Here is a 52,757-nt window from a genome sequence, read left to right as displayed (position 1 = left end):
TGAAGGAAAAGTAGCAGAGTAAAAATGTGGCCATTTTGAGCAGGCTTATGTTTGGTAGACATTAGTGTTCAGGTGGAAAACTAGTTCCTATGACTATTTGGAGGCTTGCTCTATGGCTGGGGGTGGGATAAAACACAAAACAAAAAATTTAAAAAACCAAAAACCCCAGGAACTTCCTCAGAAAATCAGGATTCCTTGCAGTAGTTTCTGGCCAGTTCTGCTCATCTAGAACCTCAAATGGGCTCAATGTCATAACAAGGAATGAAGAGCAGTAGCATGTACTGATATAGGAAAAGAAAATCCTTACCATGGCAGTTAGACTCCTTTTTTTTTTTTTTAAATGACAGGGTCTAGCTCTGTCACCCAGGCTGGAGTGCAGTGGCATGATCTTGGCTCACTGCAACCTTCACCTCCCAGGATCAAGTGATCTTCTCACCTCAGCCTCCCGTGTACCTGGGACTACATGTGCCACTATGCTAGGCTAATTTTTGTATTTTTTTGTGGAAACAGGGTTTCGCCATGTTGCCCAGGCTGATCTTGAACTCCTGGGCTCGAGTAATCCCCCTTCTTGGCTTCCCAAAGTGTTGGGATTACCTGCATGAGCCGCCACACTTGGCTAGTTAGACTCTTGAGGGTCAAAGTGTCCACTCTCCCCCATACAAAGCCATTGGTTCTGGGCTTTCATAATCTGAAAGATTTCTCATTATGAGTGAGTTGCTGGAACCACATAATTCTCAATGGGCCTTGTGAAGAATGGGGGAGGCCCAGAGAAGTCGAACCTGTTCACCTCATCATATATTCATGATCTTGCATATAACTTTTTCACATCTGATTCATTCAGGGTAAAAGAAAGTAAAAGTAACACAACCAAGTCTGAAGTTGGTGTTGGTGGCCTGGCATCTACCACAAGGCTTTTGAAATACTACACTAATAAGTACAATACATTTATTTTTAAAAATCTATTTATTTATCAAAACAGTATTGGCACAGTAATTCTCATATTATCATCAAATAATAAAATTGCTACTTTCTGTACTCAATTCTTTAGAATCCTAGAAATTGCAAATGCATTCAATTTAACAATATTGTAAATGACAATACAAAAGAAAGAACTCTGCATATTTATGGAAACATTGTTGATGGTACAGTTCTACTGAAACTCATACACATTTCACTATTTAATTTACATATGGTCTTGTTGAAAAAAACCAGTATGTTTTACTTTTTCAATTTCCTTATGCTAAAATACATGTAATTCTAAAGGATATCTCTTAGGTGTTATAAAAACCAAGGAAGGTCCACCACCAAGTCAAAGTTAGAGTCAAAGATACTTCAAAGATTCCATGAAATGATCTGAAAACAAATTTAACCAAAAAATGTGTACTGTATTGGGGCACATCCATGGCTACCCAAACTGTATTCTATCTCTGACTGTGGCATCAAAGAAAGGTATATGGAATTATAATTGACCTTCATGATATTGCTCCAAAGTGGATTGACTAACACTTTCCCCTCTTGACCCAACATCCCAAGTTTTCCTTAATAATGCAAACATCAGTCATTTACATATTGTTTTGAGTCTTTCTAAAACTTATCTGTATTTTTATACTGTCTCATATATAGGATCACAAATTAAGTTTACTATCTGTATGTAGAGTGATCTTTTCTTTCTTTATTCCAAACTACCTTATTCAAATAATTAAGAGAAGCATTTAGCAGGGCATTTCAGAGAGCAAGAAGCGCCCTTAAAAGAAGGAGGTGGGGGGTTTCCTTAAAATATGAAGAAATGCTAAAGCTGGGTTATAAAATATGGTGCTGCATCTAAATATTTACATTCAATTATCATTTAACCCAAAATACACAATACAATCTAATTCTGCAAATTTCAAAAGATTTATTAAAAATGCAATAGTGTATGAATTATATTCCTTTCTCTCTTGTATCTCTGTGAGGGCAGATTCAACTTCATTTGGAATGATCTCAAAAATCTACCCTTGAGGTTCTTCATGAATGTAAGGCTTAAACCAAATGGTATGAATTATATTCCTTTTCCTCTTGTATCTCTGTGAGGGCAGATTTATTCAGTTGACCATTCATTCATTTGACCAGAAACCATTCATTTGGAATGCTCTCAAAAATCTACCCTCGAGGTTCTTCATGAATGTAAGGCTTAACCCAAAAGGCCTTCCTGGCCTTCTTGATAAACCCTGACACCTAGTTTCTAATAATCTGAGATTTGGTGACAAAGTCTCTGGTTTCCTGATCCTTGCCTTTCATAGTTTGTATATTTTATGCATTGGCTAATTTTCCTTGGACGTAAAACTGGTTGGGCAAACTATAGAATACTAAGCAAGGTTAAAAAAATTAAAGAAGCAAAACGGTGGCATAGCGTGAAGCAATGGAGAAAGTCACTCGAGGCTAAATAATGACAGCTGTATCTATATATCTATGTCTGTATCTCCACATATATCCATTATTCAGGAAGTTTACTTTTAAATAGGATACTGAACTGGCCTTCCCCCACCACTCCATCATCATGCATCTTTTGGCTGGATATGATAGCTGAGAGCAGGCAGCTGCACTGCCTGATTTCTTGAGACTTCTTGTTGGTTAGACAAAATATCCACAGCTCTTGACTTGAGCTTCACTGGTGTTACCCTGTTTGACTTCATGCAGGCAGTCATGTCTGATGTACCTTTTCTTTTCTTTTCTTTTTCTTTTTTTTTTTTTTTTTTTTTTTTTTTTTTTTTTTTTTTTTTTTTGAGACAGAGTCTCGCTCAGTCACCCAGGCTGGAATGCAGTGGTGCAATCTCGGCTCACTGCAAGCTCCACCTCCCGGGTTTATGCCATTTTCCTGCTGCAGCCTGCCGAGTAGCTGGGACTACAGGCGCCTGCCACCATGCCCGGCTAATTTTTTGTATTTTTAGCGGAGACGGGGTCTCACCGTGTTAGCCAGGATGGTCTCCATCTCCTGACCTCGTGATCCGCCCTTCTCAGCCTCCCAAAGTGCTGGGATTACAGGCGTGAGCCACCGCGCCCAGCCTACTTTTTCTATTGACCATTTAAGTATTAACCAGTAGCCAAGTCCTCAGAGTCGGAAGATTCTTCTCCAGCCATTTTATATTTTTGGTTATCGTTTCCAGAACAGTTTGAAAAATATCCAGATGTGATCCTTGAGCCTCAAGAGATTCAAAAAATAGTTTCACCTGTAAAATATTGAAGAAAAAAATTACTAACACTTTGTCTTGGCCGAGTGTGGTGGTTCACACCTGTAATCCCAGCACTTCGGGAGGCCAAGGTGGGCAGATCAATTGAGCTCAGGAGTTCAATACGAGCCTAGGCAACATGCCAGAACCCCTGACTCTACAAAAAATAACAACAACAACAACAACAAAAATTAGTCGGACATGATGGTGCATGCCTGTAGTCCCAGCTACTTGGAAGGCTGAGGCGGGAGGATTGCTTGAACCCAGCAGGTGGAGGTTACAATGAGCCAAGATGGTGCCACTGCACTCCAGCCTGGCTGACAGAGCGAGGCAGTTTCAAAAATAAAGAAACAATAAAACCACTTCGTCTTCCAAAAATTTTCAAAAGAGCTTGCAAATTACATACACACAGGTATAGGCATTTCTCTGCCAACCTCTAAAAGGTTATTTTCTACTTTTCTGCATAATTGTTCACTTTATTTTCAAACAATAGGTAAAGTAAGACAAAAATTATAAATCCTCATCTTACAAGTGACCACAATGTGGCTAAAGAAGTTAAATGATTTACCCAAGTCATAGAGTAAATGGTGAGCTGGGATTTAAGTTCAGGAATTCTGAATTTGCCTAAAGGGTAAATAAATTCAAGATTTATTGTGAAAAGAAGATGCAAAGACTATAATGCTTTTTTTTTAAAAAAAAAAAAGATAGGCTGGTGGCTCACGCCTGTAATCCCAGCACTTCGGGAGGCCAAAGTGGGTGGATCACGAGGTCAGGAGATCGAGACCATCCTGGCTAACACAGTGAAACCCCGTCTCTACTAAAAAAAAAATACAAAAAAATTAGGTGGGCATGGTGGCAGGCTCCTGTAGTCCCAGCTACTCGGGAGGCTGAGGCAGGAGAATGGCGTGAACCTGGGAGGCGGAGCTTGCAGTGAGCCGAGATCGCAAGCCACCGCACTCCAGCCTGGGCAACAGAGCAAGACTCCGCCTCAAAAAAAAAAAAAAAAAAAAAAAGATAACTAGAATTACCAACAATAGTTTTGTTAAAAAGATCATTAAGTACGCTTCCAAACTTTAATATAATCACTCTTGCATCGTAATACAATATGAAAGAAATAATACAAAAGGGCTCACCTCTCAAGTCTATTTTCATTTTGAATGCTATGAATACACGTATTTTAAATATTTTAAGAGTCAGGGGCTTTTTTTTGCTGTTGTTGTTTTTTTTGTTTTTGTTTTTTGTTTTTTTGTTTTTTGAGATGGAGTCTCACTCTTTCACCCAGGCTGGAGTGCAGTGGTGTGATCTCAGCTCACTGCAACCTCCGCCTCCTGGGTCCAAGTGATTCTTCTGCCTCAGCCTCCCAAGTAGCTGGGACTACAGGTGCGTGCCACCACATTCTGCTAATTTTTGTATTTTTATTAGAGACAGGGTTTCACCATATTGGCCAGGCTGGTCTCGAACTCCTGACCCCATGATCTGCCTGCCTTGGCCTCCCAAAGTGGTGGGATTACAGGTGTGAGCCACTGTGCCTGGCCAAGTGTCAGGTTTTAATCCTGTCCCTTCCATTTACTTGCTATATGGCATTGGACAAACAACTTTTTTAAAAACTAAAATGAGAACTTCAAATCAGATTATATCTAAGTTTACTTTCAATTCCACAATTTGAACATTTATTTTGAAATTGTTAAAAACAGAAAGTCACAAACCTCTTGCAACTTATCCTTGGAAGAAAAGTGAGCTGTTGTGCCAGAGATGATCATCCTTATGTCATATGAGCCCAAGTCAAATCTGAAAATAAAAAGAAACACCATAGAAAGTCATAGAAATACTGACCTTATGTTTATTATATCCTGTATTATATTTTTAATGTATATTAATAACTATGTGATAAGCTTGTGTATTACAATAGATACGGTGAATTACCACAATAACATTCATCCAGTACAATTCTAAAGCTGTGAAACTTATCAAATTTTACTATAAAATGAAAATGTAGATACAGCTTCTTTGGGAAATATGGTTAGTTATTCAGCAATGTTTATGTTTAATTTTATGTTTCTGTTTAAAGCAGTGTTCCCTACTTTTTTTGTTACTACATACTCCAGTCAGTAAAGATTTTTTGAGCAAGAACTTCCCAATATACATATTTTTATTTATAAATTATATGGGCTGGGCGCGGTGGCTCACACCTGTAATCCCAGAACTTTGGGAGGCCGAGGTGGGTGGATCACCTGAGGTCAGGAGTTTGAGACCTGCCTGACCAGCATGGAGAAACCCTATCTGTACTAAAATACAAAAAAATTAGCTGGGCATGGTGGTACATGCCTGTAATCCCAGCTACTCAGGAGGCTGAGGCAGGAGAGTCGCTTGAACCCGGGAGGTGGAGGTTGCAGTGAGCCAACATGGTGCCATTGCACTCCAGCCTGGGCAACGAGAGTGAAACTCCGTCTCAAAAAAAATAAATTAATTAAAAAAAATTATATGCATATGTTAAGGTATGGTAAAAAAATTAAAAGCATGAAATAAATAATGTATTTAACTTTTTATACTATATATCATTTATGTTTATAAATTTATAACAATATAAAATTTAAAATTAGATAAGAAATAATAGACACTCTAATGTATTGCACTTCTTGCACACTTCCTCATCCCATTTTGGATACCACTGTGTTTAAACATTGTGTTTAGTGGGGTAATGTTACTTGGTTGAACTCTCATTCACGGCCACAGAATGCATCCTTCAACCCAATGTTTTATATATGGAAAACTTGTACTATAGGTCAAAGTGATTCATGTTGATAAAGCAGAGCACAGTTACAGCTCAGAAAAAAATATGGTTCCAAGTCTAGGCTCTGCACATGGTTGGGCAGGGGCATCATTTCCTGTTTAAAATGAAATCCACAGCATTGTAGATTAAGGCTGATCATTTCAGGAGGAAAATGACAATCATGAAAACAGACAAATCAATGGCTCAAGTAGAGTTTTAAAGGAAACATACACACACATACATATTAAAGCAGTTTCTATTTGGTCTCATGTGGACGTCAACTCCTTGAGCATTTGGGAGAGGAGTGGAAATGTGCTTTTTGCTTACGCAAAGCTGTGTGAGGACTCTAAACCTTCCACGGCTATGAAATGAAAGAGAAGGAACTAGGAATTAATGATATCAGGGATGCTAACTGACCCTGACATAAACAAAGCAAATCATACCTCTCTGATTCAAGATATTTTCATATAAGTCATAAATGACATTTTAGATTTGGATGGGGAATGGCTGAATGCCTTATAGGGTTTTGTGATTGTGTGTGTGTGTGTGTGTGTGTGTGTGTGTGAGAGAGAGAGAGAGAGAGACAGAAAGCAATGCTGTCTTATACATTCCATTCCAACAAAATCTAATCATTATTGGTTATTTCTGAGGGATACTTTAGATCCAGGAACATATTGAAATGAGCTCCAGTTCTCCCCAAAGTTGAAACCCCAGAAAAGACTCAGAACCAAAACAATTTGGAGGGAGGGCTCCCCAAACACTCCTGACTGGGTTTCTTTCACCTGAACCAAGGTCTCCACTGTGCCACCTCCACAGGGGCTCTAGGGGTGAGGAGTAGCTCTTACCAAAATTCCTGAGATTTTCCCCCAGTACAAAACTGCATTAACAAATGAGGCCACATATGTGTGATGCACTATACAAGGCATCTTGGGATTCTTCTGGGCTGAGGAGAGAGCCAAGAAGGGATGGTGGGAGGGGGCTGATGACTGCATTTAATTCAACTCGGACTTGATGCCAGCGGTTTCTTGCCTGGACTGAATGAGAGAAGGCTGTTTCCCATTCCCTTATTCTCATGTCTCTCCCTTACTCCTGGATAGGATAATTTGGGCTAGGGAGTTTCAAAGTTGACTCCACTGAACTATTTGGATACAAATGGTATTATTTATATGCTTTGAGAAACATTTGATTACACTTGGTTTGAGGCAACTGAGACATCTGCATGGAAGAACAAACATTCGATGAAAATGAATACCAACTTTTTCAGAAGATGGGTCCAATTTTCTCTTACAAAATCCCATGCTAATTGCTGCCCCTTTGGACGTCTGGCAATCGCATGAAGGAGAGCTGCCAAGTTCTGTGTCTTGATAACCTTTCCTTCCATTCCTAGTTCAATTAACCTGAAGAAAGAAAAATAATTTGTTTCTAAATAGTAGGTATTATGTACATGGACATTAACTCAAGCCACCAATATATTAAAAGAATAGAACAGAAAGAGGCATGATAAAAGTATAATTACCAATTTTTTAATGTTCCAATTAAACTTTTACTTTTTTAGAAATAATTTTTATTTTGTTCCTATCAAAAACATTTACTTATTATTTCAAATAAGTTTGATTAGCATCGTTTACACATCTTATATGCAAGAATGTATTTTTACAACAATAATTTTTCTTCAAGTTTCTGAAGATAAAACATAACTGCTTGTCTAGTATCAATCATATGATTAATAACTAGGGAATACCTGTTTTCAATATTTGCATTTTGTCAATATATTCTTTTCTGAAAGTAAAGTTAAAGCCTACACATTCTGATTCAATTATCTTATGCCTTTAAAACTGGTGGCTGAAGTTTTAGTGACTTCACTGAATTTGTGTCAGTTTACTTATAACAATTTAGTTAAATTATTGAACTTACTTCAGTAACTTTTCCTGATGCTTGCTCGTTGACAAAGCATACAGAATTTTGTTTTGTTCAGCACTTGACATTGACAGTTCATATTGCTCTAAAAGGTAATTCCATCCTGCTGTTGTCTGAGCACCCACAGAATACACAATCTTTAAAACATCTGTTGGTATACTGTAATATCAAGCATAAAAATGAAGAAAAAGTTTTATGAAAGAAAAACTTTTTTTCTTATGACAATTTTAAGTCCTATAACACAATAATCTCTGAACTGCTTTCAGTACTCAATGTATTAAATCTTTTTCTCTGCCGAACTCTTATAAAAATATTTCATGTGCTTTTACTCTGCAAATTATTTGTGTTTTATCTCCTACTGATGATAAAATGTTAGCAAGAAAATAAGCATAAAATTTTAACCTACTCTGAGGTGAAAATAGAAAGTTGATGTAATCAACAAATATAAAAGCTTTCTGAAATACAAAACTACTGGTTTATATAAATTCTATCATTTAGTGGCCACTATTGGTGCTATAAGATTTTTTTTTAAGATGATTACTTGATGCTTTTTTATCACCAAGTTGAAGGCATTTTTTTCTTTTCTTTTTTTTTTTTTTTTTTTTTTTTTTTGAGGTGGAGTCTCACTGTCGCCCAAGCTGGAGTGCAGTGGCGCGATCTGGGCTCACTGCAGGCTCCGCCCCCTGGGGTTCACGCCATTCTCCTGCCTCAGCCTCCCGAGTAGCTGGGACTACAGGCGCCCGCCACCGCGCCCGGCTAATTTTTTTGTATTTTTAGTAGAGACGGGGTTACACCGTGTTAGCCAGGATGGTCTCGATTTCCTGACCTCGTGATCCGCCCACCTCAGCCTCCCAAAGTGCTGGGATTACAGGTGTGAGCCACCGCGCCCGGCCATTTTTTTCTTTTCTTTCTTTCTTTCTTTTTTTTTTTTTTTTTGAGACAGGGTCTTACTCTGTTGTTCAGGTTGGAGTGCAGTGGCGTGATCATGGCTCACTGTAGCCTCAGCCTCCTGCACAATCCTCTTGCCTCAGCCTCCTGAGCAGCTGTGATTATAGGCACATAGCACCATGCCTGGCTAATTTTTAATTTTTTTTGTAGAGATGGGCTCTCACTACGTTGACAAGGCTGGTCTCAAATTCCTGGGCTCAAGGGATCTTCTTACCCCTTGGCCTTACAGGCATGAGCTACGGCACTTGGCCTAGTTGAGAGCATTTTCTGAGGCCTGTCTGGGAGTCATCTGACTCTCTAGGCCTAGTGAGTCTTAATTTGGTACAATTCATTAGTGTCTAGTTATTTTATAATTTTTTAAAACTGTTAAGATGCAGTGACATGATTTTCTGTCCTTCTACAAAAGACACCACTATTTTGATTTTTATTATCTTGAGGACATTAACCAGTTTTTATTCTAAGTGGGCATATGACTTTTTAATCCCAAATGTCAACGGATCAATAAGAACTGTTATTGATGTCTCAGAAAAAACACAACACAGAGCATTGAGGAGGGAGCCAGAAATTTGCATTTGTCACAAAGTGACCATATGGTAGAGATTGTACTAGTCTCCATACATCTTATTTAACTGTCAAAAGCTACCCTCTGAGATAGTTATTATCCTGATTTTTTTAAAGCGGAAATAAATCTCAGAAAAGTTAAGTAACTTGCACAAGATGACATAATTTGCCATTTGCAGATGGGATTTAAACCTATGATTCTAATGCTTTGGCTACTTCCTCTATACTATATGTACTTAAATACCCCAAGTGACATTTGAATAATATAATAAAGATCAAATAATTATAATACATATTGTTTTCATTTTAGTGTATTTTGCTGAACAACTTTATAACAATTGGTAACAAACACATTGTAAGCTTCTTGAAGGTAGGCCACATGGTTGTTTTGTTCACCACTTTATCCTTAGCTCCTACAGCAATACCTGGCTGGCATAAAGGAAATGTGCAACTAGTTACATTTCAAATCCACAAATGAATGAATTAATCAATTAATCTATGTAAAGAAATTCTTCATTAAAATTCATACTAGCAATGTTGGAGTTTAGAAAAAACCAACAATATTTAATCACATATTTTTGATTGTGAGCATAAATAAGTTTACCTAGAATATTTTCATAGGTATATTCAACATGTTGAACACTTATATCTACTGTAGGTGGGTTACTGCAGGTTAAGATTATCTTTCTTGTAACTAGCATAAAGATGAAATAATAGTATTCTATTTTGTATAGGGCAGTAGGATGTTTACATTTTAGCTTCACTCATACAACCCATTGAAACAGAAACAAAAAGAAGAGAATAATAGATTTAAAAGGTTTTTTTTTAAGTTTTTTTTTTTCTAAAACTGATTTCAGGCTTGAATCCCAACAAGGAAAAAAAGTCCAAAAAGAAGAAAACTTGAATTACTTTTTTAAAAAGAAGAATTCAAGAAAGGATTTCAAAAAGCTCACAGATTTAGTTATAGCGAGAGAAGTTATGATACCATCTTATAATAATTTGGCACAGGAAAAGTTTTTTTTTTTTTTTTTTTTTGAGACAGGGCCTTTCTCTGTTGCCCAGACTGCAGTGCAGTGAAGTGATCTTGGCTCACGGCAACCTCTGCTTCCCAGGTTCAAGCAATTCTCCCACCTCAGCCTCCGAAGTAGCTGGGATTACAAGCGTGCACCACCACACTTGGCTAATTTTTGCATTTTTAGTGCAGACAGGGCTTCACTATGTTGGCCAGGCTGGTCTTGAACTCCTGACCTCAGTGATTCACCCTCCTTGGCCTCCCAAAGTGCTGGGATTATAGGCGTGGGCCACTGCATCCAGCCAGCACCAGAATAATGGACACCATTACATTTCATGGTAGAGACTGTACTAGTCTCCATACATAGCACTTACAATGTGAGAGCATGAAACAGGGTTTGTAATGCCCAGCATGTTTTTTTTTTCTATCCTCACTAAAAGGTTTTAGACCTAATGTCTTGCTTGATCAAAGACTTTTACATCAAAGAGAAAAGAACAAAGGGTAGGACAGAAGTCTACATCTACTTTAATTTTCCACTGGATTCCATCCACTGAGAGAAGAGTTCAGCAGCTTTCTGGATGCAAGGAGCATGGTTCAGGTCACAGGCCAGCTTCAAGAGAGCCGAGCGGAGCATCCTGTCCCAGACTGAGCCCTTGTCACTCCAGCTTTGCCTGTCAATCACTGGCTTAAAATACTGAAGAAGGTAACGCTGCAGAAAATATGAGATGGTTAACAGAGAGGCTAAATTTAGTCCTTAACACAGTTCTTGCCCATCTAAAGGGCTCAACTCTAAACTTTCTGCATCTTTCCCAATCTTTCCCCAAACAGTGTATCTTTGTATTTCTCTTATCTTTTTCTGGCTCTTACCCACCATACTTAGGAAACAGTTTTTGCATTTAAACATGGTTTAATTTCCTATCTGAAAGGGGAATATCAATGGATATAAAATAAAATCACCTTTAGTAGAGATGTTTTGCACATGATCCTGGTATCTAGCTCTTAGGATTGGCAATGGTAAAGAACAAGGGTCATTGACCATTACATGCTATCAGTCAGTCCCCCGAGCTGCTCCAGATTTAACCTCAAGGACTTCACACAAAACAAACTGAGCCTGACTGATACTCCAGACACTGTGTATTTACTTAATACATTTTCTAAAAGCAACACAAACCTTGAGGTTTTCAGAGATATCTGAAATATTCCTTCTGTCCATCATGTGGTAAAACGATTCCAAGTAACTCAGACCTTCGAGAAGTGCGGGGCTGCTTGTTTCATGTTGGAGGTAGTAAGTCATGTCAAGAGCTTTGTCTAGGGTCAGTCTCCCTGCACTGAAGTATAAAACAAATGTCAGTGGTTTGTGCATATCTTATAGTTTTTAATATTTTTAACATTAAAACAAATATGAAATAGAGAACAATAACAGAAGTAGGTCATTGTAGCTGGACCATTCAGTTTAAATCTTAGCTCTGCCACTGACTAGCTGAGTAATCTTGGACAAATTACCAAACCTCTCTGGACCTATTGCCTTCTTTATACAATGGGGATAATAATACTGTCTTCCTCATAGGCTTGTTGTGAGGATTAATGACCTAATATTTTAAAAAGCATTTAGAATAATGTCTACCACATAGCAAAAGGTTAATAAATGAAATAAATATTAGCCAATATTAACATTTAGTACCAAATAATATCAAACTTTTTACACATGATTTCATTCTCTAATTGCTTCATGTGTGGGTTTGACTTGTTTCTCCAAGTACATTGGGAACTTTGAGGACAGGTGCCATGTCTTGTTTTTCTTTGATGTTTGTCCTTAATCCTATCAGAGAAGCGGTAATCATTGTGAATAGGACAAAACAAGTATTTTCATCTTTTTAGATTCTAAAGTTACATGCCTTCTCTACGTTTTCTTCTAGTGAGAAGAATAAATGACAGGTTTATTATTCTAAGTACAAAATGCTGGGGCATCTTCTGTAGAGGAAACGAACGATTATAACCTCACTATTGGAAAGTGCTCCTCAGGTGTGTTTCTGGGAGGCTATGTTGCACACAGAGTCTATAAGCCATTCTTGTGAACACCCAACTCCCAGAATAACACAATCGTGTGATGTGGAAACTGATTCCAGAACAAAGGGTGTCTCCTCTGGGCTTATCATTAACATAATGCTCTACCTCTTCTGGGCTTATACATGTTTTAAATTCCTGTCTAAAAAGAGGGAACAGAGACCAGAAGGAAATGAAAAAGAACCAACTTTTGTTGTCCCTTTAATCTTCTCAATCATGATGACTTGCTGCTTTAAAACAGACTTATGGAAATTTTTTTCAAAAATTTCACCTGAAGACGGAAGGCTGGACCATATACTCCATGATTCTGTGGTCTGCCATATATATATATATTTTTTTTTTTGAGACAGAGTTTTGCTCTTGTCACCCAGGCTGGAGTACAATGGCATAATCTCAGCTCACTGCAACCTCTGCCTCCCGGGTTCAAGCAATTCTCCTGCCTCAGCCTCCTGAGTAGCTGGGATTATAGCCATGTGCCACCATGCCCAGCTAATTTTTTGTAGTATTAGTAGAGACGGGATTTCACCATGTTGGCCAGGCTGGTCTTGAACTCCTGACCTCAGGTGATCCACCCGCCTCGGCCTCCCAAAATGCTGGGATTACAGGCATGAGCCACCTGGCCCAGCTAGTCTGCCGTATTAAAAAAAAAAAAATCCACAAAATGTTGCTACTCCTTCCCACCTGTGTGAGCAGCACAATACCTGGCACAGTTGATACCTTAGCATCAGCAATAGGCGGAAATGATATTCCAGGGCCACAATTTTAAGAAGAATATTTGACATATTAAAACTACTTTATATTAAGCCAGTTTTTCTTTCCAGCCCAGCCTAATTGATTTCTTACTAAAATCAATGCCATTATTAAAAATATTTACTTTTATAGTTGCCTATTTCTTTTAATTTTAATATTTATTCATAAGGGACTCCTTTTCTTTTTATATAGTTACCGAATTGTTTAATTAAAAAATCTAAGTCCTCATTACTAACCCTATGCTTCAAAAAATGCATAGAATGTTATCTGAATGTTTGTTTAGCTTAAAGAATAAAACATATATAAACATAAACCTTAGCTCAACAGTAAAAGTCCACACCTACTTACTTGTATATGATTTCAGCTAGATTGTACCTTTGAGAAATAACATCATATTCTTGAAACACCAATTTGGGTTTTCTGTTTTGTTTTGTTTTGTTTTGTTTTGTTTTTGAGATGGAGTTTCACTCCTGTTGCCCAGGCTGGAGTGCAATGGCACAATCTTGGCTCACTGCAACCTCTGCCTCCCGGGTTCAAGCGATTCTCCTGCCTCAGCCTCCCAAGTAGCTGGGAAGGCACCCACCACCATGCCCAGCTAATTTTTATAATTTTAGTAGAGACAGGGTTTCAACATGTTGGCCAGGCTGGTCTTGAACTCCTGACCTCAGGTGATCCGCCCGCCTTGGCCTCACGAAGTACTGGGATTACAGGCGTGAGCCACTGCGCCCAATGTGGGGTTTTCTTTTTAAGGTGTGGGACTAAAAGAAACAAATATAGCTTTTTCTATAGGCAAATTGAAGTTGTCATTTCAATTCCACTCAACTTATCCAAGACCCATGTCTTTAAATTACATTTAAAATGTATGAAAACCGAACTAAAATAAATATCAATTCTTGCATCAAATTCTCTCTCCATGCTGGGTGCAGTGGCTCACACCTGTAATCCCAGCAATTGGGGAAGCCGAGGCAGGAGGATTGCTTGAGCCCAGAAGTTTGAGACCAGCCTGGGCAACATAGGCAGATGCCATCTCTGCCAAAAAATTTAAAAATTGATTGGGCATGGTGGTGTGTGCCTGTAGTCCCAGCTACTCAGGAGGCTGAGGTGGGAGGATCACTTGAGCCCAGGAGGTTGAGGCTGCAGTGAGCCATGATCGCACCACTGCACTGCAGCCTGAGTAAAGCCCTTGAAGAAGAGCAAAGCCCTTGAAGAAGAAGAAGAAGAAGAGGAAGAAGTAGAAGAGGAAGAGGAGGAGGAGGAGGGGGAGGAAGAAAAAAAAAGAGACAGTGTCGTGTCGTGGTTAAGAGAATGGCTCTGGAGACAGCCCTTGGATAACAATGTCTTGTCCACTAAAGAATTAAATAGTATCACCTCTTGTAAAGATTGATTTACACTGGGTGTGGTGGCTCATGCCTGTAAACTGAGCAATTTGCAAGGCTGAGCAGAAGTGCTTGAGGCCAGGAATTCAATATCAGCCTGGACAATATAGGGAGACCCTGTCTCTACAAAAAAAAAAAAAAAAAAAAAATTAAAAAGAAAAAAAAATTCTGTCTCCAAACTAAATATGATCACTATTGGTTCCTTTAATTCTTTTTTGTTTGTTTGTTTTTTGAGACAGAGTATTATTTGGTCACCCAGGCTGGAGTTCAGTGGCGTGATCTTCTGGGTTCAAGCGATTCATGTGCCTCAGCCACCCAAGTAGCTGGGATTACAGGCGTACACCACCACACTGGGCTAATTTTTTTATTTTTAGTAGAGACGGGGTTTCACTATGTTGCCCAGGCTGATCTCAAACTCCTGGCTTCAAGTGATCTGCCTGCTTCAACCTCCCAAAATGGTAGGGTTACAGGCATGAGCCACTGTGCCGGGCCTCCTTTAATTCTTAAATTGAAGTTTCATAAAGCAGGGAGGAAAGTGGTTTATAGCATTGAGAAAGAACAGCAAATAAAAATTATTTATTTTTATCTATTATGAGAGCTTTAAATTGTTTACTTATACAATTACTTTTGTTATAAATGTAATATAAGTAAATATAAACAAATTTCAGAACAACTGGAAATTAGACTCATAATTACAAAAAAACCAGAAATTAGAGAAGGCTCATAATTTCAATACCCTACACACTCAACAATAGCATTTTGAAATAATTCCTTCAGGTTTTTGTTTCCCCTTCACACTTATTTTTTTCATATGTAGTTGCAAACAAACATAATAATACACAGACTTACATTCTGCCTTTTTCTCAACTTCACATTATTTGAAATGTACTTTTCTATGTTGTCATCTCCTCCTCCTATTCATGTCATGACATTTCAAATAATTTGTATTAGATAATACTAATAATGTTAACAGCTGACATTTATTGAGTAAGTACTGCACTTACTGCTTTATCTTCATTACCTATGCAATCCTCCAAACCTTGTATATCGGATATTATTAGTAATAAAGTTTTAAAGACTGGAAAATTTAGGCTTAAAAAGGTTAAAAAAAAAAATTGTCCAAGCTAAAAAAATTAGTAAGTGAAGAGGTAATACTTGAAATCTTCTTGAAATTTTCATATAAAATTTGTATTCTTAACTTCATTAATCTGTCTACTTAGTGAAGAAAAGATGATTGGTTTTCCACCAATGCATCAATAACTGCAAATTTCCTCCTGCTAAATTTAGACAATCCAAGTGGATAGGCTAGAAACAGCAAAAAAGATTTCACAACTACCTAAAAGATTAATTTGCTGAATTGTCAATATTCTCCATTTTTTCCAAGCCTTGCATTGTTAATCTATCTTCTCTTCAGTCTACTCAGAGCTTCTCCTTTGAGCAGGCAAACCTCCTTCAACTAGCAATAGCCTGCTTCTTAGCTCACCTTTCATGCATTCACTTATATGTAGGATGGTGTTTTTCCTAATTTTGGCCTCCAATGACCTATGCCTCCAAGATGTTCCTGAGACCCATGGGACTGAGGATTAAGCCTCACTTCCTCTTTTCTTTCTAACTAGAGGATTTTAGTGTACCGAGAAACTTTGTCTCAGAGATGTCCTGCTGGTCACTTTCACTCAATTTGACCTAAACAAGCTCCTGAAAGAAAATTATATGTCACATTGAGTAAAGTGAGTGCATCACAGTAGTTCTCAGAATAGGGAAAGCTTGCAATGCACAATATACTTCCTGGTCCTCAATTCCCTCCAGCCATTGGTGATCTTGTGACCTGATTCATTCCACACATTATCCTGTTCATGATACATAGAAAAGGAAAGAAAACACTTTGTCCTTCCAGGAAAGTCTAGAGAGGAATGAATGCAAACAGCCATTTATTACTTCATTTCCCTACAAACGTCATACTAATTTCTCCAGTGTAAGTAATGAATAGATTTCATAACAACCCATTTAAAATTATAAAAGTTAAGACTATATTTGTACTTTTCCTTAAGAGATTACACCGGTATTTGGTGTAGCAGCTAATATCATAAATACATTTTAAATGTGGGGTCAAAAGCTCAAATACTTAGAGAGTCCACACTAAGTGAATGAAACAGGCCATTTGGGACTTTGGTGCTTGGGAGAAAGTAGGCCTGGCCTAAAGAGTTTGGCCCACTGCACTCTCCTTTATAGCTATCCTGTGGCCCACAGGATAAAGACCCACAGTTGCCAAATATCATTTTTAAGAGATTCCAGAGGTCAGGATTTTTAGGTAAAGTTCTCCACATTTTAAAATATTGGATTACAATTATAAACACTGTGTGGGTCAAAATACGTTATTAGTGGGTAGTCTTTGGCCTAGTGATCACTGTTTGAATTCCATTCAAATCCATATTAAATCAATGACCAATGTTGAACATTCAATATTGAAGTCTAGCATATCTGGTTACGAATCAGTTATTTCGCATGAAGTCAGAGGAAATGTTGCCTTACCCAACTAGCTGAAACACATCATGAATCAGACCTACTCTGTCCTTAGGTCTGAGAAGTGTGTGGTTCTGATTCAGCTGTGTAATGAGTTGGTCCCATCCATGACCCTCATAGTGAATGATGTAGTAACCATTTGAGTCCACATTAAATTTCACCCAACTGGTCTTTTCAGGTAGATCCAGAGTATCTAAGAGGATAAAATTGGCATAGACATTTTATTATCAACAAACTTATTCAGAACATCTCCAGAACTGTTAGTTTTAATCAAATTACTTATAAATCAATGGGAAGATGAAGTTTGGGGAGAGTCATAATGATATTCATTTTCATAGTTCACTGGATGATTTCTTTTGGAAAGATGGTCTTATTAAATTAATAAATAAGTTAATTCATAGGAATAAGACTGCTGAATTTGTTCTAAAAAATTGTCTATGCAGGTCTAAGAGACATGCAAGGGCCCAGTGAGCCAGATGACTAGCATGATGGGAATTTGGCTTAATTTGATGATGTCCTTGTCTCAAGGTTTAGTCACTAGTCATTGAAATATGTATGTGTAAATAGGTGATCCATTTGTTCATTTTAGTAAAAAAGGACTCCAGGTTAAGCATGACTTTGTGATGGAAAACCTCTCAAATTTTATTAAAAGTGTTTAGAAGAAAATTAAAATTATACTATGTATTTTTAATATGGCATATATTATACTAGAGGGTAAAATTACATTATAATATTCTCTCAACAACTGTGAGGTTTAGTCTTTATTCAACACAAGATGAAAAAATTGAAGCTCAGGATGAGTTTGTAAATTTTCTTAAGGTCACACATCTAATAAGTGAGAGAGTGAGGACTTGAATCCAGAAGCAATCAATTTTAAAGTATGTGCTTTTTTCCACTGAACATTTTTTGCCTTATCCATAACCTGTAAAAATAGATTAGTGGGTATTATAAGACATAAGATAGATTTCTGTTATTTCTTGATGTAAATAATCTGTCTCTAAATGATAAAAGCACAAGAGAACTTCCCACTGAATGAAAAATCCAGATTTTCTTACTAAAAGAGTTATTTTAGTAACATATGGATAAATGACAACTTCCCTCAAATATAAATCTTTTATTGTTAGATTTACTTATTGTGTCGTTCCTTCAAATAGCTCAACACATGTTTAATTTCCACATTGAAATACCTGTTTGGCTAATTAGTTCATTACCTGTCTTTGATTTTAGAATGTGTCTGTGGATCACATTAGAAGAACTCGTGGAGTAGGTCAATGGGATATGCCACAGGTACCTATGACAGAGAGTAAAGATAGTTACAGACCAAAAGAATGCTGCTGTGATTTTTCACATTGTCAGACTCAGACAGACTGTAAAAGGCACCTAAGTACCCATCATCCTTCATACTACCCACAAGTGGTCTTATAAATTTTATAGGCTAAGACTAGCATATCCTTAAGTATGCAAAAAATTATTCCATGATAATTATAAAGGAGCAGCCATATCTACCTAGTCGAACTCTGCCACAAATACTTGTGTCATTTGCTGTCCTAATCTCATACCATAACAATTTCTGCTGTTTGTATGGGAAAGAAAATCCAATATTCCTTTCACATTTTCAAAAACTGCCAGCCTGATGCTGATTCAAATAACTAAACCAAGAACTGAAGTTCTCAAGGCTGATGGAATCACTAAGAATGGTGCTCCTGAACAAAGAAGTCCGGGTTATATGAAGCTCTTTAAATCTTATCAAGTCTACTTTAGGCCTTTGATTCTTATATGGAACTAGCATCCTACAAAGTTGCCAGATGAGCTGAGAGAAAGCTAAGGAAATAACGAGGAAACTGAGATGAGGTAAGCTAGACCTAAAGAAGAAAAGCAGCCACCTCTCCTGCAGGGCCCTCCATTCAGGGTCTTCCTGGAAAACCCCCTGGAGGAAGCGCTCCTGTTGCAGTTGGAGTGAACACCCGTCTTGTTTAACCACCAGCAGGGGGATTCCTTTCTGGAGAGTCCATGTAGTCATCATCTCTTTGACCTCTGCATTTTCCCCCAGAAAGGCGAGCTGAAATGACAGGTGACTATGATAACTCAAGAGAGAGGAGACAATCCAAAGACAGAGGGACAGAAACTTCCATCTCCTTGGATGCCAGAAACAAGGCTTGGGGAACTGAAGACTCGGACTGGTATCTCAGGGAAGGGTAATCCAGGCAACTGGATTAGGGATGGCTATCCCAGGGCTGCTCTCTGCAAATTACTTGAATTGAGGGATATATACAGGATATAGTAGGGTGAATACATGGCAGGAAAAGCCAGTGAAAAGGAGGTTGAGACTGGAGTCTCTTTCCTGACCCCTTTCAAAAACAAGCAAACAAACAAAATAAAACAAACAAACAAACAAAACCCTCAAATAACAGTAGAATCCAGGAGGGGTGGTTTACGAGGGAAATATCTCTCTTTAGGGAAGCTTTAAATATTTCAACAGAACAATTTAATATCAATAGAGGTGTAGTGAATGGAGAACAAAACCTCTGGCTGCTGCACTGCTAGTATGGGTTTCTGATCACTGGATGATGCTGAACCTTCCTTTAGAAAACACAATTTAGGGCCAGGCGCCGTGAATCATGCCTGTAATCCCAGCATTTTGGGAGGCCGAGGTGGGCGAATTGCCTGAGGTCAGTCTGGCCTACATGGTGAAACCCCATCTCTACTGAAAATACAAAAAAATTAGCCGGGCATGGTGGTGTGTGCCTGTAATCCCAGCTACTTGGGAGGCTGAGGCAGAGGAATTGGTTGAACCAGAGAGGTGGAGGTTGCAGTGAGCTGAGATTGTGCCACTATACTCCAGCCTGGGCAACAGAGCGAGACTTTGTCTAAAATAAATAAATATAAATTTATGTAAATATATATTCAGGGGATTACCATGACTCTTCGTTTAAATAAAAAGTTTTCCTTTTTTCCCCTGTGATGACTTTCTTTTGTCTTTCCTGTAGTGATTCTATAACTTCCCAGAGGTAAGGAAAAAGAAAAACATATACTGTATTTCCAAACCTAACAGCATACTTATTTTGGCATTTTTCAGAGCTTAAGGGATGCCAATGCAGTAGTAACCACTCAAAAACATTTTGCCTGAGATATTTTTAGCTAGCAGTGGGGTTGTGGGAAAGCCGAACTATAACAACAAAAATATAGTAGCAACAGCATTGTCCCCCTAACTACCCCAAACATTTCCCCTTCAGTTTTGTTTTAGAGAAAATCGTGGGGGCTCTCTTTCTCTCCAGCTTTTAAAAGGGACAGGTGGGCTACTCTGTATGTCATACTCACTCTAGGTCAGGCTATTCCACAGATCTCTTCTACTCTGTGACTCTCTTTATCCTTACCATGTTACTTGTCATCTTGGGATCCGAATGACAAACTCCACCAGATGTAAAATCACTTTCTAAACAACTCTACAAAACAAGAACAAAAGAACACTGCAATGTAGGCATCATTAGTTGGCTGAACGTGCACATTAGCCATGGATGCAGGCATTTATTAAAAGAGCTATATGAAATAATTCATCCAGACATGATAATGAACATAAAAATGGAAAAAAAGGCATGTTTGCGGTGATCTAGGATAGAAGTCCACAAAAGTTATTTCTTTGTGTTATATATACGCATGTGTAAAGTTTCCTTAAAAAGTTCAATAAAGTCATTAACCGTTCTAAGGAAGAATCAATTTGTTGAATTTTCTATCCAATTCTTCTCTTTCCCTTAAGAAAGGTCCTATTTTATTATTTCATGCTGCATGTTATGTATGCCCCTATTTAGCATGTAGGCAACTCTGTCTAGTACTGTTAACTCTCCCCTGACATATTACAAGTTCTTTGACAGTAGGGGAACACCTTTGTTTACCAAGGTATTCCTACAGTGGCTATCACAACAGCATGTGATGAGTGTACAATATTTCGAACTAACTGGGAATAAAATAAGAATTAAGAAAAGTACCAACTTGGCAATTGACCCTTGAATAACCAGTACTTAAGGGCAACTGCAAATGAGAAAAAATGAAGAATGTGCTAAGGCTCTCAAATGCCTTTAAATGATCTTATGAAAAATAACAGCAACTAATTCTTCTCATTCTCAAGTTGCTATTGACATGTATTAGAATTGACTTTATGTGACACAATGGTGGGCAAGATATTTTCAGTAATTTATTATTTTAATACTACAGGGCCCTTTGGTGTCAGAAGGGAGTTGGTCAAAATCTAGGACCTTTAGGGGAAGATTGATGGGGGACTTTTCTTAAAACTAGGAACTAGCTGTGATATAATTGAATAACTATTGGACTTAGAGTCAGAAGACAAATTTTAAGTACTGATTTTCTCACTGACTTGGTGACTTTGGGCAAATCTGTCCCTTAATATCAGTTTTCTCACTTATAAACACGGAGTAATGATGATTACTTTATCTTTTGAGATGATTATAAGCATGATGTGACAAAAAATAACACAGGAATTTACACTGCTGGCCTAAAATGATCTGGTAATTGCTGGCCAAATTTTCTTTTTAACTCCCACCCTCTACTGCCAGTATGCACACCAAATGATAGATTCTTCTGTGTTGGAGGGGAGCTAAACTGATGTCTACAAATATACATACATGCACACACACATAGCAAGGGAGAGGGAAATGGAGAGGGATGAGAGACAGAAGCAACACAATACTTGGTGCTGAGAAGCTTAAGCGGAAGCATGGAGAAAGAGTGTCTGGACCACTGACGGTGGGTGATGGAAATGGATAGTAAAGAGCATCTTTATATGTTTTTTGTTTGTTTGTTTGTTTTGTTTTGTTTTAAGACAGAGTCTCACTCTGTCACCAGGCTGGAGTCCAGTGGTGTGATCTCAGCTCATTGCAACTCCGCCTCCTGGATTCAAGCGATTCTCCTGCCTCAACCTCCCGAGTAGCTGGGATTACAGGTGCTCCACCAGGCCTGGCTAATTTTTTTTTTTTTTGTATTTTAGTAGAGATGGGTTTTCACCATGTTGGCCAGACTGACCTCAGGCAATTTGCCCACCTCGGTCTCCCAAAGTGATGGGATTACAAGCATGAGCCACCGCACCAGGCCTATAAGTATTTTTGTAAGTAAAAACTATGTATTTGAATATGTCTCAGGATTTTCAAGAAATGCAAGTAAAAAATAGGAGCTGTGAAATAATTTTTGATTGTTGGATTTTGTTTCTTTAACCACAAAATCACACATCAGTTGGACCATAAGTGTGCTTTATAAGGGCACAAAAATATCAAATGAGATAATCAACATGAAAGTGCTTTTTATTCTTTAACTTTGATTTTTTGTTTATTATTAATTATTGTTATTATTATTATTATTGAGACAGAGTCTCGCTCTGTCACCCAGGCTGGAGTGCAGTGGTGCAATCTCGGCTCACTGCAACCTCCAGCTCCTGGGTTCAAGTGATTCTCCTGCCTTAGCCTCACGAATAGCTGGGATTACAGGCAAGCACCACCATGCCAAGCTAATGTTTGTATTTCTAGTACAGACGGGGTTCCACGAATTGGCCAGGCTGGTCTCAAACTCCTGACCTGAAGTGATCTACCCACCTTGGTGTCCCAAAGTCTTGGGATTACAGGCGTGAGCCATTGTACCCGGCCATGAAAGTGTTTTTAAACTGTAAACTGCTGCATAAATATTAAACAATATTATTACTGTCCCTGGGACACAAGTGCTTGTAAAAAAGAAAGGATCTCTTCTGTCTACAATGACTTAGGGTTCTTCTAATTACAGGTATGAGTTCTCTGGGTCTAATGGTTCTATAAAAAATTATTTTCTTTGCAGTTGGAAATTTTAAAATATTTTAATAATTATTAGAATCATCTGAATTAACTGAATTTTTCTGCTTTGGCTTTCCTATTATCTACATGAATCCCAAAGACAAAGAGACCATAAGTTATTTAATCAATCATTAACTGCTTATTAATCACTATTATAAGATCAACATATGCTAGGTGCTATCACATTAAAAAAAAGAATAGACACAATTTTTGTTCTTAAGCACATTATCATTATTGAACTAATAAAAACAATAAAAGAGGGTACTATTATGTGGAACAGATTATAAGTGCACTGCTAAGAATTTAGCAGACAGGCAAACGAATGAGGGCTGGAACAGTCTGTAAGGAGGAGGTGAAATCTCAGCTGGATCTTGAAAGTTGGGTGGCATTTGAATTGTTGGAAAGAAGAAAGGGCATTTCAGCTAGTAAAGGCACTAGAAATATAGGCACAATGATCTAGAGATTGAGCAAGATTTCTTCTTATAAGAGAGAAGATTAGTTTTGCTCAACAAATATATACACATTGGGGAATACAGTTGACAACCTTAAAATTTGCCAGAGATTAGGTGTTATATGATAGAAATTACAACATTTTAAAGATTTTAGATCAAGGGAACATAAAAGTGTAGGATTAGTCGTAGAAGAGAAACCAAAGAAAGTCAGGTCAAATAGTGAGCCCCTGGGGCCACCCCAGCGTGACATCCTAGTGTGGTGTTAGAGGAAAAAGGGAAGTGCTGCCTTCTATAGACCATGACAACATAGCAAGCAGAATAAATATGGTTGACTGACAATATATAGCTATTTATAAACATTCACAATTATTCTGTTACTTTCTAGATTAAATAACAGTCTATCATTACCCAACATATGACTTACATTTGACAGACTGCTCCACAAGTCATCATTCTTAGCATTTCTATAGCTGAACTTCTTTAAGTACTGAATTATTCCTTTCTGGAATTTCTCCTCACCCAGAAAATCCTTGAGCATATTCAAAATACAAGCTCCCTTTAAAAAAAAAACAAAAGAGTTGAAAAAAGAGATAAAGAAAATGGTAATATGGTATGTTTTTAAAGGAAGCTTAAATTTTACGGAACATGTGTGATGTCTGAAAAGTGAACAAATAACAAGTGAAACAAGTAGCAGGAACTGGCACCAATGACTTAAACTGCTGATTCTATAGTCATTATTACATTTCTTCTGAAAGCAGAGCTTCCACCTGCACGTGATATTTACTACCTTGTTATAGGAAACTTCATCAAACATTTCCTGTATTTGAGTCGGGGTTTCCGCTGGTTTGGAGATAGGGCGGGATGAATTCAATGAATCTTTTGTAATTACTTCAAAACACACATTCAAAAAATAGTCATCCTAAACAGGGAGAAAAATGTTTAGTTTTAGTTTCTATTTGACACTGTAAAAGCAATAGAAAACATAGTAGGTTTAGTAAGATGTTCTTAGAGGTAAGATTTCAATCGATATTTCTTGGGAGATGTTTCTTTTCTTGTATGTATTCCCCTTTGGCCAAAGGGGAATACATCTTTTTAAAGTTTCTCTACTTTAAAAAGATACAAATCCAATATTCCTTCAGACATTGCCTGAATGTTTACCATGTACCAGCCCTTGAATACAGAAATAAAATAATGGTTTCCATTTAGTGAATACTTGTTACGTGCCTAGACCTATCATCTGCAATCCTGTCAACACCTCTGCAAGGGAGATATGGTATATGCATTTTACAAATAAGAATATATAAAGCTTTGGCATTAAGCCACAAATTCAGTACATACACAGTAACAAGAAGAGCCTAACTTTGAATCCATGTCTGTCTATAGTGTACTGGACTAAATATATATCCCAAAGACCTAATTAACCATTACTAACCACCTTGATATGCAAATTTGTGTAGTGTTCAGACCACTATATTCGTTTTTAAAAAAGACGTACCTGAAGAAATCCCTTCACACATTTTGGGGAAGCCAGCAGACCCTTTGGAAATTCTAGAAAAGTACACCCCCAATGATGCTGATTTCAGGTTACATGCCGAGAACTCTCTATAGTACCTAGTAGCCATGGGCATTCCTGTGCAGATGTATACAAACAGTGATGTTCTTTCCTCTCAACCCACATACACAGTTCTACATTTGTATTAGTTTGCCTTCTCTCTTTACAGACTTTGGGGTGACAGATTTATGTTGATTGTTTTCTAAAACCTTCAATGTTTCATCCAGTTCTGTGATCTGTTTCGTGTATCAAACAAAATGCCATATGTTCAAAAACCACAACGTTATGTAGTTTTTCTGTTTAACATTCACTTGAAATTTTAATAGTGAATTGATGATTCTTTACACCATATAGTATGATACACAGAATTGTGAACTTACAAATTGCAGCTCTGGATATGTAGCATTAACAGCGATAAGTTCCATGTATTTTGCAAAACCCTCATTAAGCCAAATATCATTCCACCATTCCATTGTGACCAGGTTGCCAAACCACTAGGAGGTAAAAACTCAATATTATTAGAAGTTAAACAAATAAAAATTATTAACTTTAGCAAAAAAATACAATGGTTACTAACTTTTTTTTTATTAGTTAGGATCTCTCTTCTCTCTTTGCTACCCTTTTCTCTCTCTACAATTTTCTTCTGCTGATTTCCTTGCCTTCTTATTCTCACCACCACATTTTTGCTTGGTTTTCTTTTTTCTTTTTTTTTGTGTGTTCTCAATGCCCTTAACTCTTCGACTTTCATTCTATCTGCCCAACATTTCCTAGTTATTAGATTTAATATTAAGAAAGAAAATGGAACACTTTATGGAGGTAGTTTTTTTCTTTCCTGCCCAATAAGAACAATCTCACCTTGTCCTTGATATATGATGATGTTCAAGGGAGAAATATAAATCCAAGTGTCCTGGGTGAAGTTATCTTTTTATATTAAGTAGCAGGTACTTAGGAGAATCATAAGAATTCATTTAGGGCTCTCAGGTTGTTATATAATATTACCGAAGAGCAAATTCAGTTGTTAACCTCTGCCCCTGACTTACTTCAGTGGGCCACTAGAAACAATAAAGGTCTAAGATTTAAAAAATATATAAATCAAATAAAAAGGATGCATAAAGATAATTGACATATTTACCCTTTACCTATATTTGATCTGTATTATGCATTTTAAATATTACTATTCTTTTATGTGCTTTTATGTTTTATTTATTTAGTTTATATGCCTAATACTGCACATCTAGTGTATGTCTCTAAGATTGCAATCTCTAGACGGACCAAAGCTTCAACAATAAGATTCTAAGATTCGGAAGAGCCTGGTTATAGTTACAGAACAGAAAATTATAAGTCTGTAGCTTCTAGAAACAGTTTAAGCACTATTCCTTTTCTGACAGTCTTCAGATTACTTTACAAGTGGGCAGCAATCTTCTGAAGGGCATTCATGGAAAGGGAGAGGTGTTTCCTCAATTTGAAAACCGGTGAATATAAGAAGTACAGGATAAACTGATTCTAGCCACTTTACCAGTTAGCAAGACTAGTTTATTCATTCATTCAGTAAATACCTACGGAGAACCTACTGCGTTCCTGGCACCATGCCATATGTTAGAAATACAAAGATGTATATAATATAGCCACTGCCTCAATACAAATGATGGAAGTCAACCAGTAGACAAATAAATACAGTAAAGCAGGTGCTAAGATCAATGTCTTTGCCAGGGACAGAGGGGATTCCAGGAGGAAATGATCAGTTTTGCCAGGACAGTGTTCATTTCCTGAGCCTTGTAAATAGTACTCAGGTATGCTGAATATCAGGTAGTAGGAGCAAAGGCAGAGTGATACAACCTGGCATGTTCAGAAAATGGCAGGTAATCTTGGATAGCTAAAGCTTAGGTGTAGGCAAGAGATGAGGCTGGAGAGGTAAAAAGGATCTGGGTCATGGGAACCTTGTATGCCAAGCTAAGACAGTTGGCATGAGGGAATCTTTGCCAGGGTTATGCACAGAGTGACATGTTAACATGGTAATCAATGGGAAGACAAAAAAGTGGGGGCAAAAATTCCGGTGCTGTTTGCTGCTTCAGCACTTGACTGCATCTCCGTGGAAGAGAAGCTATTAAAGGGAGGGCCAGAGGGAGCATGGAGCCTCAGAGGTAGAGCTCACAGAGCACTTCCCTACAAACAATTGGCAGAAAGATTAGAAATCCCCAGACTCAGTTAAGTGCTTTAGAGCTCCTGGTGACTCATGATCAAAACACCTAAAATGCGCCAGTGGGGAGATTTTGAACCAAAGGAAGCAGCCCATGTGTTCTCGAAGCACAGTGTTGAGCATGGCTCTCTGTGTAACAGAGTATTTAGTTCACTGCTTTAAAGAACAAACAGCTCATTATTGTGGTGACGATAAAGGATAAAGTTAAAATGTTTTAAATAAGAGATTTTACCAGATTCTACAACAGAATGATATTTGCCCACTTGGTGAAAGACAATTTTGGTGACTTTAATAATTTACTGCGTTACTGAGAGTTTTCAGAAATGAAATAGAGGGAATAGTCTCCAATATCTATAGACCTAGTTTTACAATTCCACATTTGTATGTAATACAGTGTTGATAGATGGCCCTTAGATAAGTTATTTCGCAAGGAATAGTAGTATTTCTTGTAGATGTAGTGGCCATTGTCATCATCATTAATAACTAATACTTATTGAGTGCTTACTATGTGATCCGCACACTTTCCCTATCCATAATCCTCACAACAGCTTTATGAAACAGAACTATTATTAACTTAATTTTATAGATGGGGACACTGAACTTCAGAGAGTTAGGTATGTGCCCAGGATCATCAACCCATCAAATTTCACTTGAAGTATTTCATTATGGCCATGTAAGCACAGGTTCCAACTGAAGGAAGAGTGATTTTGCCCTAGATTGGAATGCCAGAGTACCAGGGGATATAAGGAGAAATATTTTTAGTAGAAATCTTTATTTGTAAGGTTTCCAATTCTGTGCTTCATGTGTCTGTATAGTCACTTCCCTTCTTTTCCCAAGTGACATTTGAAGGCTTTGCTTTGAAAGGTTTTAGAGGATAAATTTAATGGCTACTTCTCGTAATAAAATTCCAGTATGCACACCACAGTTCAGAGACTGAGTACTGTGCTACTTGTCATTGTGTTAGGTTTAGTAGTCTCTAAGTTCCCCTCTAGAGGTAAATGAGATGATTTATTTTGTTTCAGGAAGATTGGTCGTGTTCTATATAATGTTATTTTGAACTGATATCGAGATAATGTCATGAGTGCCAAGTACCTGGTGCGCCAGTTCATGGGCTATGACTCTGGTGACCCACAGTTTATCGGAAGCAGAAGAGGTCTTGGGGTCAAAAAGCAGTGACGTCTCCCTATATGTAATGAGGCCCCAATTTTCCATGGCTCCAGGTGCAAAGTCAGGAATAGCAATTAAATCTAAGAAATAAGAACAACCATACTTGAGTTTTATGGCTCCCACACCAGAAATAGAATTTGCTCTCTGCTCAAATACACTATGATCCTTTAAGCATAATTAAGCAGACTCTTTGAAAACATCAAGAATATCTTAACATTGACAGGGTGTCTTATAGTTGCGCTGAAAATAATCAGTGCCCATTATCAAGTGGAATAAGTTGTACAAAGAGTTTTGTAGATGAAGTAACATATGGACATTTAACCATTTTCTTCCTGAAAGTGCTGAACTCTGAAAATATTTTGGGTGCCTTACTGCCAAGAAAATAATTTATTTAAAACAATCATATTGTGTTTTATGTTAGTACTGCTGAAAACTTTAAAAAGGATATCAAATAATTTCTAATATGTTTGAGATTCATCAAAACGTATAATGAACTCATTTTTAGAAAAAACAAAAAGATGCATGATTTTAATTTCAGGAGAACACCTCTTAGGAGCCATCTCTATAGTCAATATTTCGATTGATATTTCTAGCAAATATAGCCTCTATTATGAGCACATGTCCTTCTAAGACAGCAGAGGAAAAAAGCTCTGGGAATTGATTCTGACTTCAATTTCCTTTTCAACACTGATATTTCCTCTACTTCTTAAGAAAGTGTTGTGGGGGGAAAAGGTGCAATCTAATCATTTAAACAACTCAGGTATAATGCACTAATTTGCATTACGTGTGTGTGTGTGTGTGTATACCATATATGTGTGTGTGTGTGTATATATATATATATATATATATACCGTATATGGGCATATATATATATATATACACACACACACACATATATATATACCTGTATATGTGTGTGTGTGTGTATATATATATATATATACACCGTATATGGGCATATATATATATACACACACACACACACACATATATATACCTGTATATGTGTGTGTATATACATATATATGTACCTGTATATGTGTGTGTATATGTATATGTGTGTATATATATACACATATATATACATATATACATACATATATATATACACACACACATATACATATACAGGTATAAATGTATGTGCATGGTTTACTATCCTTTGCTAATGATTTCACGTAGGCTAAAAAATTTCTGGCTAATATTTAGTCTTTGAGTTCTGCTAGCTAAAATGTTCTGTTTAGCTGGAAAAAAAGATAATTTTTTAAAAGTTTGAAATGAACCAAGTCACTTGGCTTATAATTACATTGTCTGGAGTTAATACTGGTTAATTCTAGTACATTAAAAACAAGTATACATAACACAATCGAAAACTAAATTCGCGCTAATAAAGATTAGTATTCATTAGCACTTCAAATGTGGGAATGACTTTTCTTCTAAATTGCATTGATGATTTTATAGTAGTGGGACTTATATCTGCTCTATTTTTTCCTAAGCTGCATGCTTCTTTTCCGTTAGTCTTAAAGATATTTCATATGCTCTTTAAGACTGCATTTTTCAAGAACAACATTAATATTGTTGATGGCTGTTGTTAATCTTTCCTTGACTTTTGATCTAAAGTACAGCAGTGAATTACGTATAAATGGGATTTAGTATATCTGTACTAAAGGGTATATAGAACCTGCACAATAATAACAGAGTAAGACTCAGGAACTACCGAAATAAGCCCCTGGATATAGCTTTTAATTTTTTTAAGCCTGGAACTGTATGCCAATTGATGGTCCCTTTTAATTTATGTAAGGAAAATGCATTGGAGTTGAGGGCAAGAGGCGAAAAAGGACAGGATAAGAAGTATATCCTAAATTCCAAAGGAAAAAAAATGTTTTGTCACTGTCAGAAACCCCAAGCACTAATCTTTATATGCTATGAAACTTTATTCAGTTTTTATATGCTCTACAACAGGGGTCCCTAACCCCGGGGCCGCGGACCAGTACCTGTCAATGGCCTATTAGAAACTGGGCTGCATGGCAGGAGGTGAGCGGTGGGCGAGAGAGCATGACTGCCTGAGCTCCGCCTCCTGCCAGATCAGAGGTGGCATTACATTCTCATAGGAGCATGAATCCTATTGTGAACTGCGCACGTGAGGGATCTAAGTTGCATGTTCCTTATGAGAATCTAATGCCCAATGCTCTGAGGTGGAACAGTTTCATCCAAAAACCATCCACCCAACCTTCGTGGAAAAATTGTTTCCACAAATCTGGTCCCTAGTGTCAAAAAGGTTGGGGATCGCTTCTCTACAACATTCTAAAAATAACGTTTTTTATTTTTTATGATAGAAAATTAAAAGCAAGATAGACTATGAGTATCATCTCATGTAAAGACCTACTACCACAACCAGATGATCTGTTTCCTGCAATTTTTAAAAAATCTGTTCCACAGTCTTACCATCCAACCTCAGTGCCCAATATAGATAACGGATGGAGGCATACTTTTCAGTTCTCTCTCTACATAAACTTTTGAGAACTTTTATAAAAGATTGCTGAACTTGTACAAATAGGGTATGGTGATTCCTCCAGAAATCCCTCTAATTCTAATATGCAATGTGTGTGTGTGTGTGTGTGTGTGTGTGTGTGTGTGTGTGTGTGTATTTTTTTAATGGCAAATCCATTCTGTAATCAATGCTGCTGGGCATAGAAGAGCAGCATGACGGGAGGTGTGTTTCCCTCCCATAGAAGAGGAGCATAATGGATGAGAGCATTGATGTCCGCCACAGGGAGCCACAGCGTCTTGGACACGTGGACCCCTATTTTGAACAGAGCAGTCACTGTGTTCCTTCTTTTTCTCCCCATCTCTTTCCTGGACCCTCTACCTGGCTTCCGTCCCAGCCTCCAGCGTGTGCCCTTTCTGATGAGCCTGGGAAAGAGTTCGATGCAGATATGTTAACGTTAAACCTGATAAAAGAATAGAGAAATGATCCACACTGTTGGGGCATCTCATAAATATTTTATTTTCTACACTCAAGAATCATCTCTGAGGAACAAATTATTTTTTCCTGAGCTAACTGAATACCTCAGTGCTCATTTAAATCACATAGAAAGAGAAAGAGGGAAGAGATCAAAGCAAGTTTTATGAGCAAAAATGCAGACAATAATGTGGAATTTGAACATACCCAGTTTGGAGAGTGGATAGTAGATATCAAAGTACTTTTCGTAAAAATCAAGTAGCTTCAGTGATGCCTGCAAAGCATAATGTGTTTGATTCCGTTTGTCTGGGGATGCATAGATGGACACCTGGGAAATGTGGATCAGAAGAGGTTTTTGAATGACAGCTCCCTGGCATAATTCCATTCCTGATAACCCTCTCACACAGAAAGGCAGACTGCATCTTTTCAAGAAAGTACTAAGATACCATTAAGCATGTTGTCAATAAGGATAAGAGGTTCTGTGAAGTATTAAAGCAAAAGTCAGTCTTGAAAATTACAAACACCCTGAATCTTCTGTTACAATCCATTTCCTCAGTGCTCATCTGTAACTTTCAAATCATATTAACCCATTGTATCATAATCCAAGTATATCATAGAGAGGAACCCACTTGAGTTCATCTCTATGATATACTTTAACACTTGTCAACTAGCTTTCCAAAATGATGACCACAAACACAATTCAAATAAAACATAGGTTTCTTCTAGACCTATGTGGGAAGCCATGAAGAACTTATTGGATCTGCCCTCTGTCAAGCTTGCTTTAAACTAAGAAATGCTCAAATATGTTCAATGGCTCCCCCAAAGAAATTAGCTATCAAGTAGAAAAAATAGAATTAGATTCAAATTTTCTTGCCTTCCAAGTATAGAGCTACTTTTATTCCATGACCCACTTTTATGTTCTGAATTAACTGAAGTCCTTCAAAACTTTTATGCAGAAAAAATGTAAATGGCCACCATTTTTTGACAGTTTACCAGGCACTGTGCTGAATGCTTACATATAAAATCTAATTTAATACTTGCACCCACTCTATGAAGCAGGTGCCATTTTAAAGGTGAAGCAATAAAAACACATAACGATTTAGTAACTTGCTCCAGATCACCCAGGCTGAAAGTTGTAGAGCTGGGACGTGAATCCAAGGAGGCTGACAGGAACCTGTCCTCTGAAGTGCCATACACCTCCTGCACATCCATGTCTATGCATAGACATCCATGTCTAAGTGCAAAGGTGCCATGATGTGTATGTGTGCTACACAACTCATATATCTACATATTCATGAACATAATACGTATGTAAATTGTAATAGATACTTTATACCAATTTTTCTTTTTTTGTTGTTTTATTCTTTTCTTTTCTTTTTTTTTTTTTTTTTGAGATGAAGTCTCACTCTTGTCACCCAGGCTGGAGTGCCTGGTGCAATGTCAGTTCACTGCAACATCCGCCTCCCGGGTTCAAGCGATTCTCCTGCCTCAGCCTCCCGAGTAGTTGGGATTACAGGTGCCTGACACCATGCCTGGCTAATTTTTGTATTTTTAGTAGAGAGAGGTTTCACCATGTTGGCCAGGCTGGTCTCAAACTCCTGACCTCAGGCGATCTGCCAGCCTCCGCCTCCCAAAGGGCTGGGATTACAGGCATCAGCCACTGTGCCCGGCCTATGCCCATTTTTCAAAAGCATTATTTTATAACTCTTTAAAAATGTTTTTAAGTCTATAATTTGGTCCCTTGGGATAAGAAGTTCTTTTTTATTTATTTAATGTGTTCACTGATGTTTGCAAATATTTAACTACAAAGATAATCATTAGGTATTGTTGTAAGTTTTTGCAAACAACAAAGACTCTAAAAATTATAAAGATCTTCTTTCATTGAGGGAAAAAAGTTATAAAAAACAGTTGGAAACTGTCGGGCACGGTGGCTCACGCCTGTAATCCCAACACTTTGGGAGGCCAAGGCAGGAGGATCACCTGAGGTCAGGAGTTCAAGACCAGCCTGGTCAACATGGTGAAACCCCATCTCTACAAATATACAAAAATTAGCCAGGCATGATGGCCTGTGTTTGTAGTCCCAGCTACTTGGGAGGCTGAGGCAGGAGAATTGCTTGAACCCAGGAGACGGAGATTGCAGTGAGCCGAGATAGCATCATTGCACTCCAGCCTGGGCAACAGAGTGAGACTCTGTCTCAAAAAAAAAAAAAAAGTCGGAAACAACATACATGCCCAAAAATAAGATACTGATTTTAAAATCCTTATTAAACCTCCATGCAATTATTAATATTATTTAAAATTTTAAATGACATTCAACTTTTATGGCATATTTTGATAAAAATGGGTTAAAAATAGTCAATATATTATTGTGCAAAGGGTATATATGTATGTGTGTGTGTGTGTATATATATATACACTTTGAAAATTACCTTTACATATATAGTAAGTAAATACTGTTACTATGTACACCCATATATGCTGACATACATATAGAAAATATTTGGAAGGCTTACATTAATATTATCAGTAGTTGTATCTTGGTGACAGGACTATGGATAATTTTTAATTTAGTTTTTTATCTATCTCTTTTTGTAATATAAACATAATACTTTGATAACAATGAAAAACATGAGAAAACAAAAGTTCATTGCTCTCAGGACACTTTTCTGCACTGCGTAGAACGTTAGAACTCAGTCTCACCTTGACCCCTGATGAAGTGAAGCCACTCACAGAGTGGAAATCACAAACTATGTAGGCTACAAGGTATGTACTCATTTTTACAGTAGTTTCAAAGTGATCTTCCAAAAGACCTCCTTCAAGTTCAATTGTCTTAACCTACAGAAAGGAAAAGGAATAATCAGTACTTGAAAACTGGAGTATTTCATAACCATGCCTATGACTTATGGCAGGTGAGTTAGAGGCAAGCCTCATACTCTGAAGGACAATCGATGACCTCCTAGGGGGGCAATGGCCTCTCCTAGTGTTCTGCAGCCTCTCTTACCTCTATTGCTTTTACCCCAACACTCTGTTGAAAACAAAAAGCCCTGCTTTTGAGATCCCCAAAGCACAAAAATGCCAAATCTCATTTTGTTGATTGAAAGCATAAAAATATTACATATTTATATTTTCTTAAAATGCAATAATTTCCAACACTGGCATCAATTCAACTTCTGGGCTTTTAAGTAAAATACCAGATAATGGCCCCTTTCCCTTTATTTGTTGTACAAGAAATACACCCCTGTGGAAAAAGAAAACAGGAAGTGAAACTGAACTAGAGCCTTCACATTATCTTTTAATCCTGTTATGTGGGTGTGAGGTTGGTGTTGTTTCTCAGGTGAGGAAACAGAGACTCTGAAATGTTCACAGAATTGTTGGAGATCACATGGCTAGTTCCACGGTAGGACCAAGATGTGGATGTGACCGTGTGACTCCAAAGATGATGCTCATTCTCTCACTTGCTGCGTGACAGCTTGAGTCATGGTCTTATTTTATCTTTGCTTCATTGATTCAGCAATGAAAGCAGTCAGGCCAAGGAGGTCATTAGTAATTTAAGCTTCTGTCCATCTCCTGAGGAAGCAGAAACTTTTCAGCCTGCAGTCTCGTCAGCTGCATCTATCAAGATCACTGGGTAATGACTGAATTCTATCTTCATTTGGTCTGGGCAGCTTGTCTCAGAGATGGTCTTCACCATGGTACAATGCCCCCAAATACTGAATGGATACAGATCCAATAATCTGAAAACATTTTCTTCAAGCTAGTCACAACTCTTAGACAGGCTCTTCCCCACCTCTATCCCTGAGCCCTTTCTGGGAGTCAGGCTTATGATGATGCTGACTGCAGCTTATTAAGCATGTTTGACATGTTGGATAAGATTACGATTTGCTTTGGCAAGAGAAAATAGCTTGAAGCATTACCATAAATTATCTAGTCTACTTTGATGGCAAATGTTTTTGCTACTAAATTCTACAGAATTTAATTTTGCTGAATTCTATTTGAAATCTATTTCTAAGCTCCAATAAAGAGGAAGGTACTGATAAAATACTGTAAGAAAAGTCAAAGTATATACAGGGCTGTAATTTTTAAGAACTCTATCCAGCAAATTAATTTTCCCCAACAACAGTCTCCATTTTTAGGAAGCTGATTCAACCAGTGTTCTCTGGATATCCACTCCCAGCAGAGGAGATGCTGTCTTATGGTAGGGGCTGAGAGCTGGGGTATTATTGTGGTCTTCTGACCAAACTCAGCAGCAAAACCATTTAGTCAAGTGTGTGGAGGGGTTACTGGCAGAGGCGTGAGGCTGTGAGACTATGGGGAAATGCGTCTGGGCTACTAGAAGGCTGGTGGCAGAGATGGTTCGGAGGCAAATGGGCGTTTGCTATGCTTTATCCCCACCAGATGAAGACGATACAGTCCATGGAGGCTGAGTTTTGTTCAGAAACCTGGAGTGACCCATGTAGATTAACATTGCCTTAAATGGACATGTATGGGGTATTAGTGTAAGTTCTTCCAGGATGGTGATGTAATCCCCAAGTACAAAACACTGACTGCTAGACAAGGATTTAGCTGTTTTCTCAATACCAGCAGAAGTTTACTTGCATGGCAATTGTCACCAGTGAGTGTGTGTTTCCTTACAGGATGAAAGAGACAAATAAGTGTCCAAAAGATATGCTGTCTCTACTAGCACTTGGACCCTGCAGGGTCCCTGAGTTTGAGACCAGGCTGACTAACGTGGTGAATCCCCATCTCTACTGAAAATACAAAAAAAGTTAGTCAGGTGTAGTGGTGGGAGCCTGTAATCCCAGCTACTTGGGAGGCTGAGGGAGGAGAATTGCTTGAACCCAGGAGGCTGAGGTTGTAGTGAACCGAGATCACACCATTGCACTCCAACCTGGGCAACAGAGAGAGACTCTGTCTCAAAACAAACAAACAAACAAACAAAAAACTTGTATAACCACAATTAATAATTTTCATAAATAAATTTAAGAATTACTTGTGAAACTTAAAAGAGGGGATTTCTAAGTTCCATCATAGACTTCTAGATCAGAATTTCTTGGGTTGGGGCCCTGCAGGGTCCCTGAGGTCCTTGCCACTGCAAAAGGGGTCTCTGGACCATCAGCAGTGGCTGGAGGCTTGTTGGAAAGGTAGAACTTCAAGCTTCAACCCAAGACCTCTTCTTGAATCAGAATCTGAGTTTTAGCAAGATTCTCAGACCATTAATCTGAACCCTAAAGTTTGAGAAGTACTGCTCTAGGAAATTCTGAATTTCATCCCTGGCCAAGAAACACAGATTTAAGATACTGTTTCCATATGAACACAAAATATAAATCACTTTGCTTGGGGAAAAAAAAGCTTCCTGTGTAACAATGCCCCAAACAGAATGATGTTAATGTCTAGAATGATTGAAATTATGATGATAGATAGATAGATAGATAGATAGATAGATAGATAGATAGATAGATAAAAACAAATTAATGGCTGAAATCCTGAAAGCAATTTTAAAAAACAAACAAAGACTGAGTCTCAACTTGAGAACAATTTCTAAAAGTTTCTGGAAGTGAACATACCTTTGGCATGTTGGATAGTGCAATATGCCTGCTCTCTCTTCGTATCTTGATTGAAAAGTTGGCTTTGAACAACGGTTCATCAAAGCAAGGGAAAGCCATGCGTGCCTGGGTTGGCTCAAAATCTGTTACTGCAAGAATTCTGTGAAAAGACCCACCCCCAGCCAAAATGCACAAGTGAAATCAAGAAGAGAAATGAATGTGTACATTTAGCAAACAGCTTATCAAACCTGGGGGTAATAGACTTGATTTCTCAAACTGCAATCTTTGTGAATCTCAACTGTCTCTTTGAGGAAAATGAAGGTAAAATCTTATTTAGCAGCCATCAATCATAAGCAATGCCCTGTTTTGGGAATGCTAATTACATTATTTCATTCATACTCAGGTCAAACAAGGATATTGAGGCTCAGACAACTTGAATGACCTTAGCAGGATCCGTAGCCAGTAAATGACTGAAATAGTACACATGTTGTCTACATGTCTTCAAAATTCACTAGGAAATTAAATGTTCAGTACTGTCTCTAAACCTGAAAAGGCCTCAGATAGACATTTGAGTAATTGTGTACATGAGTGATGTCCTAAGTTGTATTTCCAGGAAGCAGATCCTGACTTATTGAGAACATCCTGCCAGGAGAAACAGGTAAGGGAGTGAGGGAAGCAGGACAGGGAAAAGGGAGAAGCCAGTCAAGGGTGCAGGACAGGCAAAGTCCCAGCGTCAGCCTGATTCCCAGGGAGCTCCGGGATGCAAACTACGCCTTCACGTGTCCCTCACTGGAGGCAAGGAGCTGGACTTTCATATTCTTGTACCATTGTTGGCTAATGGTCTGTCTGTGGCACCTGTGCCCCCAGGTACTTCTAGTTCTCTCTGCTTGCCACTCTTCAGACGATGACAGGTATAATAGATATATACTCTGATAAACTTCTCTACCCTAACACCAGGATATGCCTGAAACTGTACAGTTACAGATTTACTCTTTGGACTTTAAGCTTCAATTAAGAAGTGAATTTGGAGAGCAGATTTTGACTGGAAAAGGAGGGGAGAATAGAATAGCTCAAATAAGAGGGAGAGAGAGGTCAGGAGGGAAAAAAGAGAAGCTGTCAGGATATTTTACTTCAGCTTACTTTGTTTCTATGACACAGGCTGGGAAACTGAGGCTAGGGATGTAAATGATTCACTTGTGGCCTCAAGGTTTTATTTGTATTTGGTAGCAGTTTCTGCAAATGTAAAGGAATTCTAACTGGCTGGAATAATTTTCACTCACATGAAATTTTGGTTGTAACAAGTCTACATTGAAAAAACAAAAAAACCTGAATCTTTGTTGCTTACACGATTCATTGAAACTCTACATGCAAAGTGTGATCTTCTGCATCTCAAAAGAACCACTTTCAACTGAATTATTTGTGTAGTTTAGATGAAGAAGTGAGGAAGAAAGAGAGAGAGAGATTCATAAGATTCAATTGACATTGTGCAGTACATTATCATACATGTCAGACCTACTAGGTGACTGAGTATGAAGGGAACTGACTAATTAACCATAAGGAGCATCAGGAATAGCCTGCAATTAATCACGGGAGGCATGCTGGAAAGTCCTACAGCTTTACTCCAAATATCTCCCCCTCTCATCTCCCACAGCTCCCAGAATAGTATCCCTAAGATGTATGTCCTTTGGATGGGGCCTTCGGCATTTGAAAAAAATGAAAAAAGCCATCATTGTTTATGTGGTGCCTTAGTGAGAAGAAGTTGACACTTTTCCTATCCAATACTGTGCTGAGCCTGAAAACAAGCCCCTGAGGATTGTGGCTGCAATGAGGGGAAGTGTCACCAAGGGAATGTGGAAAGAGAGGAGCCTGGGGAAGAGTTGTCCTAGGTGGATGGCTGCAGGCTGTGCAGTGAGCACCCAAGTGGGGAAGGGAACAGCAGCATGTAGTAGACACAGCTAGTCACTTTCCTGATACCCATTTCCCTTACTTGGTTCCAATGGAATCCTGATTTTATTCAAGAAGGCAACAAGTCCAGATAAGAGAGTTACTTCTTACAGGCTCCCTTGTGACTTGGTGAGGCTATGACTCATTCTGGTCTAGCTGAAGTCATTGGGTGGGAAATCTTTGTAAAGAGTGTTAGATTCAAGTGGAATGTTTCTTTTTGCCCTTATCTCTCCCCCATGTCCCCCTTCTTCCTGCCTAGAATGTGGACTTGATGCCTAGAGGTGCAGCAATCATCTTGCAAGTATTAGGAAGAAAGCCATAGGATGGCTGAGCAGAAAGATAGAAGGAGCCTGGGTCCTGGATGACTCTGAATAGCACTATAGCAATCTAAGCTGCCCTACTTCTGGACTTCTTGTTGCATGAGAAAAATATGCCCCTGTGTGGTTAAGCCATGGAATTTAGATTTCTCCAACTGGCAATTGAACACAATTCACATAACGTGAGAGTGCACTGAGCCAGACTCCTCTTACCTCCCAGATGGATCCTGGCCCTGGGAAACCAAACCGTCCACTCTATGAAGCATCCTTGATTCTTCTCTTTCCCTCACCTCACATGACCAATATGTCAGCAATCTCTGTTGTTTTGCCCTCCAAAATAACTGCCAAGTTCAATTGTTTCACTCCATAAGCACTGCCACTAGCCTGGCCCAAATTAGCATCACTTCTTACCTGAACTACTGCAATGACCTCCCAAATGATTACTCTGCTTCTCTATAACATACCCTCAACACAGACTTGATCTTTATAAAGCATAAATCACAGCAGAATCTTCCAGTGATTTCCCATTTCATCTGAGTTAAAGTCAAAACTCCTTACAAGACGCCCCAAGGCTCCACATGATCTGATCCCTTTCTCCCTCTTGTTCGCTCTCCTCAGCTCACACTGGCCTTCCTCAACCAATCCCACTTTAGAGCCTTTGCACTTGCCCCGAGATGTTCTCATAACTGTCTCTTTAAAAAAAAACTCAGCTCTCAATTTAAATTCACTTCCTCAACAAACACTTCCCTGCCCAGTCAACTGAATTAGTTTCAATCTCCAGCCACATTTTCTACCTTTCTTGCACCTTGTTTTATTTCATTCATAACACTGGCCAATTACCTTGCCAATTTTATTTATTTTCTTGTCCTGGTTGTCTCTTCCATCAGATCCCACCATTATACATTCAGTGCCTAGTGCAGTGCCTGGCACATAGTATGTGCTCAATGACTGTGACTTGATCAAATTGACTATATTTCTCAATTTTCCAAACTAGTTCCTTGTTTCTGACTATTCGATATGAGTCATGGCTGTTACCCAGGCAATGTATACTTTGTCACTTCCTCTCTCCCAATCCCAGTCTCACTTACATTTCCTTCTGGTCCCAGATGAAGACTCACTTCCTTTGAGAAGCATTCCCTATTTCAGCCCTCTCTGCACTGACCATCTCTTTCCCTAGCACATAAGCATATCCATCATATCAGTCATATACTGGCCTCTCCTCCTAGTTATTCACCCTCTAGCTGTTTATGCCTCTGAGTCCTGTCTTTGCATCTCTACTGTGGTTTCCTTAATGAATGGTAGAGCTTTTCCTTCTTCTGGGTTCCCCATAGTTTACTGGATTTCTCATAAATGGCTGCTGAAGTCTGCTCCTGGCAAAGAGATGTAACTCGTAAGGAAATTATCACAAAAGAATGTAAATTACCTGAGCAAGTTCTTACCTTGTTTCACCACCAAGAGTTCTGTATGTGCTTTTATAAAACCCTTCAAAGCCATCACCTAACTTGGCTTGGAAGTCAATAGCCACATAGTATTTCAGGTGAGGCGTAAGTTTCTCTGGAACCAGCAGTGCAATTTGTTCATGAGCAGGGTAACTCAAAACTTTCAGCTCTTTTCCTGGTTTCATGTATCTTGAATCTTCCTCTGACTGAAGGGTGGCATTCGTGATTTCAAGATCTTTGCTGTGCAAGATGATAAACTGGGTAGCATTGCTGACCAAGACTTCGATCTTCTCAGATGCAACAAAGTCCAGAGAGGTGAGATTGGGGTGGACAAAGAGGTCATAATGGAGGGGAATGACTACACTGGGGAGCCTTAGCTCCTGCCAAGGAAATCGTTCCCCATTGGTGGCTACTGGGAAAGCCCCAGGATCCTCAGTGAAGTGATAACTAGATGGCACTGAGAACTGAGAACAAATGCATATTTGGGGCAAGATGGCTGCTAAGCAGTAAAATCCTCTGTGAATGTTAAACATTGGTTTTCTGTGTGAATTAACCATTGCAGAAGAATGGAACATGAAATCTATTCTCTAGAAGACAAGTTAATATCCAGGCTAATCTCGTAGTTCTTCATGGCACTGCACTGGCTCCAGTTATGTCACATGGGGTCTGAACAATATTTTCAATACATGAATTTAATCTAGAAGAAAAAAACACACTTATAGCATGACAAAAAAGATTTCAATTTACAAATAAAATCTTAAACATGTAAAAAGGTATGTGTGAGTAAGGGAAAATCTGCTCTCTGTCAGAATTAGGCCAAGTATCCACAAAATAGAGCAGAAATTAAGCTGTTATCTGGTTATTACAAATAAAAACCCTTTAGGACTCCCCAAAAAACCCTACCTTAAAATTGAATGTAATGAATTTCTTCTGAATTCTTGTGCAGCGAGCAGAAGGCAGGTGTGTAAATTCATTGCATGTTGAATGTTTTTAACATTTGGTTATATTTTAAATTTTTGTGTATTTATTTATGTTTTAGACAGGGTCTTGCTCTGTTGCCCAGGCAGGAGTAGAGTGTGCAATCATGATCACAGCTCACTGCAGCCTCAACTTCCTGGGCTCAAGTGATCCTCCCGCCTCAGCCTCCAGAGTAGCTGGAACTACAGACACACACCACCACACTCGGCTACCTTTTTTGTAGAGATGGGGGTCTCCCTGTTACCCAGGCTGGTCTCAAACTCCTAAACTCAAGCAATCCTCCCAAACTGTTGGAATTACAAGCGTGAGCCACTGTGACCAGCCTATTTTATTTTTATTCATTTATTTATGTTTTTGAGACGGAATCTCGCTATTGTCCAGGTTGGAATGCAGTGGCACTATCTCGGCTCACTGCAACCTCTGCCTCTGGGGTTCAAGTGATTCTTCTCCCTCAGCCTCCCGAGTAGCTGGGATTACAGGCATGTACCACCACACCCAGCTAATTTTTGTATTTTTAGTAGAGATGGGGTTTCACCATGTTGGCCTGGCTAGTCTCGAACTCCTGACCTCAGGTGATCCACTTGTCTCAGCCTCCCAAAGTGCTGAGATCACAGGTGTGGGTCACTGCGCCTGGCCATATTTTATTTTTTTTGAAAGACAATGTGTCACCATGTTGTCTAGGCTGGCCTCAAATTCCTGGGGTCAAGCAATCCTGATGTCTCAGCCTCCCAATTAGCTGGAACCACAGGCACACATGTAATTTTAAGTGTATGCCTGAAAGTAAACTGTGCAAGATGTCTCTATTTTGTCTTCATAAGTCACAAAGAATATTCTATATATATATTCTATATTCTTTGGATACCAGATATTATTATTATTACTACGAATGGCATTGAACTTCACCTCTTTCAATAACATTATCTGAATGGTCTCGTTTTATGGCTACTGGTGTAAAGGTTGCTGGTCAAGGTAGGTATTTATCCTCAGTTTATTTTCAATATGTCAAAAGCCATGGAAATAAATTTTGAGTTTATAATATTCTTACAGAATTTTTTTTTAAGGTTTGGTTCTTTTCCCTTTACACTACTTTTGAAAGCACAATTAAATCAAACTGAATTTACTACCTTTGTAAATAGAACTAAGTTTCTTTCTTTTCGAAGGGTAAAGCTACAACACATATAAAATTAGGACAAACAGCATAGTTAATTTGGGGGAATCAATTCTTACTGCCACCCTACCACCTGCCTCTACTTACTTCCTTACTGCTCCAACTCAAACCATGAAGGTTTTCTCTGCTACTTCTTCTTTTTATAATCCTTAACAAGTTCTGCAGCATTAATTATCCAAACAATTACTTCAATTTTTCAATTTGCAATATTAATGCAGGTAACAGGTATTCTTAAAGGAACAAAAATAAAATAATATTAAATAAAGATACTTCTCCCTCTTTTTAAAAACAAGCATTAAATTACTGCTACAAATCTCAGTGTTCCAAGAATGTCTGATAAGTACACTCGTAATTGGTCTATTAGCTTGAATTCTGGAGGGTTTAAAAAAAATGGGGTGGCTTATTATGTGGGTCTGAGGCTTTGGAATCAGAGTGCCCAGATTCCAACGCTAATTCCACCAACCTCACCTACGTGATCATGGGCAAAGTTTTTGACTTTTTGAGCTTCATTTATCTCAACCATAAAACAGTGTAATAATTATACCTTCCTCATGCTGGGATGATTAAATGAAATAATTCATGTGAAGAAGTTGGCACAGCACAGCATGGAGCATATAGGAAGTAAGTAATTAGTATTGGATATGAAATTATTATTGAGGTTATAACTTGCATTCAATGGCCAAAATGAAGGAGTAGCTCTGCCCCCACTTGTAGCAGACACTCCTAGAGATGTACTTGATTGATAAGAGTAGAGAGAAAAGCTTTACTCACACAGTCTTTAACTTTAGAACTAGTAGGGGTTGTAAAGGCCAGCTAGTACAAGTCCTTAGTGTTCGGATAAAGAAACAGGACCGGGCACAGTGACTCAGGTCTGTAATGCCAGCATTTTGGGAGGCCAAGGTGGGCAGATCACCTGAGGTCAGGAATTCGAGACCAGCCACACCAACATGGTGAAACCCTATCTCTACTAAAAATACAAAAATTAGCCGGGCGTGGTGGCACATGCCCGTAGTCCTAGCTACTCGGGAGGCTGAGGCACGAGAATCCCTTGAACCAGGGAGGTGGAGGTTGCAGTGAGCCGAGATCGTGCTGCTGCACTCCAGCCTGGGCGACAGAGCGAGGCTCTCTCTCAAAATAAATAAATAAATACATAAATTAAATTAAATAAACAGATGAAGGAACAGGATGGTGACTTCTCAAAATCCACACAGGAAGTCTGAAACAGAATCAGGACTAAAACATAGCTCTTTGCCCTTTGGTCTGGTGGGCTTTCTATTATACTGCACTGTACCTTAAATAGCAATGCAGTGAACAAAACATCCTGGGATTGAAGAGGCAAGAATTGTCACAAACGCTTAGAAAAGACAAAAAAATCTCTGAAAGAGAGTCAGTGCAGTAGAGTCTTAGATCAAGTCCCAGCCTCAACTGCATACACTTTCTAATACAGCCGCGCCCAATTCACCCCGGTCCCCCAGAACCTTGCCTTAGATTACAAAACCTTCTCAACACAGCAGTTCTATACCTTCAGTTCATTATTCTTATTGAAAAATCCTAATTTTAAGACAAACCCAAGAGAAATGTTGGTAAGTTACCTTAAATCATGCTGCTGCAGATTTGACTGAAGGGGAATTTATTTTTGCTTTCACTTTCTGTTCTAAGATTCAGAACTTTGCATGCTTCCTGAGTACAGTAAGTACTAGCTGGTTCATTATCACGCAGGTGTGAATGGAGCTTAGGATAAGAGCTTTATTTCAAAAAGGACAAGAAACTTTTTGTAGAATGCACAAATAAGTGGCTTTGGAGTAGAAGCCAAACCATGGAAAGAAAGGATAGCCAGTGGCTGCCACTTCTGCTGTTATCACCTCCGTTCCCTTGTCCCCAGGGTAAAGCCTTCAGAACATAGTTTATGTTTTTTAGTGCCAAGTTGTTGTCTTAGGAATTGATCTTGAACTTCTCCTTGTGCTGCATCCTCAGTGCTATGAAATCTGACTTCTGCCCATCCACCCCACAAACGTAACTCCGAGCTTACCAAACACCTCCCGGGCAGCTTCTGTGATCTTTATCAGAGGTGATTATTCTCAGCTTTTCCATGTCTGTAACCACCCTGTCTCCTTGGGCACGAGGGGACTGTATCTCACGCTCATCTCTTTGATCTCTCTTTATCTGCCTGTTTGAGTGGGCTTCAACTTCCTCTCTGCTCTGAATATAGGCCTTCCACAAAGATGAAACCTCTGGCCTTTGCTGTGCCCTCTCTTTATCCTTTCCAGTACCCAGATTTAGCATTTATCCCCATTCATCCCACATTGCTCCCATTGTGATCCCTCCTTCAAGGGTTCTGCTGCTGTAATTCCAACAGCCTGATGGACCGACAGTACGTGGATGTCTAACCCTAACCTGAACCAGAACCCTGACAACTCAAATAGTGTTTTCTTTCCCCAGATAAGCACCCTTTGCTTTATATGCTTCCAGCCTTCTTCCATTATCTAGGATTGAACCATATAGTTAGTTACTTTGATTCTGTCCCTCTCCAATTTGTTACCAAAGCCTGTTGATTTTTCCTTTTCTTTTTTCTTTTTTTTTTTTTTTGAGATAGGGTCTCACTCTGTCACCCAGGTTGGAGCGCAGTGGTGCCATCCCAGCTCACTGCAGCCTTGACTTCCTGAGCTCAAATGATCCTCCCACCTCAGCCTCCCAAGTAGCTGGGGCTACAGGCATCCACCACTACACCCAGCCAATTTATTATTATTTTTTTATAGATGAGGTCTTCCTATGTTGCTCAGGCTGGTCTCAAACTCCTAGGCTCAAGTGATCCTTCTGCCTCAGCCTCCCAAAGGATTGGGATTACAGGCATGAGCCACCACAACTGGCCTTTTTGAATCCTTTTCAATCTCTTTCTATCCAACTAAGAAAAAATCCCACTGCTTATTAAAGTAGTCCAGGTCCTCATCCTTCCTCACAATGGCCTTCAATCATGTCTTCCCAGCTTCTCAAGCTCAGCTTCTTGCAGTTTACTTGTACAATGCCACCAGATTAATCGTTTCAACTACTGCTCGACCATGCCTCCCCCACTGCTCAAGATCTTTCCTTGATTTCCCCATTTACAGAGGGGCAAGTCCTAGTGTGGGAACCATAGTGGCCTACTGGCAGCCTATATGCCAACCTATAGTTGTTTTGTTTGAATCACAGTCTATTAAATGGCAATACATCCATACAATTTCTATTGTCAAGTGAAATATAACAAGCTTAGCTCTTATCATGTTGCAGACACTCTTCATAGACTTGTATCATATGCCTTGTCCTGCTGTGGTTTGTGTTTGCAACCTATGTTTGGCCCAATAGCACATGTTGCCATGATTAGATCCTAGTTAAGTCTCAAGCTTTAATTTTTCCACCTTTCTACATTTTATTATTTCAACCTGAAAGAACAAGTCGATAAAGTAGAAGGGGCAGAAAGGAAGGCAGTAGCCTACACCTAAGGCCCGAAGCATAAGACTGAATGGGGTCCCTCAGAGCTGCATTTCATGTAGTGAGAGGGGCACCACAGGAAGGGGGATGGCTGGAAGCCAGTGAGTGGGAAAAAGAAGGGGACAAAGACGACAAAGAAGAGGAGGCCCCAAGGGCTTATCTACGGACTCTAACTCTGCAGGGCGTGGGGGCAGGTAGAAGAGGTATAGGAGGCTGGGAGTATTTCTGTGATATTCCTTGTCACAAGATCCAGCCTAGCTGTGGGTATGTGGGCGAGTGCCTGTGTGTTTTCAGAGCTCTCTCCTGCCCACTGGAACAGAAGTGGTGATGGAGAATGAAGAAACAGGCTATGGAATTGAGCTGCAGAATCCTAGAAGTGAAAATTGAGCCGGATTCAAGTACTTGTAGCTTATTTAAAAGAGTTTCTCAGCAAAATGGGCTCCTAACTTTTCTTTTCTTTCTTCTCTCTCTCTCTCTCTCTTTCTTTCTTTCTTTCTCTCTCTTCTTTCTTTCCTTCCTTCTTTTTTTTTCTTTTCTCTTCTCTTTTCTTTGGGATAAGCTTTGGGAGGTTTATTGCTTAGGGAATTCATGTCTCAGTTTTCCATTTCATCCTGGTCTCTGAATTGTCTCTTACTCAGAGAGACCCTCCTTGTTGGCTCTAAGGCAGTACCACCCCTCCCATCTAAGGCAGTATCACCATCACCAAGGCCTATCCTGTCAGCCTGCTTTTTGTTTCTTCTTAGCATTGGTCAGTTCCTTATACTTCATTATATAGTTGTTTGTTTGTTTTCTTGTCTCCTCACTAGAACATAAGCTTTTTGCAGTAGCAACTCTGCCCTCTAACTGCTGAGTGCCCAGTATAGAGCAGAGCCTGCCATATAAGAGACCCTCAACAAATGTTAGCTGAGTGGGTGAATGCATTTTCAGTGTTTTAGTTTTAGTTTTTGTTTTTTGTTTTTCCTAGATTGCCCAACACTTGCTTCATGCTTCAAGCACATCAGGGTGCTTTCCACTTCTGGATGAGCCAAGTGTTTCCTCAGCTTTTCTGCACCTTCCTCTCCATTGACCTAGAGTGTCTATGGAACACTCAGAGTGTCCCCTGTGTAAACCACCTACCACAAGGTAAATGCCAGCCCCAAGAAGCCACTTTGGAAGTAACACATGCTTCCTTTCCAGTCCCTAACTATAGGCATTTGTTTAGTAGGTCTACTGGCCCTCATCTGAGGCTAACTAGTTTGTGTTTCATTTTCTTCCTCAGATTATCAACTTCAGGCGATGGGCCACGCACCAGGATTCCACCTCTTTCTAGCACCTATCAGTGTTGCGCACATCACAGGCCCTCAACAAACAGGTGAGAATGAATGAGTTAAAAGTGAATTTTCCAAAGAGATGAGACTTTATTGTCAAAATGTTTTAAAGATTTCACGAATTTTCATGATTTTTTTTTTTTTTTTTTTTGACAAAGTCTCACTCTATCGCCCAGGCTGGAGTGCGGTGGCACAATCTCTGCTCACTGCAACCTCCGCCTCCTGGGTTCAAGTGATTCTTGTGCCTCAGCCTCCCAAGTAGCTAGGATTACAGGCGCCCACCACCATGCCTGGCTAATGTTTGTATTTTTATTAGAGACGGGGTTTCACCATGTTGGTCAGCCTGTCTCAAACTCCTAACCTCAGGTGATCCACCCACCTTGGCCTCCCAAAGTGCTGGGATTACAGGCATGAGCCACTGCACCCAGCAGAGAATTTCTATTAAATATATTACATATGTTTCTATCCTCTTAGGGTGTTCTCAACAGATTTAAATCTTAATGACTTCATTTTTAAAAAAATTATAAACTGAACCTAGGATCAAGAGAATTGAAACATCTTCTTAAAATAATTCACTTCCTCATCTCCAAATTAGACAAAATGATACTTTGCTACAGAGGATTATTGTCAATCCGAGAATCAATTAGGGAAAATATATGAAAGACAATTCATAAATGTTTTGTAAACTTTAAAGTTCTTTACCTGCATCAGTTACTTTTATTCTTATTTTTTGTTTTTTGGGACAGAGTCTTGCTCTGTTGCCCAGGCTGTAATGCAGTGGCACAATTACAGCTTATTGGAGCCTCAACCTCCTGGGCTCAAGCGATTCTCTTCTTTCAGCCATCCAAGTAGCTGGGGCTACAGGCGTGCACTACCACACCTGGCTAATTTTTTCATTTGTTGTAGATATGGGTTTTCACCATGTTTCCCAGGTTGATTTTGAACTCCTGAGCTCAAGTGATCCACCTGCCTTGGCCTTTCTTCCTTTTTTTTTTTTTTTTTTTGAGACAGGGTCTCATTCGGTCACCCAGGCTGCAGTACAGTGATGTGATCTCGGCTCACTGCAACCTCTGCCTCCTGGGTTCAAGCGGTTCTCCTGGCTCAGCCTCCCTAGTAGCTGGGACTACAGGTGCCCACCACCGTGCCTGGCTAATTTTTGTATTTTTAGTAGAGACAGGGTTTCGCCATGTTGGTCAGGCTGGTCTCGAACTCCTGACCTCAGGTGATCTGCCTGGCTTACAGGCATGAGCCACCATGCCCGGCCCTGCCTTGGCCTTTCAAAGTGCTGGAATTACAGGTGAGAGCCACTAAGCCCAGCCTACTTTCATTATAATAACATTTTATTTTATATTGTAATAAAGTGCTGTTCTTGTGGCAAATGAGATGTAATAAATGACCCCATGTTGCTATATGTTTTTGAATTCTTGTGAGTACTGTACAAAGTTTATTCCACCCCCTCCATTATTATCCAATTTTTATTTACCTTCTATTGTCACCTTCAGTTATCCCTAACCACCATCCTAAACCTCTCTCAGAATTGTTTCTTTCGGTATACTGCAAACTGAAAAATCAACAAACGAAGCTAATTGAACATTATTTCAGGCACTCAGATGCCTTAAAAATTACTTCCTGGCCTGGCTCAGTGGCTCACACCTGTAATCCCAGCACTTTGGGAGGCCAAGGCAGGTGGATCGTAAGGTCAGGAGATCGAGACCATCCTAGCTAACACGGTAAAACCCTATCTCTACTAAAAATACAAAAAAGTAGCCAGGTGTGATGGTGTGTGCTGTAGTCCTAGCTACTCAGGAGGCTGAGGCAGGAGATCGCTTGAACACGGGAGGCAGAGGTTGCAGTGAGCAGAGATCATGCCACTGCACTCCAGCCTGGGCAACAGAGCGAGACTCTGCCTAAAACAAACAAACAAAAAATTACTTCCTAATACTGCCTGTGTTGCCAGTGGGGAGATACAGAATGAATAAAATGACGAATGGCTCCCTGACAAACAAAACTTTATTGAATCTGTGTCTCCCTTTTTGCTAATGTGGCTGTTGAACTTCTTCCTCTTAATATAGTCACAGCTTGGCTTTGGTCAGTGCTAGATGCTTGTAACTCTGAAGCCAACTTATAGTTTAAAAAGTAGCTTCCTTTTCTCTGACTTCCATTTTATTTTTCAAAAGGATCTCTATAAATCTATTAAAAATACTTCTAAGAATTATTGTTATGCCTATGTTCATTTTCAGACAAAATAGAGACAGAGTCTATACTATGGGCTTAAAATTTTTAATTTAAAGAAAATCAGTGAAATTTTATGTTAGTATAAAGACTCAGAGCCTTATGCAAAATATGAGAAATGGGGGTAGGGAGGGGAAATTCACCTAGTAAATGCAGTCTATAGCTTCTTTTAAACTCATTCAGTTGCAACAGAAAATGAAAACATGTATTCTCAGAATTTTAAATCAGTAACTGACAGGAAGATGGTTTTTCAAAAATGGTTATCTTTCGCAATGCCTTCCACAAAGCACTTACTGAAAACAAAAACAGAAAAATGCCACCATAAAAATCTGTTGTTGTTAAAGTGGAACAGAATATTAGACAAACTTGACATTGAACAACTGCTATTTTACCGCATTAAAAATTTTTATTTAGTAGCCAAATGAAAAATGCTGGTGCCTCTGTTATTTTCTTTCTAATTACAGATTATTTAAATAACTGATGACACATTCTCAAACAGGAAAAATGATGGCAAAATAAACCAGGGTGATTCTGAGCTTGTTAAATATTTTGAAAGTAAATTTGCATGCTTTCAACCAACCGATTAAAACCAACTGATTAAACCAAATCAGTAATGTTTTGGCTTCTCCCCTACTTAAAAATTTAACTAAAAGATCTATAAAAACTTTTGCTTCTGGCCAAGATAGAGTAGGGACTCTGATTTATTCTCCTGCTTAAAACAACCAAAAAAAGATGAACAAAAGACAGTTTACAAGACAATGAATATCAGGCAACCCAAGACAGCAATCCCTGGAGAGAAGGAAACAAATAGGCAAGCTCTGTGATTTTCCCAGCTTTCTGCCTTGAGAGAGGTTCCAGGCTGCTTTGCAGGGAGACAGAACTAAGGCAGAGCCCAGCAGATTCTCTGAGTTGAGGAGATGCAGATGAGAGTCTGGGAGAGCAAGGAAACCAGAGTTCATAGGATGAATACCAAAGAGGAGAGAGCTGCAGAAAGAGACGAATGGTGTGTGGGAGGGCAGGCTTTGGAAACCTGCTGAGGATTTTCCTGGAGTATTCTGCTGATCAATGATCAATATGCACATGAGCAGAAAATAAACGTTGCCAGAAACTGAACCACTGAAAAGGATTAGTGGGAACAAAGCCTGATGCTTGCACAGAGACAGAAATAGTGCTTGTGCCTACCCATCAAACTGGAGAACCTCAAGATGAATGGCCAATGGGTAGAGTATGCTAAAGTGTCTTACCTCAGTAGTGGGGAGCAGATAAGCCTCTGCTCCGGTCCTGCCTAACAAATCTTAAAAGCAGGATCCAAAAGGATGAAACTTCTCAAGTAACTTATCTGTGTTCCAGCACAAAGCTCAATAGCATTTATAGTAATAAAAGAAAAATCCACCACCCAACTAGGCAAAAAGGTTGGTGGTGATTTTTGAACCAACTGGGTTTATTAACTCACTACAGCAAGGGAAAACACCCTGGGGAGCCCTGGGGCATCTCAGAAAGAGAGTGTCAGAAAGGGGTCATTATGGGATGTTATAGGTGATTTGCATGAGAGTTTCATGGGGCAGGGCTTCGTTTTGGTTTAAATGTTCTAAGAAAGTGGGGTGATTCTATGATTTCGTATCTTATTAAGATATTAGACTAAGGCTAAGGCTGAAATTGGTGAAGAAACAGCAGTCATTCATATTAGCCAGGACCTGAAGATGTTTGGTCATTTTTGTGGTTTGGACAAGGTTCATGTTTGCCTGTGTTCAGACATGATTATGGAGTTGGCTTGTGTTTGTCTTGATCCATCAGAGTCACAAGAGTGGTTGTGTCTGATGTTCATATTCCATGAAATTGTTTGTATTCAACAGGAGAACACTGAGGTCTGGCTGTGAGTGCCCAGTCAGCTCCTGGCTGTCAGGGACTGCCTTTCTCATTACTCTCAGCAGCTCTCAGATTTTGCAGCCCCTGGTCCTACTATCAAAAGCTTAGTCTGCCTCTCAGTTTCCTCTTCCAAATCTGCAAATGCCCCTGGGACATTTCTGGAATCCCTGGTTCACCTCTTTGGGTTTCCAACTTTTCTAGAATCTTAGCTTAGTAATTCTTCACTATCTTTTTAGACTTTTATGCTTTAAAGATCTTTTTCTATTTTGTCAGTGTTTACAATTGTCTTCAGTGGGAGGGTTGGTCCAATTACATACTGTGCCATTACAGCAAAAGGCAGCACCCTCCCCCATCCCCGTCCCACTTGCAGATTTCCCTAAGCCTCCAAAAAGGGTTTTCTGGGCCTTTTGCCTGGGCACCCATCCTCTTCTCTGAACCATTTCAATGTGGATAGATGTCTGATCACCTTACAATAGCTCCACAGTCTTCATGGTCAGATTATTGAGGAGTTTTCACTAGACTTATGTTTAGCCTTCCCTAATTCAACACTCTTCATCTCCTTCAGCTGTCTTCCTAACTCTCCAGAGCCATTTGACAATGTTTTTGACATTTGAATACAGCAAAAAACCCCAAGCCCTTTGTTCCAGACAGATTGCTCCTTCTACCATCCTTTTCTATAAAAATCCTGAACCTACCTGTTATTTTCTAACAAATCTGTAAACTAAATAAATGTGAGTGGGCTCATGGTTGTACTTTGGAAATATGTTGAGTAAGCTAATTCTCAACTTTCATCCAGGAGTAAATAGAGTCTTCTTCTTTTCATGAGTGTCCTCTGTTTGTACCTCTCTGAAGCCAACACTTGGTATAAAACTAGTCAGTGGAGGGTAGAGGGTGATGGGTACATACTTTTAAATAAGCAGTTATCAACTAGAGAAGTTATGGATTACAGCCTTCAGGCAATGATGTACAGTTTACCACCTAGCTTTCTGAATTTTATTGACTAATAAGACAGGTCACTCTATCTTCAGAGCAAAGCAACTCTGTGTAACCCTAGCTATGCATTTTAAATTACAATCAGTGTCATCTAGTAGCCAACCAACAAGTTCTCTTGAGCGAAGAAAGCAAAAGCAGCAGGAGCTTCATCTAGTGGTAACAAGTGTAACTGCAGAGAATCCTGTGTTGTAGAGCTAACACTGTGCAAACACACATCTTGAGG

General features: G+C 38.9%; 1 protein-coding gene across 4 annotated transcripts; it reads right to left on the bottom strand.

Moving 5' to 3' along the window:
• Positions 1-944: 944 nt before the first annotated feature.
• Positions 945-51,185, bottom strand: ERAP2 (endoplasmic reticulum aminopeptidase 2). Of its 4 annotated transcripts, none has more exons than XM_063811396.1 (19): positions 50,920-51,185; positions 40,526-41,222; positions 36,847-36,985; positions 33,983-34,117; positions 31,490-31,610; positions 28,246-28,400; positions 25,337-25,450; positions 24,192-24,323; positions 23,829-23,960; positions 20,499-20,567; positions 19,008-19,183; positions 18,336-18,415; positions 17,134-17,317; positions 11,586-11,742; positions 10,939-11,123; positions 7,891-8,052; positions 7,233-7,373; positions 4,913-4,994; positions 945-3,206 (listed from the first exon to the last, which is right to left on the bottom strand). In XM_063811396.1, the coding sequence occupies exons 2-19, from the start codon at positions 41,098-41,100 to the stop codon at positions 3,063-3,065; spliced, it is 2,883 nt and encodes a 960-aa protein (XP_063667466.1). In that variant the 5' UTR covers positions 41,101-41,222; positions 50,920-51,185; the 3' UTR covers positions 945-3,062. The 4 variants fall into 4 exon arrangements, with proteins under 4 accessions (XP_063667466.1, XP_001138529.3, XP_003310816.2 ...); XM_001138529.7 differs by lacking the exon at positions 50,920-51,185 and adding an exon at positions 44,264-45,142; XM_003310768.6 differs by lacking the exon at positions 50,920-51,185 and adding an exon at positions 44,701-44,927.
• Between the last annotated feature and the right edge of the window lie 1,572 nt (positions 51,186-52,757).

This window comes from Pan troglodytes, chromosome 4 (genome assembly GCF_028858775.2).
Source record: "Pan troglodytes isolate AG18354 chromosome 4, NHGRI_mPanTro3-v2.0_pri, whole genome shotgun sequence".
Classification (NCBI taxonomy): domain Eukaryota; kingdom Metazoa; phylum Chordata; class Mammalia; order Primates; family Hominidae; genus Pan; species Pan troglodytes.
The sequence above is the reverse complement of the archived record's forward strand: the minus strand, read 5'-3'. Positions and strand labels throughout refer to the sequence as shown.

Bases quoted from the DNA above. Each gene is read 5' to 3' on its own strand.
- ERAP2 (XM_063811396.1), bottom strand. From the start codon at position 41,100: ATGTTCCATTCTTCTGCAATGGTTAATTCACACAGAAAACCAATGTTT. The intron at 18,416-19,007 runs GTGGCTGCTTTT...TCTCTGTCATAG, and splicing joins TGGAGGGCCCTGCAGGAGAG to GTACCTGTGGCATATCCCAT. The intron at 3,207-4,912 runs GTTTGTGACTTT...AATATTTTACAG, and splicing joins CCAAGGATAAGTTGCAAGAG to GTGAAACTATTTTTTGAATC.